A 72,089-nucleotide genomic window follows, 5' to 3' on the forward strand; every position below is an offset into this window, starting at 1 on the left:
AGGAGGCCTATGATGGACATGTTGTCTAAGGAATGGGAGGGGGAGTTGAAATGGTTCGCGACTGGGAGGTGCACTTGCTTACTGCGAACTGAGCATAGGTGTTCTGCAACGCGGCCCCCAAGCCTCCGCTTTGTTTCCCAAATGTAGAGGAAGCCACACCATGTACAGCAGTATACCACATTGGCAGATGTGCAGGTGAACATCTGCTTGATGTGGAAAGTCATCTCAGGGCCTGGGATGGGGGTGAGGGAGGAGGTGTGGGGGCAAGTGTAGCACTTTCTGCGGTTGCAGGGGAAGAGCCGGGTGTGGTGGGGTTGGAGGGGAGTGTGGAACGGACAAAGGAGTCATGGAGAGAGTGGTCTCTCCAGAAGGCAGACAAGGGTGGGGTGGGGAAATTTCTTTGGTGGTGGGGTCAGATTGTAGATGGCGGAAGTGTCGGAGGAAGATGCGTTTTATCCAGAGATTGGTGGGGTGGTATGCGAGGACTAGGGGGATTCTCTTTTGGCTGTTATTGCGGGGGCGGGGTGTGAGGGATGAGGTGCTGGAAATGTGGGAGACATGGTCGAGGGCGTTCTCGGCCATTGCGCGGGGGAAGTTGCGGCCCTTGAAGAACGAGGACATCTGGGATGTGCGGGAGTGAAATGCCTCATCCTGGGAGCAGATGTGGTGGAGGCGAAGTAATTGGGAATAAGGGATGGAATTTTTGCAGTAAGGTGGGTGGGAGGAGGTGTTTTCCAAGTAGCTGTGGGAGTTGGTGGGCTTGAAATGGACATCGGTTTGTAGGTGGTTGTCTGAGATGGAGACAGAGAGATCCAGGAAGGTAAGGGATGTGTTGGAGATGGTCCAGGTGAACTTGAGGTTGGGGTGGAAGGTGTTGGTGAAATGGATGAACGGTTTGAGCTCCTCTTGGGAGCATGAGGTGGTGCCGATACAGTAATTAATGTAACGGAGGAAGAGGTGGGTTTTGGGGCCTGTGTAGGTGCGAAAGAGGGACTGTTCCATGTAACCTACAAAGAGGCAGGCATAGCTGGGGCCCATGCGGGTGCCCATGGCCACCCTCGTTGTCTGTAGGCAGTGGGAGGAATCGAAAGAGAAGTTGTTGAGGGTGAGGACGAGTTCGGTTAGGCAGATGATGGTGTTGGTGGAGGGGGACTGGTTGGGTCTGCAGGGCAGGAAGAAGCAGAGGGCCTTTAGGCCATCTGCATGGGGAATGCAGGTGTACAGGGGCTCGACGTCCATGATGAAAACGACGTGTTGGGGACCGGGGAATTGGAGGTTCTGGAGGAGGTGGAGGGTGTGGGGGTGTCATGGACGTAGGTAGGGAACTCCTCACATACCACCCCACCAACCTCCGGATACAACGCATCATTGTCTGACACTTCCGCCATCTACAATCTGACCCCACCAAAGACATTTCTCCATCCCCACCCTTGTCTGCCTTCCGGAGCGACCACTCTCTCCGGGACTCCCTTGTCCGCTCCACACTCCCCTCCAACCCCACCACACCCAGCATTTTCCCCTGCAACCGCAGGAAGTGCTACACCTTCCTCCACACTACCTCCCTCACCCCCACCCCAGGCCCCGAGATGACTTTCCACATCAAGCAGATGTTCACCTGCACATCTGCCAATGTGGTAGACTGCATCCGCTGTACCCAGTGTGACTTCCTCTACATTGGGGAAACTAAGTGGATGCTTGGGGACCGCTTTGCAGAACACCTATGCTCGCTTCGCAGTAAGCAAGTGCACCTCCCAGTCGCGAACCTTTTCAACTCCCCCTCCCATTCCTTAGATTCCTTAGTCTTGGATTCTCCAGCATCTGCAGTTCCCATTATTTTTGAACTCAATTTAGTCTACTGTATTCACTACTCACAGTGTGGTCTCCTCCACAGTGGGGAGATAAAACACAGACTGTGTCATTGCTTTCCAGAACATCTATATTCCTTCTGCACAAATGACCTCAAATGTCTGGTCACTTCAACACACCAGCAAGTTCCCTGGCCAACATCTGTGTTTCAGTGAAGTTCAGCACAAGCTGGAAAAGCTACGCCTCATTTTCCACTTGGGGACCCTGCACCTTCTGGGCTCAATATTAAGTTCCATAACTTTCGGGTCTGATCGCTTTCTTCCGCGCTCTTCCCCAGGCCTTGTCGCCACATAGGCTGCTACCACAAACAACCCATTGTCAGCCACCCACGGCCCCCCATTAGTAGCTATTCCTTCTCACAGGCTGACCTTTACTCATTCTTTTGTCTGCCCAGCAGCTATTGTCTCTCTCTGGCCTCCATGTCCACCTATCATTGACTCCTCCCCCTCTCCCAGCCTTTTCCTTGTTATCATCAGTTATGAAGAAAGGTCACTGGATCTGAAATTACTCTATTTTCTCTGCTTAGATGCTGCCAGACCTGGTGGCTTTCTCCAGCAATTTCTGATTTTGTTTTATTCCATCATGAATAACTGTGATGGACAATCTTTTTAAACAGATACAAATAATGGATGGTGTAAATTTCAATGTGGCAGGACTACATTACTGACCAAATATTTATTGCAGCAAGGACATAGTTATTGTATTATGTATTAGAGATAAATGCAGATTGATGACATACATTCATTCATTCACACATTATTAGGGGCACTGCCATACCATCCTCTGAATTATGTTCTGTTCAAACACCCAGAGTAAAACTATACTCACCAAAACACCTGGCTGAGAGCATATGGCGGAACTGTTACCTTGCCAATCCTGAGAGAGCTACACTCATCAATAAATTATGCGCTAACCATTTCTCATTTATGTATTTTCTTTTTAAATATTCATTGGCTGTTTACCGAGACTTAAGACTGGTCAAGAGACAAGTGCTCACTCTTCAAATGCAACTCATTTTAAGGGATCCTTCAAATGTAGGAACTAAGGAAGGTTTGTGTCAGAAAAACATTATTAAACTGAAGCAGGTTTTGCATTTTTATTATAAACCAGCTACATTTAATGTCATTTTCATCATATCCCTTGGCCTAGTTTCTGTTCAGAAGTAAATTTCATTATCTCAAAATACAATGATGTTGCTTCAGTCTACGCTGTTAACTTCTTCTAAAATGTTATTACTTTGACTTAATAATTTGCATACAAAACATCCAAAAATGTACTAGAAATTGACCATTCAGCCATTGGAACCTGCTGTGCCACTCATAATAACCTCTTTTGTCATTCACATTTCACTTTCCCAACTGCCCTTGATCGGACCCTGATAGCTGTGCCCAACAATAACCTATCCACCTCTGTCCGAAAAGCATTCAGTAACTCCACCTTCACTACCTTCTGAGGCAGAGAGTTCCAAAATTGTGCAACACTCCAAGAGAAAAAAAACTCTTCACTTCTGTACTGAAAAGGCGATTTCCCCCAATTTTCAAACACTGTCCCTTGGTTCTGCACTGACCCATCAGAAGATACATCCTCCCCATGTTCGCCTTATCAACACCATTCAGGTCTTATAATCGAGACATACCTCACTTGTCTAAATTCCACTGAAAACAGACCAGGCTGTCTAATCAATCCTTGTAAGGCAATCCATTCTTTCCAGGTATCAATGTAGTAAATTAAAACAGAAAGTGCTGGAGAAGGTTGGTGGCCTGCATATCTCCTTGATCAAATGAAGACTGCTGAAACAAGACATCCTGTTTTAAAAGATAGAGTGACCTTTACTCTGCCCTTAACCCGGTACTGTTCCCATTCCAGGAGTGTCCAAGGTGGGTGGTATCTAGAGATGGTGGGTTGCTTGACTTTTCTGATGGAATCTTTCATTTAAAAGAGTAGAGAGTTGCTTTTTGGCCTGGAGGCCTGTGACCAGTGGTGCGTCACAAGGATCGGTGCTGGGTTCTCTGCCTTTCAATATTTATATAAATGATTTGGATGTGAACATAGGAGATATGGTTAGTGAGTTAGTAGATGACACTGAAATAGGCAATGTAGTGGACCGTAACGAAAATTATCTCAGAGTCTAAAGGTAAGATGGATTGATAAGATTGGCCAATGTGTTGAAGAGGGGCAGATGGAGTTTAATTTAGATAGATGTGAAGTGTTGCATTGTGGTAAGACTTATATAGCTAATGGTAGGGCCCTGGGAATGTTGCCTAACAAAGAGAGCTAGGTGTGCAGGTACATAGTTCCTTGAAAATGGAACTGCAGGTGGACAAGGTGGTGAAGACAGCATTCAGCACGCTTGCTTCATTTGGTCAGAACATTGAACATAGAAGCCATGTTGCAGCTGTACAGGACATTGGTAAGGCCACTTCTGGAATACTGCATGCAATTCTGGTCTCCCTTCTACGGAAAGATGTTGTTCAACTTGAGAGGGTGCAGAAAGAACTTTGATGGGACTGGGGAATTCGTCTTGTAGGCAAGAGGCTGAATAGGCTGGGGCTTTTTTTCCTGGAACATAGGAGGCTGAGGGTTGACTCTGTAGAGGTTTATAAATTCATGAGGAGCATGGATAGGATGAAAGGGTGAATAGCCAAGCTCTTTTCCCTGGGATGAAGGAGTCCAAAACTAGAGGGCATCGATTTAAGGTGAGTGAGAAAAGATTTAAAAAGGATGCAGTGGTAACTTTTCCAGGCAAAGGGTAGAGCATGTATGGAATGAGCTGCCAGAGGAAGTGGTGGAAGTGGATACAATTATAACATTTAAAAGGCGTCTGGAAGGAAACATGAATAGGAAGAATTTATTGGGATATGGGCTAAATGTTGGCAAATGGTACTAGCCCAAATTAGGATGCGTGGTTGGCGTGGATGAGCTGGGCCAAAAGGTTTGTGTCCACATTGTACGACTATATGACTCTATCTTGTTTGTAAGAATTACAAACTAGATGTGTGGTAACGCTTTCTGTATATTTCTAAATACCTATAGGAATGTACTAACTGCCCTCATGACTTGGTAACTTCATTGTTCAATATGGAACTACAACAGTTTGACCAGGAAGATCCCTTGACTGACTAAGGAATTGTGCTAAATTGTCTGATTTCAACCCTTATGTAACAATTAGACTCAGCAATTAAAATGGAAACAGTTTACAGTTTTGGAACTTGACGATGAGATGACCTGAAGTGAGGCCGGGAATGGCTATGATACCCCTGTGACATAAACAAGGCCCTTCATGTTGTTGCTTGATCAGTTCGGTTCTGTCTTGCCAGCTTCAGCTCATACCTAGGATCAAAGTCAGTTACTGCTACCCATTTCGCAAACTCAGTTGAATGAGAGCCTGTCAAACGTTCACTGCTTAGAACAATGATAGAATCGGTATTGGACCTGTGAGAATCATGGACACAGGTTTCCTGGAGTGGGGGAGCCGGGAGGGGGTTAGTGAGGAGAGCAATGATTATCCATAGCCATTTTAACAGACAGCCATGTGTCTTGCAGCATCTAATTTAAGGCAGCATAGCATCAGCTCAGAGTCCATTTAAAGCAACCAAAAAGACTCAGCACTTTAGTTGTGCTTTGAGCCCACAATTTTCTGACTGAGAAATGAGAATGCTAAGACTACCAATCACTATATAAGATACCTCCTCAAAGAATTGTCTTAAGCTCCTCACTGAGATCCCACTTTAAAGTATGTCAATCCTATAATCAGATAGCATTTGTGAAATGCAGTTCCCAGTATTATGGAAGCCTGAAATGTTTGGGTGACGTTGAACAAGTCAGCAATCACTGTAGAAAGCTTCTGAATCATTATTTTTCCTTTTGTGCTAATTACCAAGCTGGCCATCAATAACAATGTCAGCTAACTGCAGAATTTCTAAGAAAATGCAGAAGTGTACAGTTAAACACCACAATCATTTGAGCAACATAGTCACCTCAAAAGTTTGGCAAAACAAACAATGCACTAGATTGACACTGTCAGTTTTGTGAGGGTGCAGAAATAATTAATTATTACCAACATAATTAAAAAAAACCTAACAATCTGACATTGAAAGGGAAGCATTGATCATCCGCATTACTGCCGAACCTAGAACATGCATCATTCCAGTATTTTATGCATTACAAGTAAGGTAGTAGGAAGAGATAACCTTAGTTTCTGTTAGTATTACATTCTGCTAGAAATCAATAACAAGTTATGTGGTGAGGATAGAGTGAGGAGTCAGCTGTGATACCTTTGTGACTGAATATCTCACTGACATTCATGGTCTAGTTCATGTAATGGCCTTTTGGACAAGATGTGCACATGGCCAGCATAGTAAGAACTCTGTCCCTGCATGACAGCAGAAGAGAGCAGGATAAGATGATAGCAAAGTATTAATTCACTGGACTAGTAATTCACAGCACCGTGCATTGATTTGAATTGCTCTATAGTAGATGGTGAAATTTAATTTCAATCAAAATCTGTAATAAAAACTAACTTGCCAGTGACCATAAAGGTGCTGTCAATTGTTGTAAAAACCCATCAGATTCACTAATGCCCTTTAGGGAAGGTAATCTGTCATCTTTAGCTGGTCTGGTCTATATGTGACTCCAGACTCACAACAAAATGGCTGAATCTTAAGTGCCCTCTGGATAATTAGGGATGGGTAATAAATGATGGTCTAGTCATTGACACCCGTATCACATGGATGAATAGTAAAAAATAATGTATTTTGTAGCTTGAATTGAGCTTAGCAGCAACTATTTCACTGTCCATCTATGTTTGAAGTCAGGTGAGAAAAAGGATTGAGCTGGAAGTGATTCTGTACATATCAAGCAAGATTTTATCATTCCACGGAGACAGGGAGCTGGTAAAATGGTGTGGTCCCGTGTCAGAATGGCTCCCAATGTTTCCCACCTCCAACTAAGTTGACCAGATGTCAGTGTCAGATGGATCAGTGGTAGACAGGTAAATGACAATATAAGCAACTAAAGTAATTAATTTGTTATAAATTAGTTATTTTCCTACCTTTTACTCATGGATAGCGCAAGAAATGCAGAAGGTTCAGAGTCTCTCCTCCTCAGAAAAGTTATGATCTGAGGAGCACTTGAGTTGTATGGGGAAGACAAGGCATGTGGTGAATCTGTCCACGGGCTGTGTTGAAGAAGAGGCACTATCGAGTGTGGGGGCACGACAGAGGATGGGGTTGAAATGATGGGCTGCTATTAAAAGATTCTCAGCAGCTGGGACACAGGACAAGGATAAAGGCCCAAACTCATTAAGGCTTCATTTGGTTGTGGCATCAATGCTTTCAGACTTTGACTCCTTTCGTGAAGAGAGAAGTGAAAAAGAGTTAGGATGCAGCCATTCAGAGCAGCTGTACATATGTTTGGGCCCTTGAATAGTGAGGAGGGCATAGGTAAATGGGCAGGTGTTACACCTTCGCCGGTCTGTCTCTGACTCGTCCCTTCCCTTCCTCAACATCTGGGGATTTCTGGGGATAGACTGACCACTAGTATCCACTATAAACCTACTGACTCCCGCAGCTACCTGGATGATACATCCTCACACCCAGCTTCCTGTAAAGGCTCCAGGACACCCTCGTCCACTCTTCCTTCACACCCAACAAGCGCAAAAACCCCATAGCACCTCCCTCTGCAACCAGCGAAAATGTAACAGCTGCCTATTTACCTCCTCACTCCCCACAATCCAAGGGCCTAAACATACTTTCCAGGTGAACCAACTTCCCAGAATCTAGTCTACTACATTCACTGCTCACAATGTGGTCTCCTATATGTTGGGGAAACGAAACATAGACTGGCTGACCAATTCATAGAACATTTACATTCTGCTCATGAAAAAGACCCTGAGGAAAGATCACTGGACCCAAAACGTTAACTGTGTTTTCTCCTTCACAGTTGCTGCCAGATCTGCTGAGATTTTCCAGCAACTTTGTTTTTGTTCCTGAGCTACCTGTTGCCTGCCACTGTTACACTGCTCTGTTCCCTGGTCAACATCTCTGCCTCTGGCTTGCTGCAGTTTTCCAGCGAAGCTTAACACGGGGTGGAAAAACAACATATCATTTTCTGCTTGGGGACCCTGCACTCCTCTGGACTCAATGTTGAGTTCAATAATTTTAGGGTTTAAGCTCTTTCATATCCTAGTCCCCTATCCCACCCAACAGGCCTTGTTATCATGTAGCCTGCCACTACACACTACCTATTGTTAGTCACCAACAGCCCCCATTAATAACTGAGGAAGAGTCACCGGGCCAGAAATGTTAACTCTGTTTTTTCCTTCATGGACACTGCCAGACCTGCTGAGCTTTTCCAGCAACTTTGTTTTTATTCCAATTAACAACTATTCACCCTCCTAGCCAGATCGTTATCAACTCCTTTGTCTATCTAACTGCTCTTTCCTCTCTTTGGGCATTATCCTATCATTTACTTCCTACCTGATCCCCCTCCCTATTTTCTGCTTATAAACCAAAATTTTCCCAGCTACCACCTATTCTGAGGAAGGGTCGCTGGACCCAAAATGTTAACTCTGATCTTTTCTGCAAAGAAGCTGCTGGACCGGCTGAGCTTTTCCAGCAGCTTCTGTTTTTGTTCCTGATTTACAGCATTCGCAGTTCTTTTGGTTTTTATAAATTAATCTAGTCCAATTTGCCAGCGTTTGGCCCATGGCCTTTAAACCCTTCCTATCCATATACCCATCCAAATGTTGTAATTGTACTCGCCCCTACATCCTTTGGCAGCTCATTCCATACATGCACCACTCTGTGTATGAAAAGGTTGCCCCTCAGGTCGCTTTTAAATCTTTCTGCTATCACTTTAAACCCATGCTCTCTAGTTCTGGAGTCTACTACCCTGAAATAAAGACCTTTGCTTTTCATCCTATCCATGCCCCTCATGATTTTATACACTTCTAGAAAAGGTCACCCCTTAGCCTCTGACACTACAGGGTAAATAGCCCCCAGCCTATTCAGCCTTTCCCTATAGCTCCAACCCTGCCAACATCCTTGTAAATCTTTTCTGAACACTTTCAAGTTTCATATTCTTTCTATAGCAGAGAGACCAGAACTGAAAGCAGTGTTCCAAAAGGATATGGACAGGAGCACCAACTGAAAGGTGCATGAGCAAACAGACTACAGCATTGTGATACAGGAAGCTGCTCAATGGCGGGAAGAAACAAGGATGTAGTAAGTGTTAGGGAATGGCATAATTACGAGATAGATATTGTTCTCTGCAACTGCGAGCATGACCCCCGAAGGCAGTGTTGCCTGCCCTGAACTAGGATTAAACATTTCTGATAACTAATGGGATCAAAGTCCAATAAATTCCCTGTCCCTCATGGGTTGCAACCTAGGATTTTAAAGGAAGTTGCAAGAGACATGGATAATAATATTCCAAGGATCCTTATATTCTGAAAAAGTGCCAGAGCATTAGAAAACTGCCAGCGTGACAGTCTTATTCAGAACCAAAGGGAGAAAAATCAGGCAAAAAGTCAAAAAAACTGAAAGAACTGGAGTCTATTGTGTAGAACAATGCTGTAGCAGAGCATTTAGCTGTACATCAGGAGGAAAACCAGAAAATGTTGGAAAATCTCAGCAGGTCCGGCAGCATCTGTTGAGAGAAAACAGAGTTAACATTTCAGGTCCAGTGATCCTTCTTCAGCATTGATTTTAGCTAGGATACTTGCTGAAGATGGGGTGAGGCAAGAGGGGAGAAGTAAACAATAGTTAGAGATGGAGACTAAAGAGAGAAAAATCATTTGGGCAGACAAAGGAGTTGGTGAAGGAGAATGGATAGCTACTAATGAGAACCATTAGTGCCTAACAATGGACTATTTCTGGTAGCAGCCCATGTGATGACAATGTCTGGTATGTGGGGTTTGGGGGAAGGACGTGGAAGAAGGTGCTCAGGCCGTAAAATTATACAACTCAATATTGAATCCAGAAGGCAACAGAGTCCCCAAGCAGAAAATGAGGTGCTGTTCTTCCAGCTTATGCTGAGCTTCGTTAGAGCACTGCAGCAAGCCTGAGACAGAAATGTTGGCCAGGGAACATTGTGAGTGTTTGAAGTGGCAAGTAACAAGGAATGTAGGATAGTTTTTGCAGAATGTAAGTGTTCTGCAAAATTGTCACCCAGTCTGCGTTTCATCTTCATGTTGTACAGCAGACCATATTAACTAACCATAAGTCAGTTAGCTTCATTAAGAAAACATTGGAGTCTATTGTGTAGAACAATGCTGTAGCAGAGCTTTTAGAAATACATAATACGATCAAACAAAGTCAACATGGCTTCAGGAAGGGAAAATCATGCCTGATGAATTTATTAGAATTCTTCCAGGAGGTAGAGAGCAGGATTTTATAAACAGAGATGAATACAATGAGTTTGTTAAAATATCACATATGAATACTTAGTTAGATAAGAGCCCATAGTGTTGGGGTAGTATGTTAGCATGGATCAAGGATTGGCTAACTATTGAAAGAGAGAGAGATGATTTAAGGGGGTATCTTCCAGATGGCAACCTGTAACTAGTGGAGTGCCATAGGGATCAGTTCTGGGGCCACAATTATTTATAGTGTATGTTAATGATTTAATTGATAGAAGTGTTTGCACTGTAGCCAATCTTGCAGATGACACAAAAAATGGGAAGACAATTGGTGAGAATGAAAGACAGAATCTACAGAGGGAAAAAGAATTAAAACATTTCGTTACAGTTCAGCAGGTAATAGGGAAAGCAAGTGGAATATGGGCCTTCATCTCAAAGAGAATGTGATATAAAAATAGGGAGATTTTTCTAAAATGATAAAGCTGGGATATCGTGAGTACAGTTTTGGTCTCTTTATCTAGGGAAAGATATACTGGCATTGGAGGCTGTTCAGAGAGGTTTTAATTGGTTTATTCTGGGTATTGAAAGACTGTCTTATGAGAAAAGATGTAATAGTTCAGGTCTGTACTCATTCCAGTTTTGGAAGAATGAGAATGGACTATAATGAAACACTTTACAGGATAGAAGCTGAGCAGTTGTTTTCCCTTATGGGAGACTCCAGACTCAGATGCCAAAATCTTAGCTTAAGAGGGCACCCATTTAAGATAGAAATGAGAAGGACATCATTTTCCCATAGATTAGTGAATCTGTGGAATTCTTTATAACACAGAATTGCAGGTCCAATGAAAACAGTCCAGGAAGTCGCAATAAGCCTGTTTGGATGGTGTATGCAGATCAATCTTGGCTGTCCATTCAAGTTGATGAGGGGCATGGGACATGGGACATGGCCAGTCCTGAGAGTCAACTCAATGGAAGTTAAGGGCAGGTGGCAAGGGTTACTGCTGTGGTAGCAAAGTGGGAGCAGTGTCAGTTCTGGGGATTCAAAGCTACGATGCAGAGGGGACTACATTTTTGAAGGTGGGAAACTCAGCATATAAGGATGGTAGTTATTAATGCATTAGAGGAGATGGATTAATGTGTAATGAGAGGTTATCAAAGGGTAACTGTCGAGCTATATTTGTATCTTGAGCTGTATTCCTTCAACAATATGCTCGAGTTCCATGCGGATTCGTACCAAACCCCAAAACTCCTTGTCATAGTGACATTTGTGAGTGACAGAAATGCCACTGCTCGCATTATTAAGGATCTATTCGGTTTTTGAAATTCTCCCATTGCTTAATTGGAATCATGATCAAATGGATTCGGACCCAGCAAGAATTATTGTCACTTTTGCTTTTGTGCAAAATTGCAGCGAAGTGGAAGAGCAACAAAAGTGCCATGACCAGCAACAGCTGCACCACACCACCACCCACCCCCCACCCCCGTGAAGATGTTGAAAGTTCCCTCAGGATGTGCATGAGGAACAGGAAGCCCAGAACTTTTCGTTGTCAATGCCATTCCCTGTAAATGTACAAGACGCAGTGTTGCAGCAGATTGAGAATGCCATGGGAAACTGGTACTGAACAGTGCCAATTGCTGGAGCGGTATCTGTGCCCTGAAGGAGTGAATGGCTATCCTATCCTGTTTATCCTTAACTATGCTAACATTTTATGCATTTGGCAGCTGCAAGGATCCCACTTGTATGGAATCTCTCACTCCTTAACTCACAAATGTGTCAAGGCTGTTCCTGTTGCACCAGATCACACTATTGCAGCTTGCTTCCTGGTAATGAGGTCAATAGGGTTACAGCTCAGGCAGTAAGCTTTGCTTCCAAGATAATAAAATGTGAGGCTGGATGAACACAGCTGGCCAAGCAGCATCTCAGGAGCACAAAAGCTGACGTTTCGGGCCTAGACCCTTCATCAGAGCTTTGCTTCCAACTGACTTCTCCCAGGTGAAGGGCACTGTAGACTATATATACATTAAATTAACAGCACCATTCCATTACACAGCTGACTCCATTAATAGGAGTGGAGGCGATGGCCTACTGGTTATTGCTGGACTGTTAATCCAGAGACCCAGATAATGATCTGGGGACCCGGGTTTGAATCCCACCATAGCAGATGGTGGAATTTGAATTCAATAAATATCTGGAATTAACAATCTAATGATGACTGTGAATCCATTGTTGATTGTTGGGAAAACCCATTTGGTTCACTAATGTCCTTTAGGGAAGGAAACATGCCTGGTCTGGCCTACGTGTGACTCCAGACCCACAACAACATAATTGACTCTGAACTGCCCACTGGGCAATTATGGATGGGCAATAAATGCTGCTTGGTCAGCCACTCCCTCGTCCCATGAATGAATAAAGAAAAAAAAAGGATTCATCAATGGACAAACCCTCCACAACGATCAATACTATATCTTAGAAGTTGGTTTCAGATACCCTGGGAATTACCATGATGACTGTGAACTTGAAAATTCTTGTGCTTCTGCTTTGTGGTATGTGTCACATACCACAAGGATGGTTACTGAGAGATTGGGGTTACCCTCTGCAACCATGACTGACATAAAAGCCATTAACTGGGGTTGATTCAATGCATATATATGATATAAGGCAGCCCATTCTTTGATCAGGGCCAGAGTGAACAGACAATTAGTTTGCTGAAGATGAGGTTCTAATACTTAGATTGGCCTGTGGGTGTCCTTTACTGGCTCCCTGGACAGAGTGTATTGTATAATCCCTGCATGCTGTGCTTTACACCACTACAGCAGACAAAGAAGGGAAGCAATAGATTCTGAAGAGCTGGGAGAGTGACAGTACTCTTCCAAGAAGAAAGATGAGGGTATTGAGCAGGAGGAACATTATCTTTTGCACGATAGCATTAAATGCAACAAAGTCAGACAGAATTTAACTGATGCCCAGTTCCAGTAGATATGAGCTTTCTGTAGTGAACACTCATTGGAGTTCCCCTGCATGGTCAGTTCTTCCATCTGTGGTGAGTGGGTGGAAATGATGAGCAGTACTCCATAGGGACATGTTCCATACTTATTAAAGTAAGTGTTGGAACTAGTGCAAGAAATCTCAGAGCCTCACAAAGAGAAGAGACTCGACAAAATTGACACATTGCTGATTTCTGGTAAAATCAGTCCAATGTGGCCTGCTTGGATTATCTTGCTTAATACATAATTACATCACTAGTTTCATCATTGACTTATTTATGATCCTTCTCTCATCACAATGTCTACTACCATTTTCCTCATTAGTGTCGCTACCTTTGTCTTCCTGTTTACTGGGCATCTTTCTCTGACTGCCTGTTGGAGCACTATGGGGAGGACTAGGTGAATTGTGGGGAATGTCTTCCATTGCTGTAGACCCCCTTCAATCTTGTGTATGTTTTCAATCTGACTGCACATTGCAGAAATTCCTTTTAACGTGGTGCTTCCTGTTCTCACTGTGAACAGTCTGCCCAGCATAATGGACTGACTCTCCACTTGGTGGCCCTTCATTGGCTCATCTTGTAAAACCCACTACCTGTTTCAGAGATATTAGGAACTGCAGATGCTGGAGAACCTGAGATAACAATGTGTAGAGCTGGATGAACACAGCAGGCAAGCAGCATCAGAGGAACAAAAACAAAGTTGCAGGAATAGCTCAGCAGGTCTGGCAACATCTGTGGAGGAGAAAACAGAGTTAATGTTTCGGGTCCAGTGACCCTTCCTCAGAACCTTCTTCAGACCAGGGTCACTGGGCCCGAAATGTTAACTCTGTTTTCTCCGCCACAGATGTTGCCAGACCTGCTGAGCTTTCCCGGCAACTTTGTTTTTGTTCCTAATTTACAGCATCCGCAGTTCTTTTGGTTTTTATTCAGCACCAGAGGAAGTCTAGGCCTGAAACCTCAGCCTGCCTTCTCCTCTGATGCTGCATGGCCTGCAGTGTTCATCCAAATCTACACTTTGTAAACCCACTACCTGGTGCCTTTGCCCAATTCGTTAAACTCAAATTAAGATGGCTGTTCTCAGGTACCTCAGCACAGTGATATCCAGTTGCTGAGATTTAGCAGCCAATCTAGGTTTCTAGGAATGCCTCAGCTGAAAAATGTAGCTCCTATGTGACTTGGGCCTCAGCAAATATGCCATAAAAATGTGATTCATATCATAATGTGTCTCTTTGTTCAGCATATTACAATGGACAAAATGCCTGACGGGGAGCAAGAAAATTTCCTTCAGAGTTTAAATATAAGAGGACAAGTGAGTGAAGTGTACAGGCATCTCCATTTTTAGTTTTGAAAAATATAATTCAATTCTATTTTCTCATTGCTAATTTTTCTAGCTACTGTGTTGCTATCACTGAATAGTTCTAACTTCTTCCTATGATACCCTCAATTGTTAATGTGACAGAAATGATTCAACAGGTGAACTGATAGCCAAGATAGAATGGCTTTTTAAAAGCCTGGGCATAAGCACATTAGATTTTGTCTTTCTTTTATTCATTTACAGTATGAGGCCTGCGCTGGCTGACTGGACCAGCGTTTATTGCCCATCCCTAATTGCCCTGAAGCAGTTGAATCAACCACATTGCTGTGGACCTGGAGTCACACGTAGGCCAGACCAGGTAAGGATGGTAGCTTCCTTCCCTAAAGGACATTAGTGAACCAGATGGGATTTTCCTCAACGATGGATTTATTTCCATCATTAGACTCCTAATTCCAGATTTTTATTGAATTCAAATACCACCCATCTGCAGTGGCAGACTTCAAACTAGAGTCCCCAGACTATGACCAGTGTCCTTGGATGAACAGTCCAGCAACAATACCACCAGGCCATTGCCTCCCCTTAACAGCCTTCTGTTGTTAGATTCTCCAAAATAGCTATTCCTCGAGGGAAAGACCAACAATGGACATTTCTATAGCACATTGCATCCAACAAAATGTCCTACATTTTTTGCTTTACTGAATAATTGGTGATTTAACCAGAGACAAGTTTTACTAGGTTCATGCATGAAGTGAAATGGAGATGTATCTGAAGAAAATTATATGAGACAGAATTTGTTAGTTCCAGAGTGCATCCTGAAAGATCTTCCACCAATGGATTAAGGGAAAGGATGACAGTTCTCAGTTTGTGTTTCAAAATGTTAGGCTGCAGACAGTTGCCAAGAGAAGTGTTAAAACATTGGAAATATAGATTGTGTAAAATCTGAGAGATAAAATACATCAATTACTTCTCATCAACTTGAATTTATGTATTACTCTCTCTTAATTTGAAAATATGTTCTTATTTTAACTCTATGAAATTTTATAGTAAAAGTACACTTAAGAGATACAAGATTTGAATTCTAGTTAGTATTTCCTTCACTTTTCTATGTATTCTTTGAAAAGCATTGCCAGAACATTACAGCCCATTAGGAATTAGTGCTTGCTGACCAGGCAGTCAGAATGCATAAAAAGTATAATCCATCTCCTCATGAGAAGTTACACAAATGTTGGTCTGAATTATCATGTATGTCTTAACCTCTACTATACCAGATCAAAAATTTAATGAAGTGGCCTCTATGTGGTCAGTTGTACATGGTCTGTAGAATTGAGCAAATTGATTCCTATGTTACCTGGGCCCAGTTATCCCATGACAGAAATGTCCATATCAAAAACCTTAAGAGTCTTTGATTCCTGCCAATCTGATCTGTGAAGCTCAGGAAACTTGTTTATTTATTTGCGACATTTACTTGTTTGAATTTTGTGAGGTTGGAGAGATTTCAAAATGTCTATCTTTAGATATGCTTTTTCACTGTGAGAGGAGTCCTAAGTTACATCAAGATCTGTTAGCATTAGCAACTTGAGATGTGTGCAAGTTAATGGAAAATTATTTAAACTTTATATGTGATCACTGAAGCTCCATGGTATCCACCTATGTGGCTGGTACAGACTGAAAGGTATAACATTGTCTACTTTATAATTTATGAAACTCATTTCACAATATCCGTGAACCTCTCTGTTCCTCCCACCCCAACCACTTATTAAGTCTGTTTCTATTTTTAATGTTGAGCAGTGATTTGAGGAAGAGAAAAAGCTGCTGAGTTATTCGGCATTAAGACAATCTCCATCAAGGGAACCGAACAGCTCAGGCAAAGTTTATTTGATAATCTCACTCTTCTGCTTGATTTCATAAGTCAAAGGGTCATGTCCATGGGGTAAAATGTTTGTTTTGCGCTGACTGCAGGTGAAGAGTCAGAGAGAACGGGGTTAGTCACCAGAGACAAACATGCAATATACATTATAAAGTGCAACTACTTTAAACTGAGACCTGAGGCAATTTATCACACATGGATCATTCTCTCTTCGCACAGAAAGCTAACTCAGGGAAAACAAATGTATTGGCTGGCAAAGTAGGTAGTTCTTGGGTTCCTGAGTCTATCTGCTCTACACCAGCCGCATCCTTCTTTCTCTTTCCTTTTCATCTTCTTTCTCTTTCTTTATCTTCACCTTCTTGGTGGTGGAGGAGGTGTCATTGTGAAGGGGGCCGCAGTGCGACTCACAGCGAAGACAGCCAGGCAGCAGCTGCGGCAGTGGCTAATGGTTGCAGCATGAACATAAAACATAGAACGTAGAGCAATACAGCGCAGAACAGGCCCTTAGGCCCTCGATGTGAACTAATCTAAGCCCTACACTATCCAATCATCATCCATCGGCTTATCCAAGGACTGTTTAAATGTCCCTAATGTCGCTGAGTTAACTATATTGGCAGGCAAGGCGTTCCAATCCTTACCACTCTGAGTAAAGAATCTGCCTCGGACATCTATCTTAAATCTATCACCCCTCAATTTGTAGCTATGCCCCCTCGTACAAACTGACGTCATCATCCTCAGAAAAAGACTCTCACTGTCTGCCCTATCTAATCCCAGTGTGGGTCTCCTGGCAATGTCGTCAAGGCAACGGCAGGAGAACCAGTCTCTCCTGGAATATTGGCTGGACTCAGAGTGAGGACTCATTGTGGCCCAGAGACCAGAACACCATACAGATGCCCCAGAAACTTTAAGAAAACCCAGAACCGTGCTTGACGTAGAGAACTGTAATGCTGAGCATTATTTCTTGCTTTTGTGACTTTATATTCTTCAGTTGATTGAACAGAAGTCAAAGTTCTATTTAAGTATGCTTTTAAAATTCATTTTGCAATCCAAAATGGTGCTGGGTTGCGGCAACAAAACACCTTCCACTTTTCCCAAATACATGCGCAATAAAAATCATTCATTCTCTAGGGTTCAACCTTTCTTTGTAATTTTAGTAGGTGCAGAAAGTGATGAAATTTGTTGGGCTCATGAAAAGTGTATCAAAAGCCTCTTTCGATGTTTCATAAATGCCAACCATCAACATCTGATGTTGACATTAGGCCTTGGGCCTGAATTCCCCTTTTCTCCTCAGTGCTTCTCCCACAGGGTGCTGCTGCTAATTAAGAGCAGGAGCTCCTGGCTATGATATGTAGCAGCCAGCAGCCAGTATCACATCCATTAGCAGCCAGACTTAGAAAGGAGCAGATTTTTTTGTTGATTGTCATAAAACCTGCCTGGTTCACTCAAACACTTCATAGAAACATAGAAGATAAGAGCAGGAGGCGGCCATTCGGCTCTTTGAGCCTGCTTCACCATTCATCATGATCATGGCCAATCATCCAACTCAATAGCCTAATCCTGCTTTCTCTCTTTGATCTCATTTGCCCCAAGTGCTATATCTAGGTGCCTCTTGAACACAGTCAATGTTTTGGCATTGACTACATCCTGTGGCAATGAATTCCATAGGCTCACCACTCTTTGTATGAAGGAATGTCTTCTCATCTCGGTCCTACATGATCTACCCCGAATCCTCAGACAGTGAGCCCTGATTCTGAACACATCCGCCATCAGAAACATCCTCCATGCATCTAGCCTGTCTAGTCCTGTTAGAATTTAAATCTCTATGAGATTTCATCCCCCTCAACCATTTGCCTGAACTCCAGCGAAAACAATCTTAACCTAAATCAATCTCTCCTCATACTTCAGACCCTGCTATCCCTGGAATCAGCCTGGTAAAACTCCACTGTTCTCCATCCAGAGCAAGAGCATCCTTCCTCTGAAAAGGAGACCAGAACTGCACACAATCTTCCACGTGGTGCCTCACCAAGGCTCTGTATAACTGCATAACACATCCCTGCTCTTGTACTCAAAACCACTTGCAATGAGGACCAACATACCATTGTCTTCTTTACTCCCTACTGCAACTGCATGCTTACTGTCAGTGACTGGTGCACAAGTGCACCCAGATGCCACTGCACATGCCCTTCTCCCAATTTACAGCCATTCAGCTAATAATCCATCTCGTTTTTGGCTCCAAAAGTGAATAACCTCACATTTATCCAAATTATACTGCACCTGCCATCGATTTAGGAAAGGAAATCTACTATAATGGTCTGAACTACATCTGACACCAGGCCCACAGCAACGTGGTTGACTCTTAATTGTTGTTTGAGCAATAACTGCTGGCCTAGCTGGTGATGCCCATATCCCAATCACAAATAATAAAAAAGTTGTGAATTATTGGGAAAGGGTGAGAAATGGAAAACGACAATAGGGTGACCAAGGCAGAGGCAAATAGGACCAGCAAAAAAAGGAAAAGATAGGGTGCATTTATTAATAGTAAAGGGCAGTGGAAGAGAAAGGGAGTAAATAGTTGAGGAACTGTATGGCAATAGAGCAGAGAGTAGAGATGGAAGAAGCAGAAGCTACAAGTGCCACCTCAGTAGATTGGCAGAAGAATGGTTGAACAAAATTGGATTAAAAGCCAACTGCGAGCACTGCTCTAGACTGGAAAGGATCTGATGCATAAACATGAAGGACCACACTGGCAATGCTTAAATTGATTGGTGAGAATCTCCAATCAAAATGTATAATTAATGGAAAAAGTCCCAAGAAAACTAATTTACACTTCCAGGAGCTTATGAATTAACAAGGACCTGGTCAGTCAATTGTACTTGGACTGATGTACTCCTTATATTGCTTAAACCTTCTGAATTGGTTCCATTGCCTACATGGATTAATGATGACATAGAAAGCACATGGGAAATACCTCAACTCAAAGAGGGCTGGCAGCAGAAACTATTTGTCATTCTCACATAGAACAGGTAAACTCATCAAAATTCATTTTTATTAGCTCCAACAAGGAATTTAAAGGAAGATAATTTCATTGGCAGTTTGATTGAAAGTGGCGCTGAGAGAGTGATCCCTAGTATCAGATAGGTTGAAGAGAGTCAGAGGTCCATTCGGACCATGCAGCATCCTCTGATCAAGGAGGACTGTAAGAAGTTGTCAGTGGGAAAAACTGAGGAAAAAGTGAAAAGCATATAAAAAATAACATAGGAACATGTTACATTGATAGAGAAATACCTTCAAATAAATAAATATTTAATATGGAGAATTATAGATAAGTGAATGAGAACTGTATATCTCTCTTGTATATCCTTCCCTTCACTTATTGAGAAAACAGATAAGGTGAGTTGTTAAGTGCAGTTAAGTTGCACACGAGTGGAGGTCAGAAATACAATAAATTGTTTATTCTGTCTGTCTCTCTCTCTCTCTTTTACACACACACACACACACACACACACACACACACACACACACACACACACACACACACACACACACACACACACACCACACACAGGAGGTGAGCTGTCTGAGAAACATTTAAGAGTTTGTATCATGAATATGGCTTATACTTTTGCCATGGAACCAAATGTGACCAAGTAATATCAGGTGCAGATAGCCAAAAGTAAATTTTCCAAAATATAATGCAGCTGGCTCAATACTCATGTCACATATTCAATGAAAATGTTTTGAGTTTTGTGGTGATTGCATTGTACTACATTTAAAATGATTGAAAGGTGCATCGATTCTATCGGAACACAAAGTGCCAGTGATCATATTGCTTACATTGAGCTTCTTTAAAAAAGGAAAAGTAGAGATAGCAGAAAAATGATTTGATTGGAATGGTGTCAATATTATTTCAGTCCTCAAGCAAGAGCAGAGGGATAAATTGGGACTCTGCTTCTTAATGTCAAGAGTGTGGAAGTTGTTAGGAACCACTATTAGGAGCAAAACAAACTTGCATTTGAAAATGTGTAGTTAATTGAAGAGCTTCAATATGGATTTGCAATTCATTGTTTCAAAAATTCAAGGTGACGTGGAACAACTTAAAGTGGCGGACAGACGAGAATCCACAAAGTCCACCAGGAACAAGTCTATGTGACCTCATACTAAAACTGCCTGGAGACAGGTCATTGTGGTCTGGTTGCCATGGATACTAGGGCCCAGGCCAATAATTGTTGAAGGTAAGGTGCAATTTTAACACCTGAAAAAAGGAGGAGGGAGCTGGTCTTGCTGCATACAGTCAGATAGAGAGATCTGGGGAAGAGAATAACAAGTGCTGCTGTGGAACACAGAAGAAAAGGATTATCTTCATGTTAACCACCAAGCGGAAAGCTGTGGTGAGGAGTGTTCTCCATGTTTGAAGAAACAAAAGCTTATGGAGTTGAAAACATCATGGAGTTGCCAAGAGGTTGCCTTGCTACTGAAGTCCATTGTTCTTGCTGAGAAGATGGCATGAAGGAAGACTAAGTCTGGTGGCTCAAATTTGACAAAAGCTGGGTGGAGCTTGTGGCTTTAAGTAAAAAAGGACATTTCTGCTGAGAGTGTGTTGTAATATTTAAATATGGTATGAGTTTTCAGTTGTGTTAACAAGTTAATAGCGAATTTTTTTTGCAGCACAATGTATTAGTTCCCCTTTGAGTAATGTGTAACTTGTGTTGATTTTAGTTTGCTTGTTATAATAAAGTGTGAAAACTTGTGATGTGATATTTTTATATTAGTCACTAATAGTCTTCTAAACATCAACCATCATTCCCCAATCATCTTTGCTGCTAACCCCTCTCTAGAATCCACTCCAGTGAATTCTGCCCTCATTCCATTGCAATTATTTTAGTATAGTTGTTTCTATTCCAGGTTTCTCCCTCTCAAACGGAGTGTCAACCATTTCTACCATTTATGGCCACAATTTGCTTGGGCATCTTTTTACACTGACATTATTTATTAAACCTGCCTCAATACATATCCTCAGAGCCAAAATATCCTGACCCCTTGTTGGATTTACAAGATGTTGCTCTAGGAAACTGTCACAAATAAACTTTATGGATTCTTTCCTACAGCTACCTCTGCCAATATGAATTTCCAACCTAATGAAGATCAAAGTCACCTATGATTGCTCTATCAGTGATAATGGGAACTACAGATGCTGGAGAATTCAAGATAATAAAATGTAAGGCTGGATGAACACAGCAGGCCCAGCAGCATCTCAGGAGCACAAAAGCTGACGTTTCGGGCCTAGACCCTTCATCAGAGAGGGGGATGGGGTGAGGGTTCTGGAATAAATAGGGAGAGAGGGGGAGGCGGACCGAAGATGGAGAGTAAAGAAGATAGGTGGAGAGGAGAGTATAGGTGGGGAGGTAGGGAGGGGATAGGTCAGTCCAGGGAAGACGGACAGGTCAAGGAGGTGGGATGAGGTTAGTAGGTAGGAGATGGAGGTGCGGCTTGGGGTGGGAGGAAGGGATGGGTGAGAGGAAGAACAGGCTAGGGAGGCAGAGACAGGTTGGACTGGTTTTGGGATGCAGTGGGTTTTGGTCCCCTTTTCATTTCTTACCTTCACCCTCGTGGTTTCCAAATCTTCTCACTCAAAAATCATTTCTCCCTATGTACTTATTCCATCTGTCATAATAATGTTATCCAATCACACTTTGTTTCCTTCCTGCCTTTTGAAAAAGTCACACATCCCTGAATATTTAGTTCCTAAGTTTGATCACCTTATTATCATGTCTTTGTAATGGCTATTAAATCATAGCCATTAACCTGTACATGTGCTGTTAATTCAATTCTTTTGTTCTGAATACTCCAGACATACAACCAAAGAGCAATTCATTTTGTATTTTTACCATTTTTCCCTATTTCATCCTATTTACTGCTGCTTTTTCTATATTTGTACAGTCTGCCCTTGTCCCACACTGGGCATTTTTTTGTCCAAACAGATATCCTGTCATACTGCAATGTTGTTTTGTGAACCTACACTTTCCCTCTCCCAAAATCCCCTCTTTTGTCACACCTCAATTAGTTTAAAGCCCTCTCTGCAGCCCTAGTTATTCAATTCACCAGGACATTAGTCCTAGCACTGATCAAGTGAAGCCCATCCCAGCTGAACAGCTCCTTTCTATGTGAGTGCCAGTGCCTCACAAACTAAAACCCATTCCACCCAGATCAATCTTTGAGCCACACATTTAACTCCTTGACTTTATTTACCCTATGCCAGTTTGACTGTGGTTGAGGTAGTAATCACAAGATTATTAGCGTGGAGATTCTGTTTATCAATTTAGCTCCTAACTTTTCAATATTGCTCAGCAGAACTTTCTTTCCAATCCTATCAATGCCAGTTGTTCCAACTAGATCCCTCCCCTATCGCTCCAAGTTCTTCTCCAGCCCTAAGGAATCATCATAACCCTGGCACCTGACAGAGATAGAAGCCTCAGCGTTCCCATTTAGAGCTGCAGAGATTAGTACCTACCCTCCTCATTACGCTGTCCTCTGCCACTCCTATTTCCTTTCCCCACTTGAATGGCTCTCTGGACCAAAGTGCCATAGTTAGATTGCTTGTCATCCTTGCAGTCCTCACTCTTGTCCACATGGCTTACAAGAACCTTGTAACTGTTGGACAATTGCAGAGGCCGAGTCGCCTCAGTTTTAGCCACAAGGTCTCCATACCTTTCTCACACACAATCACATCTTCCTGTCCATTATTATAGGCCAATTCTGAATTATTTAATCTTAGGAATGCGACAGCCTCCTACAGAAAAGTATTCTGATGCTTTGCAATTTCTGTGAGTCAGACTGCAGCTCCTCAATTAATGTAATGATAAATTATACATTTGATGTAGGTCTCTCATAGGAAGCATGTCGGAGAACTTTCTTCAATGATGTAGTGGTCACTCAGACAGCATGACACCTTCACCGAGCTGGTGCGCATTGTGAGCAAGAATGTGGGTGGATGATGGAGACATGACCCTTGTTATGAGGGTGTAGCATGTCTCACTGTGTGGCAATACATACCTTCATCTGCAGGTGATGCTTTTAATGGCTCTTCTGAGATCTTTCACTCCCTCTGTTCTCACTTTAGGTCATTTGCACTGAGAGGCCTGTACCCAGCTACTGGTGGGATTTTGACCATTCTGGCCACTTCACAAACAAATGTGATGATGGATGCGGGAGGACTGGGGCTGATGGTAAACCCAGAGGGAGCAGCAAGCTGTCACAGATGGCAAGGAACATCCATCTCCAGGGGAGGTTACAGCCTCTCATGATGCAGGAGGCCCAGGCTCTTTGCTCTTGACTCTAATTCCTTGGGCTGAGTGAGGTACACACAGGCTCCATATGTCCCGGGACACTGTTTCAGAACCCTGCCAATGGCTGGAGTAGGGGCTGCAGGAATGGGAGGTCATCTTCTCCTGGTAGTTGTGAAGATAACCGTCCCTCTGAATGTCAATGCTGATGGCTCCTTCCAGGGGCTGATGTAGGGGAGTGAATTTCTCAGTCATGCTCTGACAAATACATAAGGACAGTGACCGATGTCATCTGCACAATGTCACATCGGTTCATTTTATTCCCTCATGTCTATTTCCATGTTGCAGCCCGGCAGTAAGATTCAAGAATGTATTTAGCTTCCCTCAGCTGCAGGGCACCATTAACTGTGCATATATAGCACTGAGAGGGATGAATGCTGCAGAGTTCATCAACAGGAAGGTTCTCCACACCATTAACATTCACCTGAACTGTGATTAAATTAGATTAGATTAGATTAGATTATCTACAGAGCGTGGAAACAGGCCCTTCAGCCCAACAAGACCACACCACTCCTCGAAGAGTCCCACCCAGACCCATCCCCCTACACCCCACACACCCCTGAACACTATGGGCAATTTAGCATGGCCAATCCACCTAGCTTGCACATCTTTGGACTGTGGGAGGAAACCGGAGCACCCAGAGGAAACCCACACAGACACGGGGAGAATGTGCAAACTCCACACAGACAGTCGCCTGAGGCTGGAATTGAACCTGGGTCCCTGGTGCTGTGAGGCTGCAGTGCTAACCACTGAGCCACCGTGCCGCCTATAACTGTTGATCACTGTTAACATTTCCTGGAGATGTGTGCCCACTACCGTGGTAGCTCCCATGACTCCTAGAGCCTGGAGCACTCTTATGCACTTGGTATTTTTGACAGTCCAAGTATCTTACAGGGGTTGTTGGACATAAGGGATACCGTGATACCCACTTGTCTCATGACTCTATTGTGTAACCCCCTGACGAATGCGGAACACAGATTTATGAGTGTATGAATGCCCAGTACTTGCTTCTACAGTGCTTCCCTGCGATTACAGCGTGTAATGTATATCCTCTTCAACATAATTTGATTCTACTTCTACTGTGGCCAAGATACTTCACAACTTGCCAGGACAAGCTTTGTGTAGCTGACAACAGCAAATTTCCTAAGGTTGACCTCCCAGGATGATTGCTAGCTGCACATAACAATTTACCACACTGGAGGACAGAGCATCATTGCTGAGTAGCCATGGTGCTCCAAACATCTGTAAGAGTCCAGGACTAGCTTGGAGGAAGAATTGTGAATAGCAATCAACTGAAGGAGAATAAAGTATATTGGTAATCCCTCTATTCATTTCATTCCACTTGGTTAACTGTTTGATTTTCACTGATGTTGCCTCTTGATAATAGGGTCCATTGTTGTTCAGCATTGCTAGGGTACAAACAACAGCTTCTATTCATATAGTGCCTTTAAACATCCCAAAATGAATTCCAAAGAGTCATAATCAGACAAAAACAGATACCAAGACAAAGGAGGGGTTTTGCAAAGATAGGAAAGAGCTGACTAAGAGCTTAGTCAAAAATCCGCATTAAAGTGTGAAAGGGAGATGCAGATATGGAAAAGTTTAGAAAGAGCATTCCTGAACATGGAATTTTGTTGGCTGAAGATATAACTTACTGTGAAGACTCAAAGCAAAGAAGGGATGCAGAAAAGGCCAGAATTGGAGAAATGGAGAGTTCTATTGAGCTTACGAGGTTGGAAAGGGGAGAATTAAATATGGGATTGAAAATATAGCTTGTTAAACTGAAGGATCAGGAGCAGGTGCACGTCAGCAAGAACAAGTTAAATGAGTGCAATTTAATGTGAGATAGGATATGATTAGCTGAACTTACAATCAGCTCGTGTTTAGACATCAGCACATCGGATGCCAGCTCAGAGAGAATTGTAATAGCCATGTTTAGGGGTGACAAAAAGATGAAACAAGATAATGTATCCAACACAACTCAGAGTTAAATAGTCAAAAGTTGGTGGTGAAGTAACTCTCCAGAGGCTAGTATTCCATCACCAAGTGACCCTTTATTTACACATGCCGAGTCCTTGGCACTGATCGAGCTCCCGCAGAGCCAACTCTCAGAGTGAACAAAATGTCTGACACTCTTGCTTATATCTGTCAGCAGGGCTCACTAATTGGATCAGATTAACAGCCCAACCAGGGAACTCATATTCGATGATGTCCACCTGGCTGACCCCATTACCATGATTATGTGTAGAACATATCATTTACAATGTCACTCCACTATATTCACATTCTTTGCCTATAAGTTAGAGAATCATAGAAGGGTTATAGCACAGAAGGAAGTCATTCAGCTTGCTTTGTTTGTGCCAGCTCCCTGTAACAGCAATTCACTAACTCTAGCTTAAATCTTACACAAGTGTGCAAAAGGCCCACTTTTAAACAAACATTTCTTTATTCGTGTGTGTTATTCTATTTTCCTAGCATTTTTTGTATCCAGGTTTATCTTCATCAAGGCAACATTTGTACCCAAGGAAAGGAACATATTTCATTACAAACAATCCACAGCAGGATCATGCATATAATCCATACAACACGATATCAGGAAGTTAAAGCTTCATTTTCACACCCCCAACAATGTGTTCTCACCTCTCAATGTTGAAAAGACTTAGCTTCTATAGTCTTTTGTTACATACCAATTTCTGGACACTAACCTGCTTCTTGGTTTTATCCTAAGCTCCTACAAATGTTTGAAAGACTGGAACTGGATACAGTACTCAAAATGTAGACTGACCAGATTACCTTACTTCCTCCAATATGTGCTTGTTTAACTTGCCTGGTTGATGTAGCATCTGAATTAATCTGCTGATTGCTATACAATGATTGGATGGAATTTACTGCAGCTTCTCCCAGGAGTAGGTTGGCATGGCGCTGCGATGTAATGGGTGGGGGTGGTATAGGTTGGTGAGGGTGTAGTACACCGTGACTGTCATCTGACTGCTTCTCCACATGCAGCCTTTTGCACGCCAGGGAGGAGTTAAGTTTGTATATCTCCCCTCCTTTCAACCCGAAGCTGACCTCCAACCCACCTTCCCCCTAAAGAGGGCCTGTTAGCCTGGCTTCAGTGAAATCCTGGACTTATATTGATACCTAGCACAATGTCTCTCCAATGTTGGTGTAATCAAGAATCTATCTCTGCCCTAAAAATATTTAAAGATGTTGCATCCAGTGCCTTTGGAGGAAGACAATTCAAACTTTTACAGCCCTCTAAGAGAAAAGAAAATGTTTCCCCATCTCTGTTTTAAATGGATTACTCCTAACTTTAAATTATGATACTTAGTTCTAGCTTGTCCCTCAAGAGGAAGCGTCCTTTCAACATCAGTCAGTTTGTCTCAGCATCTTATATGTTTCAATTAGACAACCTCTGACTCTTCTAACCCCTAGATGACACCAGCCTAGACTGTCTAGTCTTTCCTCATAAGGCAGTCTGCTAATTCCTAGTATTAGTCTAGTAAACTTCCTCTGAACAGCTTCCAAGTCACTAGCATCCTTCTGTGAGTACGGTGACCAGTGCTGTACACAGTATTCTAGATACAGTCTTAACAATGCTCCGTATAACTGATGCATAACCTTCCTACTCTTGCATTCAATTCTCCTCACAATAAAATGCAACAATCTTTCCTGATTACTTTGCAGTGCCTGCATACTAACCTCCTGCGATTCATCTACGAGGACACCCAGATATCTCTGCATCTCAGAGCTCTGTAACTCATCACCATTTAGATAATATGCTTGTTTTTGTTCTTTCTTTCAAAATGGATAATCTCATACTTTCCCACATTATCCTGAATTCTCCAGATCTTTGCTCACCCACTTAACCTATCCATACCTTTTTTAACTCCTTCAGTCCTCACCATGACTCACTTTCCTATCTATCTTTGTGTCATCAGCAAATTTAGTTACTATTCCTTCAACCATTTCATAAATTGCTCACTTATATCCCAAAGAGTTGAGGTCCCAGCATTGACTGCTGTGGCACACCACTTGTGACATCCTGCCAGCCTGAAAATGACCTACATTTTCCTGCTCGCTGTTTCTTATTAGCCAACCAATCTTCTATCCATGTCATGATGTTACCGCCTCACCATGAGCTTTCAACTTCAGCCACAAACTTCGATCCGCCTCCTATAAAAAAACCTTGTGGAAATCTAAATACTATACATCCAGTAATTCCCCCCTTATCCACAGCACAAGTTACTTCTTCAAAGAATTCCAATAAATTTGTTAAACTTGATTTCCCTTTGAAAAAAAACAATGACTCTGCCTGACTACCTTAAACTTATCCAAGTGCCCTGTTATAAGCAGTAACAGAAATTGCTGGAGAAATGCAGCAGGTCTGGCAGCACCAGTGGAGAGAAAACAGAGTTAACATTTTGGGTCCAGTGTCTCTTCTTCAGAACCCTTCTGAAACCTTTTGAAGAAGGTCACTGGGCCCAACATGTTAACTCTGCTTTCTGTCCACAGATGCTGCCAGACCTGTTGAATTTCTCCAGCAATTTCTGTTTCTACTTCTGATTTCCAACAGCTACTATTCTTTGGTTCTTTTGCTCAGTTTTAACATGATTAATAATAGATTATAACATTTTCCCTATGACTGATGTTAAGCTAACTTCTCTGTAAGTACCTGCTTTCTGCCTCCCTCCCTATTTGAATAAAAGACTTATAGCAGGTATTTTCCAACATAAAGGAACCTTGCCTAGATTGAATGAATTTTTGAACATTCAAACTAATGTATCAATTAATTCACTAGCTATTACTTTGAAGACTATAGGCTGAACAAAGGAATCAGAGCTTACTGGGAATGTAGGATTTGAAACACAAATACAATTTTGAATGGTGAGCAAAATCTGAGATGCCTTGGATTATAGAGTTAGAAAGAGACCTTTGATCATACTTGTAACAGATTTTATGGCACCAACACAGAGTCAGGAATAGCAAAGCTTCAGGCAGTGTGATTGGTTCCACATCTGCATGAGGAGTTATGTCATAGTAATGTGAGATATCATGGCAATGGAGCCTGATTCTGGGGGTTTCTGTAAGATGTCCAGTCTTGTGTGTAGATCCCTTGTAAACTGACATGTTTAAGAAAGCTATTAACATTGACTTACAAGTGAGTAAATATCATCTCATTACAATGTATACAATGTATGTTTCCAAAACGTCAGCGTTTGTACTCCTGAGATGCTGCTTGGCCTGCTGTGTTCATCCAGCTTCACACTTTGTTATCCTGACACTGATTTAAGATGACCAGCATGAGGGAGGAGTTGGCCAAAGTTGAATGGAAGGGGAGCCTAGCATGGAAGACATTGTGGCGGAAATGGCAGGAGTTTCTGGAGGCAATTTGGGATGAAAATCAGAAAATTGACCTGAAGGAAAAAAAAAATCTGAGGAGAGGACAAGGCAACCATAGCTGATAAGTCATGGAGAGTGAAAAAGCACGCAATATGGTGAGGGTTTTTTAATTCATTCATGGAATGAGGGGATCTTTGTTTGGGCTAAGACTTATTGCCCAGCTTGCATTGTCCAGAGGACAGTTCAGAGTCAACCATGTTGTTGTGGGTCTGGAGTCTAATGCAAGCCAGATCAGGTGAGGTTGGAATTTTCCTTCCCTAAAAGGTCATTATTGAACCAAATGGGTTTTTGCAATATTGACATCATTAGACTCTTAATTCCAAATTTTTATTAAATTCAAATTTCAGCATTTCCTATGGCAGGACTTGATCCTGAGTCCCCAGAACATTGTGGGGGAAGGGATTCTGGATTAACAGTCCAACTAGAATACCATTAGGCCAATGTCATTCCTCTGAACTTCAATGCTAGTTTTTTGTAATTTGTGGATGAGCACACCCCAATCTCTCTGCAGTTTCTCTCCATTTAAATAACCAACTTTTCTATTCTTCCTGCCAAATTGTGGAAACTCACATTTTCCGACATTATATTCTGTCTGCCAAGTTTCTTTCCCATGCATTCAACCTGTCTCTATCCCCCAGGAGATTGTCAACCTCACCTGATATATTATACCTTATAAATGCAGTAAACTGTGAAGGTTTTGAAGTTGGGTTGGTGTTTATTGTGGCTGAGGCAAAGAACAAAAAGGCAAGTATAGGGTGTTAAAGAAGCTGATTGGCACGCTTGCCTTCATTGCTCAGTCCATTGAGTATAGGAGTTGTGTCACCATGTTGCAGTTGTAGAGAATGTTGGTGAGGCCAACAAGTTGATGTTGGAGTATTGTGTACAATTTTGGTTGCCCTGCTATAGGAAGGATTTATTAAATTGGAGATGGTGCAGAAAAGATTTACTAGGATACCACCAGGATTGGAAAGTTTGAGTTATAAAGGTGAGGCTATATACGTTGGGACTTTTTTCATTGGCCTGTAGGAGGTTGAGGGGTCACTTCATGGAGGTTTATAAAATCATGAGGGTTATAGTTAAGGTGAATTGCAAAGGTATTTTCTCAAGGGTAGAGGAGTCCAAAGCTAGAGGGCATAGGTTTAAGGCAACAGGGAAAGGATTCAAATGGCACCTGAAGGGCAAATTTTTCCACACAGCAGGTGGTTCATACTTGGAATGAACTGTCAGAGGAAGTGGTAGATGAAGGCACAGTTACAACACGTAAAAGATATTTGGACAGGTACAAAAATATGAAAGGTTTGGAGGGATATGGGCCAAATGCAGGCAAGTGGGACTAGTTTGGTTTGGGAAGCCAGGTGGAATGGATGAGTTGGACTGAAGGGTTTGTTTTTGTGCTTTATGACTCTATATCTTTATGACGAAAGAACTAAAAGTAACACCATTTTACATGAGTGGTCAGGATCTCTGGAATGGTATGCCTGAGAGAGTGCTAGATTCAATTTCACTTATTACACTTTCAAAAGAGTCGGAGATAATAATCTGCAGAGAAAAGATTTGCAAAGCTACTGGTCTAGTTGAGTTCTACTTACAGAGAGCTAGCATGAACAAGCTGGGGAGACTAGACTCCATCTAAGCAGTACTCATTCCAGGATTCTAATGAATGAGACAGAGCTGGAGGAAATTACAGAGACTACTGTCCAAGCACTTGAAAGAATGGCTACTAATAGTGGAGTGAAGATATTGGGGTTGCTCAAGAGGCCTGATTTGGAGGAACCCAGAGTTCTTGGAGGAGGTTAGATAAGGAACATGTACAGAATGAGTGTAAGCAAGTTACTTGCTCAAGAACTCCTGTAGAGTAATTTGGGCTCTTTCATTTTCTCTAAACACTCTCTCTATGATTGCGGTGTTGCCAGCACTAGGCAAATTCATTAACAATTTATTGATTTTGCAGTATGCTTTAATGATCATGATTCACAGTCTTGGAAGGAAGAGAAAATTTGTCTTGCTCTTCCATCTCCATGAATAGCACACATTTAAATAGTGAAAAATCAATTAATGAAAAAAAATTGCAATGCTGCATTCTCTTTTCATCACCCCTGCTCAATTCACTCACCACTCTGTGAATCTTAGTACCAGAAATGCTGATAGGCTTTGAACAGGGAACTAAGTAGCTTCCTCAGAGAGCCACCCATAACAGGAAAGTGGGACTTCTTGACTCAAATACACATGGAACCTTGACATTAGAATGATTTGACATCAGGACAGGAATTTGAAATCAAGATTGGATCAGTTGATTAGTGTTAATGGGAGAACAGAACCTGACATGAATTCAGATATGGGATTAAGAGTTTCAGATGATCTTGAGGTTATGAAGGTGAGGGAGTGGGAGGAGAATATGTATTGAAATAGTATAGTTGAGAGGAAATGAAGACGTACATGATGATTTCAGCAGCAGATCTGCAGGGACAGGGGGAAGTCAGGCAATGTTATGAATATGGAAATAATTACCAAATGATCCTAATGATGGCAGGAGTAGAAGCATATCTCAAGGCCATATATGATTTCAGAGCTGCGAGTGGACTGACTCAATCTTGGGCTGTGGCCAGGAGGAGGATGAAGTGGATAGTAGGGAATGAAGTTGGAGTGGGGGACTGAAAATAATGTCCAGAAGCCATAAGCCATAGAAGCAAAATTAGGCCATTCAGACCATCAAATCTACTTTACCATTCAATGAGATCATGGCTGATCTAATAATCCTTGACTCTCATTTTCCTGTCTTTTCTCCATAAATCTTGATTCCCTTACTGATTAAAAATCTGTTTATCTCAGACTTGAATATACTTAAGTTTCAGCATTGAAAGTCCTCTGTGTTAAAAGAATCACACAGATTCAAACATCTCAGAGAAGAAATTTCTCCTTATCTGTTTTAAATGGATGAGTACTTATTTTGAGATTATGCTGTCTAATTCTAGAGACTTCCACAAGGAGAAACAACCCTTCCACATCTACTATGTCAAGTCCTCTAAGAATTTTGTATGTTTCAATATGGTCACATCTCATTCTTCTATATTTCTAATGGATCTCTCCTCATAAGATAGTCCCTCCATACTTGGTATCGGCCCTCTGAACCCTCTAAAACATTATCGCCAAGCCAGGAAATCTTCTCTTAAATAAGAGACCCAAATTATTCACAGCTGTTATCTGACTTGTACCTTGTGTAGTTTCAGCAAAACCTTGCTAATTTGATACTCAGAGATAATGGGAACTGCAGATGCTGGAGAATTCCAAGATCATAAAATGTGAGGCTGGATGAACACAGCAGGCCAAGCAGCATCTCAGGAGCACAAAAGCTGACGTTTCGGGCCTAGACCCTTCATCAGAGAGGGGGATGGGGAGAGGGAGCTGGAATAAATAGGGAGAGAGGGGGAGGCGGACCGAAGATGGAGAGTAAAGAAGATAGGTGGAGAGAGTATAGGTGGGGTGGTAGGGAGGGGTTAGGTCAGTCCAGGGAAGACGGACAGGTCAAGGAGGTGGGATGAGGTTAGTAGGTAGCTGGGGGTGCGGCTTGGTGTGGGAGGAAGGGATGGGTGAGAGGAAGAACCGGTTAGGGAGGCAGAGACAGGTTGGACTGGTTTTGGGATGCAGTGGGTGGGGGGGAAGAGCTGGGCTGGTTGTGTGGTGCAGTGGGGGGAGGGGACGAACTAGGCTGGTTTAGGGATACAGTAGGGGAAGGGGAGATTTTGAAATTGGTGAAGTCCACATTGATACCATATGGCTGCAGGGTTCCCAGGCGGAATATGAGTTGCTGTTCCTGCAACCTTCGGGTGACATCATTGTGGCAGTGCAGGAGGCCCATGAAGGACATGTCATCTAGAGAATGGGAGGGGGAGTGGAAATGGTTTGCGACTGGGAGGTGCAGTTGTTTATTGCGAACCGAGCGGAGGTGTTCTGCAAAGCGGTCCCCAAGCCTCCGCTTGGTTTCCCCAATGTAGAGGAAGCCACACCGGGTACAGTGGATGCAGTATACCACATTGGCGGATGTGCAGGTGAACCTCTGCTTAATGTGGAATGTCATCTTGGGGCCTGGGATAGGGGTGAGGGAGGAGGTGTGGGGACAAGTGTAGCATTTCCTGCGGTTGCAGGGGAAGGTGCCGGGTGTGGTGGGGTTGGAGGGAAGTGTGGAGCGAACAAGGGAATCACGGAGAGAGTGGTCTCTCCGGAAAGCAGACAGGGGAGGGGATGGAAAAATGTCTTGGGTGGTGGGGTCGGATTGTAAATGGCGGAAGTGTCAGAGGATGATGCGTTGTATCCGGAGGTTGGTAGGGTGGTGTGTGAGAACGAGGGGGATCCTCTTGGGGCGGTTGTGGCGGGGGCGGGGTGTGAGGGATGTGTTGCGGGAAATACGGGAGACGCGGTCAAGGGCGTTCTCGATCAATGTGGGGGGAAAGTTGCGGTCCTTGAAGAACTTGGACATCTGGGATGTGCGGGAGTGGAATGTCTTATCGTGGGAGCAGATGCGGCGGAGGCGGAGGAATTGGGAATAGGGGATGGAATTTTTGCAGGAGGGTGGGTGGGAGGAGGTGTATTCTAGGTAGCTGTGGGAGTCGGTGGGCTTGAAATGGACATCAGTTTACACTCTGTTCTCTTTGAAATAAAAGTATGGGTTCTTGGCGAGATCTATGCCCAGAGCAGATTCACGGAGGCAGTGGCATTGCCGAGTTTGGGCCGGTGTGGTACCTAGTGGCATCTGCATTGGTGAGGTCCAGCTAGGGCTCACAGTGGTGAGGGTATTGGTGGAGGCCAGTTGGCACTGAAGAGTGGCAACTTTCATTCCAGCAGCAGTGGCATGGCGAAAGGGATTTGTGCTTGGTTACCAGGCCCATGCCGAGTACTTAACAAAAAGGACTGTAAAGTTGAATACTTATTTCATTTCTTTATTATTCTTGGTTTAAATTTTATGTTTTGGTTTATTTTTCTGTGTTTTAAGATAGTACTGGAGAGTAGCAATACTAGATAACACTTTTCACTGTATTTTATAGGCAAATACATGTGACAATAAATAAATCAAATCAAATCAGATCAAATCAAATAAATTAAATTTGCCTTCCATATTACCAACTGAACTTAAGGTAAATTTTTAAAATGATTTTATTGAAGTCTCAAACCCCCCTGTGTTGTGGCTTTCTGCGTTTAAATAATATGCATCTCCTCAAATCTTCCAGCAAAAGTGCATAACCTCATATTTCTCCACATTATATTCAAACTGCCAAGTTTTAACCCACTCACGTAAGCTTGTAAGACCCACTACAGACTTTTTATGTTATCCTCATTACTTGCCTTCCTATTTACATTTAGTTTTAGTCTTTGCAGTACTTAATTGGAGGAAATTTCTGCCTATCCAGTTGTGGATGTTAGATGACGAGTGGATAATTTAGAAACTGTGGAGGAGGTGAGGGAAATGCTGGTACAGTAGGGTTGAATCTCAGTGTGCATGTTGAAAGTAACATCATCCATTTGGCTGATGCCAGGGCAGCATTTTGCTGAGGCACTGGAGGAGACCCAGGATCAATCGTCAGGAAATCTGTCACATTCGGCTGCAGAAGATTTCTTTGTTGAAACATTTTGCTTTGAGATGACTGCATCATCTGATGGGATATAGTCCCAAAATGTCTGAAACTCTGCTTTATTCACAACGTCATCTGTCTTTGCTAGATTGTTAAAGCAACAATTCCTGACCCATGTGTCTTATGTTGTGGTGAATTGGCATTATAATTCCATTGACAGCAGCTGTCTTCTTGTGCTTCAGGTGAGTGGTCTTTCTTCACATGTGAGTTTTGAAAATGAGTGTCAACAGGTTTTTGTGGGATATGATGGATAAACTCAATCCCGGCCTTAGGTCTCATCCATGAGGATGGACTTCTCAGCAAGGCGGCATGGTGACACGGCCACAAGGCCCTTCCCCCACAAACCCCTCTGTAAATCGAGCAACTCTGTGACCAATTCTAGCATTTATAACACTGATCTAGTTGAAATTGGCCATCAGCCCATACACATTTAATAGTACTTTGCAGCAAAAGCTTAAAACAAAAAATCACTAACTAAAAGAAATTCATCGAATGTTTATGATGCTGAATGACAATCAATAGCAATTTCAAAAATCTAGTTTGAGCTGGATGTTGGGTGAGATTAGAAAGGGAGCTGCAAGGGTATTATCAGGGTTGGGTGACATTCATTTGAACAATAAATCCTTGGGGGCCCCTCTGAAATGCTGTGATTGAACACAATAGAGGGACTGTGGACAAATCCCAGAAATCAATGCTGCAGGGTTATAGAGAGAGAAAAAAAAATAACAAACAGAATACAAAACCAGAAAAAGAAACAGAAAATGCTGCAAATACACAGCAGTGTCAATATCTGTGAAAAGGATAGATAAGTTGGATGTCCTAAGTAATTCTTCTTCAAAAGCTTGCTCTTTGTGAGGGAAAGGAGAGATTGCTTGGGTAAAGTATCTCACATTTGGCTGTAGATTGCCCCTTCTCTCACCATTTTTAAAAGCTGCAACTTGCCACACCATTAGTTTCAGCAGCTGTTGTTTCTTGGAGTTTAAACAAAAACCAACAGACCGTGTTGACCAACAACGAGTCAAGTTTCCCCCAATTAACTTCAACCAGAGCCTCGCGTGAATCTTTCATGAGCAGAAGGAAATTTTAGTTGTTTTAACTAGGGACAGCTTTGTCGATGAGTAGGTTCATGTTATGATGAATTATTACTGAGGTTCTCTCCTCCACTCTGTCTTCATTCGCTCCAGTTTGTTCTAACTGGTTCGCAGCTTAAAGCACAAGTTCTACAATGAGGAAAGGGCCATTAGGCACAACAGGCTGATTACTTTTTCTGAGATCAAGGCCAATGTTGACAAGCAGATGATTACTCAGCAGCTTAAACAATGGCACAAAGATTTTTTTGGCAGCACTGGTGCTACGAGATAACTGAATGCAGGCTTAGTTACGTTACAACTGGTGACAAACCATTCTACATAGCCTCAAATCCACTCCCCTTATAGATATTTTACTGCTAATTTCATGAAATTGTGGTTGAAACTTCAATGGCAATTTAAACTACAACCCTTCCCGTCTCACTGACCTGCCATCTCCTTCGCTGATTGTTTCCTAATGGCATTGCGATGTTCTCCGATACTAAAGGCATTACATAAACTAAAGCAGCTCTTCCAAGTTGCTAACTAATTTTTCCTGAATTTCAATATTTTTCTGACTCAGTGCATAAATTGCCTTCATAATTTTCTCTGTTAATTTTGTTTGTAAATTGGAAGATGATGTAAAAGGTACATCTCTGTTTCTCCCTTTTATTTTCTCTCCATTTTCTCCCTAAACCTGATCAGTTGTCAGCTAATTATCAACCTTTGTGGAAACAAGTAACACAACACTGATGACTCTTCAAAGCATTTAAGGATTTGTACCAGTTGCTTTCAATTAACTGCTACGGCTATGAAATCATATCTTGTTTCTTCCATGTGTACTTGTTGTGTGAGAGTGAGTCCAGTTCCAATCTTCTAATGCTGGAGGTCATTACACAGTGGTTGTCTCTTTCTCTTCTGAAGAAGGTATTTTGTATAAGATAGCAGTCATTTGCAGATTCATCACGTAAATGGTTATCTTTCAAGTATGAGCCAAGACAATGTTGAAATAACTAGTTGTTGCACAAACAAGATGCCATAATCAAATTTGAACATTATCCAGTATCTTTAAGGCCAAATCCAGCAGGGGTCATTGGATAATGGAGAATATCAACTCTGAACAGGAACTTGCTTAACACATTCCAGTTTCGCCTAGGCAATGTGGTGCCTTTAGCATCAACTGCTATTTACATGGAGTGTATGGTTTTTCTTAATTTTTTATAACATCCGTCATGATAATAAATAATATGAATAATGTGACATAATCAACTATATGAGGTCAGTCACTTCTGATATTGTATAGCTTTTGTAATTCTTTAAAATCTGCACTGGGTCAGTTATGCTGTATAATCATGTACGTGCAGGACTTGTTAATCTATATAACATATAGAAGGTCTACTAATTGTTATAATCTATTAAAGGTGCATCACCTTCTCTAGTATATGCGTGATCTATGATTCCCAAATAATAAAACATACATGCTTGCTTTCGCCGGATGTATTTCCTACATTCAAAAGTGACTACATTTTGAAAAGTATTTTTAAAGCCTTCGAACCACCTTGGGATATCCCAAGGTCATGAATGAAATTATATAATTGCAAGTCCCTATTTACTTTCATTTATTTGATTAATAACTATTATATGCGGCATTGAATTATCTTTTGCATTTCTAAGTTATAATCTCATGGAGTGTGGAGACTGTTTATCCTGTCTTCGCTGAATTATTGCAAAATAATCAAAAACAGGACAGGCATCCACAATGATTGCATTTGATGTTCCTCCAGAACACCACTTATTTGGTGAAGGATAAAATTTACCTTGTTTGAAGAAGTATACTTGCACACTGGACAAGATGATGAGAGGCGTAGATAGAGTGGATAGTCAGAGGCTTTTTCCCAGGTTGGAAATAACTATTGTGGGGGGGCATAATTTTAAGGTGATTGGACGAAGGTATGGGGGGGATGTCAGAGGTAGGTTCTTTACACAGAGAGTAGCGGGCGTGTGGAATGCACTGCCCGCAGTGGTGGTGGAGTCAGACACTTTAGAGACTTTTAAGCGACTCTTGGATCAGCACAGAGAGGATAGAAAAATGTAGGGTATGCAGGGTAGATTGATCTTAGTAGGATAATAGGTTGGCACAACATCTTGGGCCAAAGAGCTTGTGCTGTGATGTACTGTTCTTTTTCTATGTTCTATTGTACACTTGTAAACCTAAATTTAACCAACTTTCATTTTGCTTTGAGACATCATTAACACATACTATATGAAGCATGTTGTCAGAAGTGTGAAGCTGATATTGTGTGGATTTTTAGAAGTGTAAGACAGTTAATGTAAGAACAGTGAGAATGAATGAGAACATTCTGTGAATACTGGGTGAGTCTAAATGGCTGTGAATTTTGCAGACCCAGCTATTATAGAAATGAAGGGTTCTAAGAGACAGAAGTAGCACTTTTTCCAGTTTCAGTGGAAAAGCTATAGAATTAAAGAAAAAACAAACTTGACAAATTAGAATAGCAATTTGTTATCAATCACTTATAGAAAGTAAGAACTGCAGATGCTGCAGTCAGAGGTAACACAGTGTAGAGCTGGAGGAACGCAGCAGGCCAGGCTGCATCAGAGGAGCAGGAAAGCTGATGTTTTGGGCCAGGACCCTTTTTCAGAAATGTTGGTATGTTAACAATGTTGGGGATAAAGTGCTATGAGTTGTATGGTAACCCAGATGTGACTTACTGAGGAACAGAAAAGCCAGAATTGAGAAGTACTGAAGGCCTTGAAGAGACATTTTGAACCCACTACTAATGCTACTTAAGAACTGTATGTCATTGACATCAGATATTAAGGGGACATTGAGATTATTGATCTGTATGTGATGACACTAAATGGTTTGTGATTGCTAAATTGTTGATTGATGGAGGAGATAATCAAATAATTTTGAAATATCAGAAAGATGCTGGTGTTTAGTGCAGCATCATGAGCTGGTGGCACAACCTAAAATGACCTAAAATTGAAGCTCGTGGAAGGTAAGGTATACGATGGAATGCTACACATCCCAAAAAAAAACTAAAGTTGACAGTGCATTCAAGGGGTCTGGTGCATTGCTGATAAGGCAAGTTTCTGAAAACATTGTGTGAAATCTCAGAGACAAACACTCTGAGAAATTTGGCAAAATTGACACAGCAGAATTCTGGCAAAATTCATTTGAATTTGTTGCCCATCTCTGTTTGTCAGCCCATTATGTCCTGGCAGTGCATTATTGTGGTAAAGCAGCTTGGCATCAAATCCCTTTGGTCCACAATCATTTATTTAAATATAGAGGGCAGTCTTGAATTTCAGCACTCTCCTATTTACCATGCTTTGGGAGCAAGTTTGGGGAGGGACAGGATGTTGGTGGGCTGGGCACCCCCACTATTTCAAGTGCGTCCCCCTGAAAAAAAATGTTTTGTCAGAGTATATGAAATTCAACCATTGGCAAGGACTTTAATGCATGATCAGGGAAGAATGATGCTTTCCAGAGTAAGACTCAGCCTGAGTGAATATATAGTTTGGCGAATTTGGTGCAAAGGGGAAGGGGTGGTTTTGCTTACTTTTTTGGCTCATAGTTTTAACTAGGCCTAAGGATTGATGTTTAAACTAAATTGTAGGGGAGTGCGTTTGGTTGCATGGAAAATTATGGAAAATGTTAAAGGGGAAAAGGAGAGCTCAGCAGAGCTTATTAAAGTTTCCCAAAGCAAGTAATAGGACAGAGAGTACAGAAAGGGTCTGGAGTTTAACTTCAGGCATGGCAGATTAGGGGACAATTATGAGCAGGGGAGCAGTGAACACAGGAATGAAGGTGTTGTATTCAAATGCATGTAGTATACAAAATAAGGTAAAAGAGCTTGGAGCACAGAATATAAAAGGCAAGTACAATGTTGTGGATAACACAGAGGCGTGCTGCAAGGGGATCAGAGCTGGGAACTGCATATCCAAAGGCAGATGGCCAGAGGGGCAGGGTTGCCTTGTCAGTAATAAATGAAATTAAATCGAGAGCAAGAAGTGGTGCAAAGCCAGAAGGCATAGAATCTGTGTGGGTGGCCTTGAGGAAGCACAAAGGATAAAAAGGCCCTGTTGGGGTTGTGTATAGCCTCCTAGCAGTGGTAAAGATGTGGGGAAGGAAATGATTCAGGGGATAGAAAAGGCATGTTGAAAAAGGAACTATTACAATAATCATGAGGGACTTCAATGGGCAGGTATGCACCGGGAAAATCAGTTTGGTTACAGACATCAAGAAAAGGAATTTGTGGAATGTCTACAATATGGTTCTTTGGAGCAGCTTGTGGTAGAGTCTACTAGGAAACAGATATGGTGATGTGTAATGAGGCAAACTTGATTAGGGAGCTAAAATGAAGGAACCCCTAGGGAGGGCAGTGTTAATAATATAATAGAATCCACCCTGCATTTTGAAGGAGAGAAACTGGAATCAGATATAATGGCATGAAAATTGAGTAAAAATGAGTACAACGACATGAGGAAGGATTGGCCAGAGTTTACTGGAAAGGAACCCTAATAGGGCAGATCGTGGAACCGCAATGGTGGGAGTTTTTTGAGGTAATTTAGGAGGCATGGCAGAAATTCATCATAAGGAAGGAGAATCACACTAAAAAGGAGGGCAGGTCAACCACAGCTGAAAACGGATGTCAGGGACAACATAAAAGCAAAAGAGAAAGAATAGAATGTGCTGAATATTGGTGGGAAGCCAGAGGATTAGGAAGCCTTTACAAACCAGCAGAGGATAAATAAAAGAGCAATGGGAGGGGGTAAATGTTAAAATGTTGGAGTATACTAGCTAGCATTATAAAGGATATCTAAAAGATAAGAGAGAGGCAAAAATGGATATTGGACTGCTGAAAAAAAGGGTAAAAAGTATTAATGGGGAACAGAGAAATGGTGGAGGAACTGAATAGGTACTTAGCATCAGTTTTCACAGAGGAAGACACCAGTAGCATATCAGCACTTCAAGACACTGGGGCAGGCATGGGTGTAATGGTCGTCACTAAGGGGACGGTGCTGGGGAAGCTAAAAGGTCTGAAGATGGATAAATCACTGGAACTGGATGGACTACACTGCCGAATTCTGAAAGAGATAGCTGAGAAGATTGTAGAGGCATTGGTGATGATCTTGCAGGAATCTCTGGAGTCAGGGAGGGTCCCAGAGGAGTGGAAAATCAGTCATGTTACACCCCGGCTTAAGAAGGGGAGGAAACAGAAGACAGGAAACGAGAGGCCAGTTAGCCTGACCTTGTCAATCGGTAAGATTTTAGAGCCCATTAATATGGATGAGATTGTGCAGTATTTTGAAGATGTAATGAGCAAGTTAGATAAAGAAGAGCCAGCAGACATGATCAATTTTGATTTCCAGAAGATCTTTGACACAATGCCAGACAGGAGATTGCTAAATAAGATGAGCTCATGGTGTTAGGGGCAAGGTACTGGCATTGATAAAGGACTGGCTGACTGTCAAAAAGCAGAGCAAAGGGATGAAAAAGCCTTTTTCAGGATGGCAGTCAGTCACTAGTGGAGTTCCACTGCGGACCATTTTAGGACCACAACTATTCATGTTACAGATTAATGAACCGGACAAAGGAACAGAGGGTACTGTTGCTAGTTTTACAGATGACACAGAGATAGATGGAGGGCCAAGTAGTGTTGAGGAACTGGGCAGGCTGCAGAAGGACTTGGACAGGCAAGGGGAGTGGGCAAAGAAGTGGCAGATGGAACACTAAAATTGGAAGTGTGAGGTTATACATTTTAACAGAAAGAACAGTGGCATAGACTATTTGCTAAATGGGGAAAAGGCTTCAGAAATCTGAAGCACTAAGGCACTTGAGAGTCCTAGTTCAGGAATCTTTTAAAGTAAAATGAAGGTCCAGTTGACAGTTAGGAAGGCAAGTACAATGTTAACATTCATTTCAAGGGGGCTAGAATACAATGGCAGAGGTGTACTGTTAAGGCTGGATAACGGTCAGACAGTGTTTGGAATATTGTGAACAGTCGTGTACCTTGCATCCAAGGAAGATTATGCTGGCAATGGAGGGTGGATCAGAGGAGGTTGACAAGAATGGTCTTTGGGATGAAGGGCTTGTCATATGAGGAGCGGTTGAGGACTCTGTGTCTGTACTTAATGGAGTTCAGAAGGATGAAGAGAGATCTGATTAAAACTTATAGAATACTGAGACGCCTGGATTCAGTAGATGTTGCGAAGATATTTCCACTTGTAGGAGAGATTAGGACACAAGGGCACAGAGGCAGAAAGAAGGGATGGCCTTTTAAAACTGAGCTGAGGGGGAAATATCTTCAGGCAGAGGGTGGTTAATATGTGGAACTCATTGCCACAGAAGGCTGTGGAGGCCAAGTCATTGAGTGTATTTAGGACAGAGATAGATAGGTTCTTGGGGATCAAAGGCAACGGGGAGAAGGCAGAAGAATGAGGTTGAGAAACATATGGCAGATTAGTCTTGGTGGACTGAATGGCCTAATTCTGCCCGATGTCTGATGATCTTATGGTCATAAACCTGGAACCTTGTGACTTAGAGATATGAGTGGTACTAACTGATACACAGCTGACATACAAACATGCCCATACCTCGTGGCAGGTTAGGTTTTTAGTACCCATCTGGCTCTGCTTCTTATTGTTCCTCGTATGTGAGTAATGCATCTTTGAGCTGTCCTTTATTTTACCAAAGTTTTTTCATGCTCACTTTGTTTTTCAAATTTCCTGTGTCATTACATTCCCATATTTCTAGATATTTTTTGCAGTTCTGAAGTTTAGTTCTTACATAAAGTTTTCTTTCGTTGTGTTTTGCAACTCCACTTTTTGGCATCCAGTGTCATTTATATTTGGGAGTCCAAACATTTTTGTTCATGGGAACCTATTTATTTTGAGCCTTCCTTATTTTCTTATGAACTCTTTGTGCTTTTCTGACTACCATTTTATTTCATGCAACTGTTTATCATCGACTTTTGCCAAAATCATTTCCACATGGTAATTCCCCAACTTGAAATTTGTACTCTCTGTTCACTTTTGCCTTTTTCCAAAATTATTTCTCAATCTAAATATGATCATGAACATGGAAATGCTCTCTCAGTGGAAACTTCTTCCAATTGCCCAGATACATTCACTAAAACTATTTCCAGAAGTTTACTTTCTCTTATTAGATTTACTATAGGTTCTCCAGGATGGCACCGGAGCATGGCAATTCTTTGTGAGCTCTTCTAAGCAGATCATCAACTCATGTCCTTTATTATCCTTCTACTCTTTTAAAACTTAATTGTAAGTCTGTCAGAATTACACACAATGTTCTTTTTAAATCTACTTACAGAGCTGGCAAACATTCAACCTCTGGAATCAAACAATTGCCCGACTGGATTTGACCCAACAAAGACAAGGACTGCCTGGAGCTGCCAACTACGTGAGCCTGACTGCTAATGACGGAACCACGACCATGACAACAAAGTGACCAGCCACTGACGGCTTTTTGAAGGCCTGACCTGGTCGTTGACCTGTGATCCGATTCCGTGGAGTGGGCTTGATGTGGACCTGACACCCTACCCAACTAGGCCAGACATTGACTCATGACCAAATCGAGAACAAGACCCTCCAGAGTGCCCAAGGGTGTGACCAGTGCCTAGGATGCACCCACTTACCTTTAGAATGGCAGACCATCCCCTCAGGCTCCTGGGCCCAAACAGAAGCAGACACTTACCCAGGAAGTATGGGAGACGCAACGGCTTACAGGTGAGGCTGAAACAATGTGGTATCAGGAACCCCCAGCCCCATTCCCCCCCACCGCCTTCCCCAGCATACTCCTGGAAAACATCCAGCCCAACAAACTGGAGAAAACTTCAAGCTTGACTCACCAACCAAAGGAAATTGAGAGGTTTCTGTGTGCTCTGTTTTCATAGATCTTAGATTCACTACAGTGTGACAGCAGACCGTTTGGCCCATTGAGTCCAGAACAACTCTCTGAAAAGTGTTCCATGCAGGCACAGTCCCCATCAAATCTCTGTAACCCTGCATTTCCCATGGCTACATCCTTGGATGCTATGGACAATTTACCTAACCTGCACCTTTTTGGACTGTGGGAGGAAACCAGCACACCTGGAGGAAACCCACACAGATACAGGGAGAACGTGGAAACTCCATTGTGACAGTCACCCAAGGCAGGAATTGAACCCAGGTCTCTGGATTTACAGAGATGTGGTTTATTCCTGTTCTACCTGTTGGTGCATCCTCTTACATCCTAAGGGCTTCACAATCTACTGGATGGACCACACAGCATCCTCAGGCACAGCAAAGGGCAGACGGGTCTACCTCCTGAACAACATCTCTTGGGGTACTGCTTTCCGAACCAATAATATCTAATGGTGAAATGCTGTCTCTACTACCTTCTGTGGGAGTTCACTTCTGCTACCCTGACAGCAGTTTAAATCCCACCCCATGCAGAAGTGACTTGCTTGATGAAATATATACGTCCACAACTAGCCTTGAGGTGGAATCTCTCAAGGCTTTGTTCTTCGCAGCTGGTGACTTCAACCAGGCCAACCTCAAGAATTTGCTACAAAGATACCACCAAAATGTCTCCTGTCCCACCGTAGGCTCAAAACCCTGAACCATTGTGACACAATCATCAAGGATGCCTTGCACTCCACTGCCCACGAGCATTTTGGAAATCAGACCTTAGACTGTGCTTCCTCTCCTGGTTGACAAGCAGGAACAGAAGCATGAGGATCTGATACTGAAACTTGTACAGTGCTGGTCTGAGGTAACCAGCAAACCCTTCATGAGTGCTTAGAGTCAGTAGACTGCTTCATATTCCAGTGCTCAGTGACCAATCTAAATGCCACTAACCTCACAGATTTCATTGCTATGTGTGTAAAGGATTGCACGTCAAAGACGTTAATCTGAGAGGAAAACTGTGGATGAACTGGATGGTCTACTCCCAACTGAAGCCCATGTCTGAGGTGTCTAAGTCAGGTGACTCTGACCTATACAGGAAATCTAGGTACGGTCTTCACAATGCCTCCAGGGCTGCCAAGGGACAAGGCAAGAATAAACTAGAGTCCCAGAATAACCATATAAACTCACTTCAACTGTGGCAAGGCTTACACAATATAATGGGCTACAAAGTGAAGTCGAGTAGAATTGCTGACAACAATGTATCCCTCCCTAATGAGCTCAATGCATTCTGTGCTGGTTTTGAGCAGGTCAGTGGAATGATGTCACCTACCCTGACAGCTTCAGGTGCACATATACCCACTGTCATTGCTGCAGACGTCAGATTGACCTTCCCGAGAGTGAACCCACGGAAAGCGACTAGCCGTGATGTAGTCTCTGGCCATGCACTCAGATCCAGCATGGATTAGCTGGCGGGAGTATTTGCAGACATCTTTAACCTCTCCTTACTATGCTGTGAGGTTCCTACCTGCTTCAAGGAGACCAGTATTGTCCTGGTACCAAAGAAATTCCAGGTCATGTGCCTTAATGACTAGCTCTGATGTCCATTATTATGAAGTGCTTTGAGAGGTTAGTAATGGGACAGTCAGCTCCAGGCTGCCAGATTGCCTCGATGTGCTACAATTTGCCCACTGTCACAATAGGTCCACACAGGTGCCATCTCCTCGGACTTACGCTCATCCCTGGAACATCTGGATAACAAAGATACCTAGACTCCTATTTATTAGGTTTAGCTCTGCCCTCCACACCAATAATTACAACTAAGCTCATCTCTGAACTCCAGGACCTAGGGTCCTCCCTCTGCAACGGGATCCATGAATTCTCGATCTGCAGACCGCAATCAGTAAGGATAAGCAACAACACCTCAACACCAGTTCCCCACAAGGCTGCATACTTACTATGCTCCTTAACACTCATTACTGCGCGGCCAAATTCAGCTGTAACTCCATTTTCAAGTTTGCTGATGACATCACCATAGCGAGTTGGGTCTTGAACAACAATGAGTCAGAGTACGGGACGGAGATAGACAGGTTAGTGTCATGGTGTAGACACAATGTCAGCAAAATGAAGGAGCTGGTATTCAACTTCAGAAAGCAGAGTGGAGGACAGTCTCCATCAGTGGTGCTGATGTGGAGGTAGTCAAAAGATTCAAGTTCCTAGGAATAAATATCAGCAATAATTTATTCTGGTTCATCCAATTCAACCCTACAGACAAAACAAAAAGCACACCAACTCCTCTACTTCCCCAGAAAGCTAAGGAAATTCAACATGTTCACCATGACTCTTACAAATTTTTTACAGGAGCACTATAGGATATATCCTATCCAGATACATCACAATTTGGTATGTCAATTGCTCTGCTCAAGAAATTACAGAGTTATGACCACAGCCCAGTCCATTATGAAATCTAGCCTTCCTTCCACTGACTCTCTCTACACTTCTTGCTGACACAGGAAAGCAGCCAACACAATCAAAGTCCCCTTCCAGCCAGATGATACTCACTTCCGCCCTCTTCCATCAGGCAGAAGATGCAAAAGTTTGAAAATACCTACTAACAGATTTATGAACAGCTTCTTCTCCACTGTTGTCAGACATATGAACAGACCTCTTTTGGAGTTGATCTTTCCCTGCACCTCTTCTGTAACTGTAATACTATATTCTGTATTCTGTTCTATTACCATGGTGCACTTATCTAAAATAGACTTGACTGGATAGCAGGAAAAGCAATACTTTTCACTGTATCTCAGTATACTTGACGATAATAAAACAAATCAAATAAAATATACCAGCTAAAAATGTCCTTCTGTTTGTATTTTAATGGGCAGTGTTTTCTGGACCTCTGGTACTAAACTCATCTTAATTGTTACCATGATTATTGAAGCCCCTGTAATTGTTAATGCTTTGTTTCTGCCTTTCTCATCAATTTGTTTATATAATTTTTTTAGGAAATAGGAGCCGGAGTAAGCAATTCAGTCTTTCAAGCCTGCTCTGCCATTTAACATGACCATGGTTGATCTTATCCTGGTCTCAGCTTCACTTTCCTGCCTGCTCTCCAAACCCGTTTATCCCACTTTCTATCAGAAACGTATCTATTTCTTTACGTACATGTTGATTGTTCATACCTCTGAGAGAAGTTGTTTCACCTCATCTCAGTTTTGAATCTTCCACCTCTGATTCTATATCTATGTCCTCCTATTCAAGATTGTCCCATTTGTTCCACATCCACCTTATCAATCCCCTTTAGCATTCTTTATACCTCAGTCAGATGTCCTGTCATTCTTCTGATCTCCAATGAGGATAAACCCAAGCCCAATCTCTTTGTACAACAGCCCTTCATCCCTAGAAATAACCTGCTGAACATCCTCTGAACTGCCTCCAGTGCCACCAAATCATTTCTCAACAAAGAAAACCAAATCTCTGCATAATACTCCACGTGTGGTCTCACCAATGCCTTATATAATTGTGACAAAGTTTCTTTATTTTAATAATCCAATCCTTTTGCAATAAGTGCCAGGATTCTATTTACCTTTCTATTATATGTTGCACCTGCGAACCCACTTTCTGTGATTCATGCACAAGAAAACCCAAATCCCTCTGCACTGATGCACTTTGAATCTGCTTCTCATTTAAATAATAATTTGTTCTTTTATTTTTCCAACCAAAATGGACAACCTCGCACTTATCCACATTAAACTCCTTTTAAAGTTTCCGGCCCATCCTAGTCTATCAATCATACATCTGTAAACTCTTTATCTCCTTGTTCCTGCCTGATTTCCCAAATATTTTAGTATCATCTGTGAACTTTGCTATGTTACCCTCTGTCCCTGCTTGTAGATCATATATATGGATTGTAAATAATTGAGGTTCGAGAACCAAGCCCTGTAGCACCCAACTTGTTACTGTTCGCCATCCAAGTCTTCAGTTATCTCTTCTTTACCAAGCATTCGGTTACCTCTTCCTTCACAACTGACTCCAGCAACTTCCTCACTACAGAGGTCTGTAACTGATCAGTAGTTTCCCCACTTTTTGCCTATCTCCTTTTTTGGACAAGGGTGTCAGATTAACGTGTTTACAATCCACTGGTACCTTCCAAGAATCTAGGAAATTTTGGAATATCAGAACTAATTCATCCCATATCTCTGCTGCCGCATCATTTAACACCCTAGAATGCAGGACATCAGACACTGGGAACTTATCTGCCTTTAATCACATCAGTTTACCAAGTTCCTCTGTTGTAACTGAGAAGAAATTGTTATCTTCCACTGAAAACAGAGACAGAATATTTAGTGCCCCTGCCAATTCTGAATTCCCTATTATTACTTCATTTTTTTCCTCTAAAGGGGCCAACATTAACATTCACTATTCTTTTCCTGTTTATATACTTAAGGAAGCTTTTAGTAACAGAGTTTATGTTTTCTGCTAGTTTTCTTTTGTAGTTCATCTTAACTCTAGTAGTTTCAACAATTGTTTGTATTTATCTTTTGAACACTCTAATCATTTGTAGGACACCTGCAGCAGTTTGATTGTCCACATTTTGTTTCTTACTTTAACCCAAGTAACTTAAGTTGTTGCTTCTCACAGCTGTGTTTTATCTGAAGGCTATCACATTCACTTTCATTTCACATTTCCTGCAAAAACACTGTAGCGATAACTGGACGTTCTGTTTTCATTAAGGGCAGTGATAACTACTACCAAGAACCTCAGGTGAACTCCCTTTCATTTCTTTAAATTGTGTCCAGGCTGGCATCTTATCCAAAAGTCAGCACCTGAAACAAAGCAACACTCTCACTCTCAGAGTACCACACCAGAGAGAGTCAGTCTGGATTGTACACTCTAGTTATTAAACTGAGACGACCCAACAAGCTTATGCCTTAGAAATGAGAGTGGAATGTGAAATGGCAGGTGTTTAAATTGGGTGCGCAACCAGGAGTGTTTTGAACAATTGGAATGTAATAAATGAGCAAAATGCTGCAGATACTGGAAATTTGAAATAAACACAAAAAGTGATGGAAATAAGGAGCAGGTCCTGCAGAATCTATGGACAGTGAAAAATAGTTAATGTTTTAGTTTGATGTAAGGTCATTGGTTTTCAATGTGAACCCTATTCTTCTCTCTCCACAAAGTGATATTGGACCCATTGAGTATTTCTAGTATTTTCTCTCAGAATAAACTGCAGCTTTCCTGCTCTGATTGCCTGCCTCTGATCAGGTGCTGCCAGCTTGTATATCTTTTATTTTGGATTCAAGCCCATTCCTTCTGTGTGACTCAGTCCTGTATTGATTTTCCTTCCAGAATCCAATACATCTCCAATGGAGCTTTCAGGTTTCACAGTGAGCAACTCCCAGAAGATACTGTTCTCATCATCTCCAGACGACGCAAAGAAAAGAACTGTATTACAACAGCAGTGTGCATAAAACATGGTCTTTGTCTGACTGGAAGATAAAAATGCCAAAACAGGACAATTGAAAGACTCATTCAGATATCATCTATTCTAAACTTTATATATTTTGAGATAAATTGAAGTTTCATTTCTCCATTGTCAGGCTGTTGAACAGTTAATGCTAATTATCTTATACTTCAACTGATTAGCATTTCTATCAAAGATAAGGTCATACATACAGCCATCTAATACTTGGGACCATTCCAGTCCAACTATCACTCACAGCAAAATTTAGTGCCCTCTCTCAAGGCAATTTTGGAGACTTAGTTGGGGTGGGAGACTTGGGGTTCTTTTCAATCAAAGAATAGAATCCCTACAGTGTGGAAAGCAGTCCATTCATCCCATCAAGTCCATACTAACCTTCTGAGGATCATTCCATCCAGACCCACCATAGTAACCCTGCATTTCCCACGCCTAATCCACCTAGCCTGTACATCCCGAGATGAAATGGGCAATTTAGTATGGCCAATCCACATAACTTGCACATCCTTGGACTGTGGGAGGAAACCAGAGCACCCAGAAGAAACCAATGCAGCCATGGGGAGAATGCGCAAACTGTACACTGACAGTTATCTGAGGGTGGAATCAAACCCAGCTTCCTGTTGATTTGAGGCAGCAGTGCTAACCACTGAGCCACTATGCCTTCTAATTGTGCAATAGGGTGCAACCCTGTCACCCCTTGCCTACATAGGAACAGGAACAAGCCATTCAGCCCCTTGAACCTGTTCTACCATTCACTGAGATCATAGCTGATCTGTGGCTCAAATCCTATACCTGCCTATGGCCCTTAATAGCTTTGTTTAACAAAACATTGCATCAGATTTAAAATAAATAAAAAAAGAATGACCTCGCCTTTACTGCAATTTGTGGAAATGTGTTCCAGACATCTACTACTCTTCCTGTCAGAAGTGTTTCAAAGAACAAAGAACAAAAGAATAAAGAAAATTACAGCACTGAAACAGGCCCTTCGGCCCTCCAAGCCTGCGCCGATCAAGATCCTCTGTCTAACCTGCCATCTATTTTCTAGCGGTCTGTGTCCATTTGCTCCCTGCCCAAATATATCTTAAAAGATGCTAACATGTCTGTGTCTACCGCCTCCGCTGGTAACGCGTTCCAGGCACCCACCACCCTCTGTGTAAAGAACTTTCCACGCATGTCTCCCTTAAGCTTTCCTCCTCTCACTTTGAACTCATGACCCCTAGTAATCGAGTGCCCCACTCTGGGGAAAAAGCTTTTTGCTATCCACCCTGTCTATACCTCTCATGATTTTGTAGACCTACCATCTCCTCTGAATAGTCTGGCCCAAATATTTGGACCATGGCCCCTAGTGTTAGAATCCCCAATGACTGGAAATTATTTATCTTTATCTACCTTGTGTTTTCCCATTACTGTCTGGAGAACTTCAATCAAATCACCCCTTAACCTCCTAAATTCCAGAGAAAACAGGCCTCTTGTATCTAATCTCTCCATCTTCCATAACCGCTGGAATTCAGGCATCTTTCTTGTAACAAAAACAGAAATTGCTTTAAAAGCTCAGCAGGCCTGGCAGTATCTTTGGAGAGAAAGCAGAGTTAACATTTCAGGTCAGGTGACCCTTCTTCACAACTGAAGATTCTTTCCAAAGTTACATTGTATTTCGTCCGATACCAGTATATCCTTCCTAATGCATGGTGCCTAGATCTGATAGTGGTATTCCAAGTGTGGTTTAACCAGGGTTTTGTATAAGTGCAGCATAACTTCTCCATCCTTATACTCCAGTTGTTGAGATATAATGGCCAGTATTCCAATAGATTTCTTGATTATTTTCTGAATCTGTTCGCAACATTTCAAAGATCTATGCACCTGAACTCCCAATTCATTTTGGGCATTCACTGTATTTAACTTCATACCCTGAACTGAATTTTCTTCAGTCTAAAATGAATAAAATGGCATCTGCTCTGGTTAAGTCCCACTTAACAACCTTATTCCTGTTGTTGTTCATATTCAACCAATGACAGACTGGGGAGTCGCCATACAGAGACTGAAAGAGAAATCTTGTTAATTTTGCTTGCTGACATGTAGGAGGGCGTCCCTCATTTAAAAGCTCTCAGTACCTTATTGACAGAGCCAGCATGGGGAGCGAGGCAAGTAGAGACAATGGAAGCTCCTGTTTCCTTTCCTCAAACCCTACTAACCCCACCTCCACCTTCCCCCTCTCCCCCACCCCACCACCCAGAGACACCTGCATTTTGACACCTATTACACCCTTACACACCTATGAGCTTCGGATCTTTAGCCATCCTATCTTAGACTTCTGTTTCTGTGCCAGCAGGCACAATCAATTCGCATACCATTTCCCATGATGGAGATCTGTCAGCTTCTGATTTGCCAGCTGTTCTATCCCCTGGGTGTTTTGACCCCAGGGCAGTCCACCATTGGCCACATAGGTGTCCAGTAACTTGTAACAAGGCACGTCTTCCTCAAAGAAGGCAGTTTGAGGCTTTTGCCAGGCCTCCACCTGGTGGGTGAGATATCAATTGCTTGGTTTTAGTCTCTTGATTGGTAATCCAGAAACTCAGGTAATGTTCTGGGGATTCAGGTTCGAAGCCTACCATAACTGATGCAGGGGGTTTGAATTCAATAAATAATATCTGGAATTGAGAATCTATTGATGACCATGAAACTATTGTCAATTGTCAGAAAAAAAACTTACCTGGCTCAATAATGTCCATCAAAGAAGGAAATCTTCCACCCACATTTGGTCTGGCCTATACGCGACTCCAGAGCCACAGCAAAGTGGTTGATCTCAGTTGCTCTCTGAATAGCCTAGTAAGCCACAGATGGGGGACAACTAGGGATCCTAAAAGATCTCATGGCCACAGGTTAAAGGTGGGCAAGGAAACCTCCTGCTGATTATCACGTACTGTCCTCCTTCAGCTAATGAATCGATACTTCTCCATGTTAAACAATACTTGAAAGGTGTACCGAAGGTGGCAAGGGTGCAAAGTATAGCCGAGGTAGGGGATTTCAATGTCCACCATCAAATGTGGCTTCGCAGCAAAACTATTGATCAAATGTGTCAGGTCCAAAAGGACATAGCTGCTCTACTAGGTCTGCAGCAGTTGGTGAAGGAACCAACAAGCGAGGAAATACATGCTTGATCTCATCTTTATCAACCTGCCAGCTGCAGATGCACCTGCCCATGATAGTATTGATTAGAGGCACTACCTCACAGTCCGTGTGGTGATGAAGACCCACCTTCACATTGAGAATAACCTCCATCATTGTGTGTGGCACCGTGCTGAATGGGACAGACTTCTCAAAGATCTAGGAACTCAAGACTGGGCACCCATGAGGCACTGTGGGCCATCAACAGCAGCAGAATTGTACTCCAGCACAATCCGTAACCTCACGGCCCGGCATATCCCCCACTCAACCATTACTGTCAAGATAGGGGATCCACCCTGGTTCAATGGATAATGCTGGAGGGCATGCCAGGAGCAGCACCAGGCATAAGTAAAAATGAGGTGCCAAACTGGTGAAGCTACCAACCAGGACTACTTCTGTACCAGACAGCATAAGCACAATTGATAAAATGGACTTAAGTGATGCCACAAACAATGGATCAGATCTAAGCTCTGCAGTCCTGCGACCTCCAATCATGAATGGTGGCAGACAATTAAACAACTCACCGGCAGGTGAGGCTTCGCAAATATCCCCATCCTCAATGATGGAGGAACACAGCACATCAGTGCAAGAGATAAGGCTGCAGCATTAGTAGTATTCACTTCTAGAAGTGCCAAGTGGATGATCCGCCTTAGCCTCCTCCAGTGGTCCCCAGAATCACAGGCACCAGGTTTTTGCTATTTCAATTCACTCCACATGATTTTAAGAAATGGCTGGAAGCACTAGAACTCTGACTAGCCAGCATAAACTGGTATACTTGTGTTCAGCACTAGTGTAATGGGGAACTATGCAAATGTAAGGTGCATGGAAGTTTTCAGATGGAAATGTAGCTAAAAGGCAGATTGGTCAAGATCTATTCGAATGGTTGAATAGACCAGAAGAGCTGAATAGCCAACTCCTGTTCCTATGTTCCTCCCCAATCTGTCCTATCTCCTTTTCTGTCCCTTGCCAACCAAAATAATGTTCAGAAGAACTTGAAAATTCATAGAATAGTACACAAAAAATAACAGGGTTGAAATTTGATAAATCCCCTAAGCCAAATGAACTACATACCAAGATTTTGAAGAGACTGGCTTTGGAGATAATGGATGGATGGGTTTATCTTTCAAAATTCTATAGGCTCTGGAAATTGTCCTTCAGAGTGTAAGGGAGCAGGTGTAGCACCACTATTTAAGAAAGGAGGAAACAGAGAACTATAGACCTCAGTGGTTTGACATTAGTAGTAGGGAAAATGTTACCAAGTTAGGATGCTCACTTAGAAAAGAGTGATATGATTGGGCAAAGTATAGGAGGGGAAAACCATGCCTTACAAACATGTTAGAGTCTTTTTAAGGACGTTATTTCTGGCACAGATCACGTATATCAGTGGATGTGATGTATTTGGACTTTCAGAAAAGCTTGAAAATGGTCACAAACAGGAGGATCATAAACAGAATCAGAGCACAAGAAATAATTTACAGTTATGGATTGAGAATTGGTGAAACAGGAGAGGAATGAAAAGGCCATTTTCAGGACTGCAGCTTGTTATGAGTGGGGACAGCAAGGATCAGTACTTAGCCCCGAGCTGTGCATAGGCCGTATAAATGATTTTTTTGGGTGCAGACACTAATTGTTACATTTCCAAATTTTCTGTTGACTCAAAACTCAGTGGATGCAAGAAGGTTTCAAGGGGATATGAGGGGCTGAGTGAATGGGCAAGAAGATAACAGATAGAATATAATGCAAATAAGTATGGTTTTGTTCATTTTAGTGAAACAAAAACAGTAAGACAAAGTATTTCTGAAATAGTGATGGGTAAGGAGATGCTGATGTCCAAAGGGGCCTGGGTAGCCTTGTTCGCCAGTCACTAAAACTAACATGCAGGTGAAGTAAGTTTTAGGAAGGCAAATGGCATGTTGGCCTTCATTTTAAAGTGAGTTCAATACGGGGGTATTGATGATTTGACACAAGTGTATACAGTCTTGGTGAAATACAAACAATTTTGATCTCTCCTGAATGGGAATGCACTTGCCATAGAGAAGTGCAAATAGAAGTTAATTAGCTTAATCCCTGGAATGGCAGAATTGTCTAATGAGGAGTCAGTGAAGAAATTGAGCTTGTACTCTCTAGAGATTTGAAGAGTGGGAGGTGATCTCATTGTAAGTTAGAAAATTCTTACAGGGCATAAGAGGGCAGTTGCAGATAGAATGGCTTCACTGGCTGGTGGGTCTATAATTAGGGGACACAGTCCCAGAATAGGCAAGCCATTTTAGATTAAGGCAAACAGAAATGTCTTCACTCAGAGGATGGTGAACTTTAGCATTCTCTAACCCAAAGTGATGTTGAAGACCAATCATTGAGCATGTTCAGGGCAGATGTCAATAGATTTCTGGGTACTGATGACACCTTGGAATGACCCAGTGGCTCAGTGGTTAGCACTGCTGCCTCAGAGCACTAGGGACCCAGGTTTGATTCCACCCTTAGGCAACAATCTGTGCAGAGTTTGCATGTTCTCCCCACGTATGTGTGGGTTTCCTTCAGGTGTTCAAGTTTTCTCCCAAAGGCCGAAGATGTGGAGGCTGGGTGGATTGACCACGGAAAATGCAGAGTTATAGAGTAGGGGGCCATAGGTCTGAGTGGGATGCTCTTTGGAGGGTGTGTGGACTTGATGGGCCAAATGGCCTGCTTCTAGATTGTAGGGGTATATGGGTTTAGTGAGGGGAAATAGTGCATAGGCAGGTGACAAACCATGATCCATTTGAATGGCAAGACTGGCTCGATGGGCTGAATTAGCCTACTCAAGCCCTTACGTTCCATGTTATTTTATAATGAGGCTTCTTTGAACTGTGTACACATATACCATTAACTTCTTTAGGAAACAAAGCGTGGAACTGGATGAACACAGCAGGCCAAGCAGCATCTCAGGAGCACAAAAGCTGACGTTTCGGGCCTAGACCCTTCACTCTGACCTTCTTTAGGAAATCAGTTTTCTTACAGTGTAGTTACATTAGTCAAGCAAATTAAGTAACTGTGAGAAATTTCTTGGTTATAATTTTTGGCTCAATCACTAACTCGAGAAATAAATTTCATATTATCAGCAGTCCACTCATGGAAATGTGTTTCATTTTTTAGATCTTTATGTACCTTCATTTTTTTTATGCACAGTTTGCATTCTTGGTCACTTATCTAAAAGAAACAGTAATCTTCTGTCTACCCTATCCTTTCATAAAGTTAAATATGTCTGTCATTTTTCTTTCTGTAATCTGAATTGCGATCATAGAAAAAGACATGATTTTCAAGTATTTTTCTATAATTTTAGAGAGTGAAATTAATTTGTGCAAAATTATCAGGCACTATTTGTGAGATTCTTTCACTACTTTATTCCAAAGCTAAAACTCTAAACTCATCTATGATGGTCAGTCTAGTTGTTGTCTTTTCTTCAAAACTAAGACAATTAAAATGTTACTGCTTCATTCCCAGATTCTACTATTAGGGAGATATCTGACTGCTGAGGCAGCTCCGGGGTTTCTGATAATTTCTATGTTGGATATAAACCCTAGATGCTGACTGGACTCATTAAAGGAATGTCATTTAGTTCAATGCTGTACTGTGAAAGAGCTCAGATACTAATGAATTGATTGGATCTATCAATAGACAATGAGAGTAACCTCGATATTGAAATAAGTCTATTTAGAAAGAAATTCAATTAAGATCTTAAGATCAGTTGTTTAATATAATGTTGAGGATAAAAATGTTCTGAAAATGAGGAAGCGGAATTCAATATGTGCACACATTTTATTATATCCAGTTTCAAATGGATGTTTGCATGAGTGTATCAATACACGTGCATGCACACAGTTCTACAGTCTCTACAGTATTTCCATCTGCATCATGTTTCTGTGCATTATATAATACAACAGATATAGAAGTTCATATAAGTCCATTAGGTGCAGCAGATCTGCTCTATTCACAGTCAATGTACAATGCATTCTACAAAACTCCTTAATTTCATGAATCAAAATTCTACATAAATAATCCAAATCGTTTCCATTTTTATGCCAACCAAAATGATTGAGACAACACAGTGTGGAGCTGGAGGAACACAGCAGGCCAGGCAGCATCAGAGGAGCAGGAAAGTTGACGATTTGAGTCAGGACCCTTCTTCAGAAATGGGAAGGGGGAAGTGAGCGCAGAAATAAATAGAGAGAGGAGGAGTGGGGTTGGGGAATGTAGGTAGGATGGGTGATAAGTGAGTACAGGTGGGGAGTGGTGGGGATTGGTCAGTGGGATGAGTGGAGTGAAGTTGGACCGGTTGTATCAGGTCAAGGAGGGGATAAGAGGGAAGGTTGGAAATGGGATGAGATTGGGGGTGGGGATATTTTAAAACTCATGAGTTCCATATTTAGGCCAAGAGGCCGTAGGTTCCAGAGGCGGAATATGAGGTGCTGCTCCTTCAGTTTGCGTATGGTGTCTTTGTGGCACTGGAAGAAGCCCAGGATGGGAATGTCACCCAGGGAGTGTGGGGGAGGGGGATGTTAAAAGGGTTGGCAACTGGAAGGTGTTGCCGTTTGTTGCGTACAGAGCATAGACGTTCTACAAAATGGTCTCCGAGTCTACGCTTGGTCTCACTGATGTAGAGGAGGCCACATCGGGAGCAGTAGACCACATTGGCAAATGTATAGGTGAATCCCTGTCTAATGTGAAAAGTTTGTCTTGGGCTTTGAATGGAGGTGAGGGGGGCGGTGTAGGGGCAGGTGTAGCACTTTCTGTGGTTGCAGGGGAAGGTGCCGGGGGTGGTGGGGTTAGTGGTGAGTTGGAGCGGACGAAGGAGTCGCAGAGTGAACGGTCCCTATGAAAGGGAAATAGAGTGGGGAGGAAAATATCTCTTTGGTCGTGGAGTCGGATTGTAAGTGGTGGAAGTGGCGGAGAATGATATGTTGGAAGCAGAGGTTGGTGGGGTGATATGTGAAGACAAGGGGGATTCTGTGTTTATTTTTGTTGTGGGGAGAGGTGTTGAGGGCAGAGGTGCGGTCGAGGACATTTTTGATCACTGGAGGGGGAAAGAGTTGTAGTCCTTGAAATAAAAGGGCATCGTGGGATGTGCGAGAGTGGAATGCTTCATCATTAGGAGCAGATGCGGTGGAGGCAGAGGAACTGGAAGTAGGGGGATCACAGTCTTGCAGGAAGATGGGTGAAAGGAGGCATAGCCTGGTCTTGGAGGAAGGTGGTTGAGAGGAGGCATAGCCCAGGTAACTGTGGGAGTTGGTGTGCTTGAACGTCAGGTCAGTTTCAAGCCGGTTACCAGAGATGGAGACGGAGAAGTCCAGGAAGGAGAGAGAGATTGAATTTGACGTCGGGGTGAAAGGTATTAAAAAAGTTGGTGAACTGTTCAAACTCCTCGTGTCAACCTGATGACCTAACTATAGAATTCACCACTTTTAGAATCTCCCCACCCCCAGCCTCATCTTTTGTCCAACCCTCCATTTCATCCCCTTCTCCTTGACCTAACACAACCTGTCAATCTTCTTTCCCACTTCACTGACTAATCCCCACCACTCCCCACCTGCACTCACCTATCACCATCCCACTTACCTTCCCTGGCCCCACCCCTTCTCTCTCTATTTCCCAGCTCCCTTCCCCCTCCCCATTTCTAAAGAAGGGTCCCAACCCGATACGTAGGCTTTCCTGCTCCTCTGATGCTGCCTGGCCTGCTGTGTTCCTCCAGCTCTACACTGTATTGTCTCGGACTCCAGCCTCTGCAGGTCTTGCTATCTCTGAACCACAATGATAGATCCTACTGAGGTTTGATCCATCAGCCTCACTTTCAATGAGCCTCTATGTTGATCTGAATGAACTGAATAGGCCCTTAGCAATATTGGCAATCAGCATTCACAAGGCGGACGTAATGTTTTTGCTGCTGGCTCCAGGGGTTGACTGCGACTGCCTACAGCCCACCTTCCCTGCCTGACTTGGGTAGACATTCCTGACCAATGACCCTGACCACCAGAGGTGAACATCTTATTGGATCCAAGTTCCTGGATGGATCACAGATGCTGTCCTTTCCTGACTGTACCAGGACCCCTGGCTGACGGTAGTCCTCTTTTACTTGGCTGAGGACTACTCACCTTTGATTTTGGGGCACGATCATTTGGTTGATGCAAGTACAGTTGCTGCCTTGGATTTGAATTTGGTGTAGCATGTCCTGGACCACGACACTTCCCTCTCTTTGACAAATGATGAGCATGACAAATGGCTTGGCTTAATGTCTGTGCTAAACTCTAAGATGCACTGTGAGACGTTAGAGTCCAGCTGAGGGGGCAAAGTGCTGAAAGCAATGTTTGGAATTCTGTGAGCATCCGGGGAGGTTCAAAGTGAGTGAGCACTCAGACAGCAAACAAACAGCTCTGAGATGCACCCAGTTCCAATCCATCAAAGGTACACCAAAGCATAACTTGGCAATCCAGAAGTGTATTTTAAGTGGATCAGAAATGTGCCACGATGATTCAGAGAGGCTGGCATGTGCGAAACACCAGTGTCTGTGGATATGAGGTGCATGCAATTGTTGCTGATGGGCCCTGCCCTAAGGTGTTGGTGGTCAGTGCCCAGGATGGAAGTCTGGGGGAGCAAGTAGTGAGATGGTGTTACCAAGTACCTGCTCACACTTTCATGTCAAGCATTACTGCCATTTAGTTTCTTTAGTGGGAGAGTGCATATTAATGAGGTGTTACACTGAATGATAATCCCTGACTGGGCATCTCAACTGATTTCTGTTGTCACAAATCACGTCGTTCAAGTGTTGAAAAAATTCTTTCCTCTGTTTCTCTCTCTGCAGATGCAGCCAGAGCTGTTGAGTTCCTCTCGCACTTTCTATTTTTATTTCATAGTTTGAATTCAACAGCATTTTACTGTTATCATTTATTTCGACACTTCCTTCTGTTTTGATTGCAGCTAACATTGCTACTGGAGGTGTCAGAACCCAGGTTGAAATCTGGCTTTATAGATCATGTTTTGTTTTATTAATTTAGCTCTGGGGTCTTTCACTGAAACATAAAAGGATGTAGATTTGATTTGAACAATAAAACAGATGTTTGTTACACAAAAAAAAGTACTATAAACCAACCCAAGCTATCTGGGCGCTTTAGGTGTACAAAATGATCAGAGGTATAGATAGAGTGGACAGCCAGAGACTTTTTCCTAGGGTGGAAGTAACTATTACGAGGGGGAATAGTCTTAAAGCGAGTGGAGGTAGTTATAGGGGAGACGTCAGAGGTAGATTCTTTACTCAGTGGTAGGGGTGAGGAATGCATTGGTGGAGAGGGTAGTGGAGTTGGCCTCATTAGGGGCATTTAAGCAGTTATTAGATAGGCACATGGATGATATTATAAAGGTAGGGGTAGAGGTTAGATAGATCTTAGGTTTAGGGTAAAAGTTTGACACAACATCTTGGGCCAAAGGGCCCGTGCCGTGCTGTACTGTTCTATGCTCTATCCAAATATAAGATAATCTGAAAGATTTCAAAACACAAGGCAAAGCAACCAGCAGTATACGGTCATACACAAAACAAACCTGAGAAATTTCCCTTTATCAAATCAGTCGGCTTGGTTTAACTACTTGATTCCTCAGTTCCTGACCCAGGAGATATAACACCTTTTCCTTATACTGTGATACAACTGAGATATTAAACATTTAGAGCTTTGAATAACCAATGCGTATTTCTAATCAAACACTACTAGCTTGGATATTTCACAAACTACATTCATTCACTGAGGGAACTTATTCCCTAAACTGATCTGAAAAATTTCCTTGGGGCAGACTATACTGAGGTCTGACTTTTGCCTTCCTTGAACCCTCATTTGACTTTTGTCAGATGTCCCTTGAACTACCTAGAAGTTTTCAATCTCTTGGATTTCCTAAAGTAAAACCAATCCTTGATTAGCCTATACCCAAAAAGCAACTTTTCAGTATTTGCTGTCTCCTGTGTAAGTCTATCCAATATAAACAAGTTTCAATTGACACTCCTGTAGACTTAGTTATTGCTCTCAGATAATACAGGTTTAAAATTATGCTTCCAGAAAGAATGGCTTAGTCAGTTATTATTCAGAAAATAAAATGACTAAAATCCATGGACTATTTGCTTGAATATCCAAACCATAAAAAAAGTACTTATAAATCGTACACCTTTTGCCACACTTCAATCTTTGTGTCAAATACTTGTTTTATCCACAGCGATTCTGAACTCCCTTCTGAGTTTTAAGTCTATAGTTTGAACAGTGGTTTTACATTTGGAATTACACTCCTGGAAGAGTGTATACTTAACAGCCTGAGGTCTCATTGTAAATTATTCAATCAATTGATTTGATTTGATTTATCATTGTCACGTGTGCTGAGATAAAATGAAAAATATTGTTTTTCATGCTATCAGACAATTGATACTTAGAGAAGTATGTCAGGCTTGTATAACAAAATGCAGAATATAGTCTTACAGCTACAGAGAAGGTGCAGAGAAAGAATTTAAGAATAATAGGTCCATTCATAAGTCTGATATCAGCAGGGAAGAAGTTGTTCTTGAATCTTCCACATTCCTGAAGTTTCTTATTGTATTACTTTTGTGACATTACTATTAAAGTCGGTATTCCACCTCTTTTTCCTATTATGTTTCAAATATTTTATCATATCAATCAATGGTTGGAAAATTAAGATCGGCTGCTTAATCACTAACCTGACTGGTTATTTTCTGTGGCTTCAAAGATGTGTGACCTCCTTGGCACCGAAATAAAATTTGAAACATAATGTAACATGCACAATAATATACTGGCAAACTGATAGCCTGCTGGTATACTACAGTAGGTTTTGGTGTATGACTGTCAAATATTAAATTCATTCCGGTTTATTCCTTAAAATCCAAACTCATCCCCAGGGGTGAGATGCAGACAGCATGGATTAGCTTGAGATAATGTCATCACCACGCCCATCAGCTAACCACTTTACTCACTGCACATTCCCACCCTGTGCATGCACTACCAACAACCTGCAAGCCTGAAGCCGTGGCATCATCTCTTCAGGTCCAAGTGGCATTCTGGAGAGAATGCAGCTGCTGACCAATCAATTGACAGGCTATCACTGGAGTTAGGGCCTCCCTAATGGACAGGAAGGCATTATGTAAGCAAATTAATGGCCAGACAGCCTTAAAATGGTTAAAGGCCAAGTTGACCAGCCAGAGTTGGGCTCAATGCAAACTTTTATGCCACAGACGAGGGAACCCATCTCCTGTACAAAATGTAACGCAGTGTTTGTAGATGAGAACATTTCTTTCTAACTTTGTAGTAATCCATGCACATTGTCTTTTTTTCTGCATAATATGTTATTCTTATTGTATTTATTGTAACATTGAGCCGAAGCAAGATAACCTTTCTTCATCATGGTGCAAGGATTGTAGATCTTTCATTTCATCTCTGTCTGCAGGAGAATCGCACAACTGCAAGAAATGTACCAAACTCAATAATCAGTCACAGCCAGCCTCCTCATCAATGAGCAAACAGTCAGTCAGCTGTTCCTGACTTTGCTTTTGCAGTTATGCATGCTTTGTTTAGTCATGAAAAGGTAGTTAATAGGTACCTTTTCCTTAAGAATGTAACTATCACTTAAATTTTGTAAGGTACCTAAAACTATGGCTTCTAACACATTTCTCACACACTCGAGTGAATATTTCCAACCTACGTGGGATATAACGTCGCCATGTTTGCTTTTCTTGTGACATAATTCCTAATACGTCAAATAGTTATTTGGATGCCCAAAGGTGTCCAACAATACTTGGGCATTGATGCAATGTCAAGCCTCTACAATGTAAACAGAAATGTCAAGTCCATTAACCTTGGTGGGCTGAGTGGCCAACTCAAGCCCCTATGTTCCAAGTTACTGTTTTTACCATGTTCCTCTGAGCTGTGTCATAGACCATTATTTCATGAAGAGAATAAGAATCTCACAACGAGTATCTCACCTCATGACTCCCCAAAATACCTCTGCAAGAATATCTGCAAGGTACAAATCAAGCATGTGATGGAATATTCTCCACTTGCCTGGACGAGCGCAGCTCCAAAAACAGTCAAAGGTGCCAACTAGGACAAAGGAGGCCACTTAATTGGCATGACTTTCAAGCATTCACTCCCCTATCACCTACACTCAGTACTGGCAGTGTGTATCACCTACACAATGAACTGCAAAAATTCATCATAGCTCCTTAGAGAGCGTTTTCTAAATCCATCATCACTACCATCTAGAAGGACAAGATACATGGCAACGTCACTACCTGCATGTTCCCCCTCTAAGACAGTGGCCATCCTGACTTGGAAATATATTGGTGTTGCTGGGTCAAAATCCTGGAATTGCTTCCTGTGGGCTGGTGACAGCACATGGGCAACTAGGGATGGGCAATAAATGTTGGTAGAGCCAGTAACACGTCATCCAACGCATAATTTCAACAACGTGAACTGGAGCAATGCCATCGCAATCAATCACTCTTTAAAGAATTTAAAACGTCCTTTGCTTTTTTGAAAGACTATTTAAAGAATTGTGGAGAGCAATTAAATTTATGCCACCAAAGCACTGGATGTCTCCTATTATGGGATATTGAGATAAGGCTTTTATTTATGTAAAAAAATTTACCAAATCTGACCTTTATGCTTCATTTGTTTATCTTTGGATTATCCTTTTCACTTTAACATTCAAATTCATGCCCAAGATGTCACAAGCAGCACCTACGTAAAGACAGAAAGACAGACAGAAAGAAAAAGAAAGACTTGCCTTTTCAGAGCGTCTATCTCAAGAGCCCCAAAGGCCTTTGCAGTTAATGAAGCAACGTTGTACTGGAGTCAGTTATAATGCAGCAGTCGTGAGGCTTCAGTTCAATTCTGGGTGGTTGAGCACAGACGGGACAATTGGCCTCCTTAGATGTTACTGATTTTAGGAGTCGGTGCTGGAATCCAAAGAGTTAAGTGTGTCTTTCTCTTTCACTTGCTTTTGAATTGAAGGCTGATTTTCACACCCATAAACTGTTTGTAATGCTTAGTCACTGGTTAATTGGCTTTGACAGTTAGTGCAGTCAGCAGCTGAATGGTGTCAGGAGGAATTAGATGGGTGTGATAGACTGCCAAGAGCAAATTAGTTTGTCACTTGTAACATGTCTGTGAAGTGCTTTCGACTTGAGGAACTACTTTTTAGCAAACTGAGAGAGTAAGAGAGGAAGGAAACAGGAAAATGAAGGTAACAGAATACGTAGGGATTTAGGAAAATGGAAAGCTATTTAGCTCCTCTGGCCATTCAGTTAGATCATGGGTGATCTTTACCTCTTTGTGCACATTAAGTCTATATTCCTTGGTACCCTGAACAAATAAAAAGCAATTTCCCAATTGCAAGTTCCACTATTCTCAGGATCCATAACATTTTGGGAGAAGAATTTCACATTTCCATGACATTTGCTGTGAGATAATATTTTCCACTTTTGGAATAAACAGCAACTCATTAATAATAGGAATCATACGAGCTCAGCAGCTTAATATAGGTTTAGAGTGTACGAATGGTATTTATTGGAGGTGCTGGGGGTGTCCCCTGCTGTCTGCAAACGATGAAGAGCTTCGTATTCCAAGAGGAGCTCGAACAGTTCATCTGACTGTATTGGCACCGCCTCATACTCCGAAGAGGAGCTCGAACAGTTCATCCACTTCACCAACACTTTCCACCCTAACCTTAGGTTCACCTGGACCATCTCCAACACATCCGTCACCTTCCTGGGCCTCTCTGTCTCCATCTCAGGCAACCACCTAGAAACCGATGTCCATTTCAAGCCCACCGACTCCCACAGCTACCTGGAATACACCTCCTCCCACCCACCTTACTGCAAAAATTCCATCCTCTATTCCCAATTCCTTCGCCTCCACCGCATTTGCTCCCAGGATGAGGCATTCCACTCCCGTACATCTCAGATGTCCTCATTCTTCAAGGACTGCAACATCCCCCCAGCGGTGGTCGAGAACAACTTCGGCCGTGTCTGCCGTATTTCCCTCACCTCATCCCTCACACCCCGCCCCTGTATAACCGCCAAAAGAGAATGCCAAAGACATTTTTCCAAACCCACCCTTGTCTGCCTTCCGACAAGGGTGGGGTTGGAAAAGAGACCACTCTCTCTGTGACTCCCTTGTCCACTCCACACTCCCCTCCAACCCCACCACACCCAGCACTTTCCCCTGCAATAGCAGGAAGTGCTCCACCAGCCCACACACCACCTCCCTCACCCACATCCCAGGCACCAAGATGACTTTCCACATCAAGCAGATGTTCACCTGCACATCCGCCAGTGTGGTATAATGCATCCGCCGTATACAGTGTGGCTTCCTCTACTTTGGGGAAACCAAGCGGAGACTTGGGGATCGCTTTGCAGAACACCTATGCTCAGTTCTCAGTAAACAACTGCACCTCCCAGTCGCGAACCATTTCAACTCCCCTTCCCATTCATTAGATGACTTGTCCATCCTGGGCCTCATGCAGTGCCATAATGATGCCACCCGTAGGTTGCAGGAACAGCGACTCATATTTCGCTTGGGAAACCTGCAGCCCAATGGTATCAATGTAGATTTCACCAGCTTCAAAATCTCCCCTCCCTCCACTGCATCCCAAAACCAGCCCAGCTCGTCCCCGCCTCCCTAACCTGTTCTTTCTCTCACCTATCCCCTCCTCCCACCTCAAGTCGCACCCCCATCTCCTACCTACTAACCTCATCCCGCCACCTTGACCTGTCTGCCTTCCCTGGACTGACCTATCCCCTCCCCACCTCCCCTCCTATACTCTCCTCTCCACCTATCTTCTCCTCTATCCTTCTTTGGTCCACCTCCTCCTCTCTCTCTCTATCTATTTCAGAACCCTCTCCCCATCCCCCTTTTCTGATGAAGGGTCTAGGCCCGAAACATCAGTTTTTGTGCTCCTAAGATGCTGCTTGGCCTGCTGTGTTCACCCAGTTCCACACTTTGTTATCTCAGAGCTTTGCATTGTCTCTTTTAGCGAACACCCATAAAATTAATGAGAGTACTGGGGACCTGCTTTGGGATTTGATTTACTATTATCACATGTATGGAGATGCAGTGAATAATATTGTATAATGTGTCAACCAGACAAATCATACTTACATAAGTACATCAGGGTAATAGAACAGAATGCAGATTATTATATTATAGCCACAGAGAATGTGCAGAGAAAGGACAACTCTCATATATGAGATAACAAAGTGTGAAGCTGGATGAACACAGCAGGCCAAGCAGCGTCTCAGGAGCACATAAGCTGACATTTCGGGCCTAGACCCCGTGCTCCTGAGATGCTGCTGGGCCTGCCGTGTTCATCCAGCTTCACACTTTGTTATCTTGGATTCTCCAGCATCTGCAGTTCCCATTATTTCTCATATATGAGAGGTCTGTTTTCTTTTGTTTGATTACAGCAAGGAAGAAGCTGTTCTTAAATCTTGGAAGAGTGTATAACCGGGGTGGAAGGGGACTGTGATTATGTTGGCTGCTTACCTGAGGCAGTGCATAGTGTAGATGGAATCAATGGAAGGAAGGCTGGATTTCATGGTGGACTGGACTGTGTTCAAAACTCCATAATTTCTTGCAGTCTTGAGCAGAGCGGTTGCCTTAGCAAGCTGTGATGTAATGTGATAGGATGCTTTTTATGGTACATGTATACAAATTGGCCAGAGTCATTATAGACATATCAAATTTCCTTAGCCTTCTGAGGAAGTAGAGGCATTGGTGCACTTTTTTGACGGTATTGACTGCAATTATGCCACAGGGACTTTGTCATTATCATTATAAAGAGCTTGTGTGTGATAGATCTGAGGCTAGCGCTCTCCTAGCAGTCTCTGGAGTAAAATAGGTCATATTTCTGTAACTTGTAAATAGTTGCAAAAATGCAATGCTGATGGGTAGTTAGATCTGAAAGGTGCTTATTGAGTCATACATCTGGCCATCAGTAACACCTTGCAAGTCACAATCACCTTAACGAGATTGGACAAGAACAGGTGAGAGACCAAGATTGTTTTGACTTTTGCTGCTATTCCAAAAAGAACTGCCCACATTAAAGACGCAGCAGTGTGGCCATGAAATACAGGAGATCATTTTTTTAAGAATTCATTTTGTGGGATGTGGGCATTGCTCTCTGGCCAGCATTTCTTGCCCATCCCTAATTGCTCTTGAGAAGGTGGTGGTGAGCTGCCTTCTTGAACCACTGCAGTCCACCTGCTGTGACCCACAATACGTTTAGGGAGGGAATTCCAGGATTTGGACTCAGTGAGAGTAAAGGAGTGGTGACATATTTCTGAGTCAGGATGTTGAGTAGCTTGGAGAAGAACTTGAAGGTGGGTCTGTTCCTACTTAATTGCTGCCCTGGTCCTTCTAAATGGAAGTGGTTGTGGATTTGCAACATACCATGTGAGGATCTTTGGTGAATTTCTGCGGTGCATCTTGTAGATAGTACACACTGCTGCTACTGAGCATTGGTGGTGGAGGGAGTGAATGCAGCCCCAATCGGGCAGGCTGCTTTGTCCTTAATGGTGTCAAGCTTCTTAAGTGTGGTTGAGACTGCACTTATCCAGGCAAGTAGGGAGTATTCCATCACACTCCTGACTTGTGCCTTATGGATGATGAACAGGCTTTGAGGAGTCAGGAAGTGAGTTACTTGTCACAGTATTCTGAGCTTCTGGCCTGATCTTGTAGCCAGTGCGTTGATGTAGTGGGTCCAGTTGAGTTCCTGGTCAATGATAATCCCCAGAATGTTTATAGTGGATGAACATCAGTGATGGTAACATCGTGGAATGTCAAAGAGTGATAGTTAGATTGTCTCTTATTGGTGATGGTCATAGTCTGGCATTTCTGTGGCGTGAATGTTACTTGCCACTTGTCAGCCCAAGCCTGGATAATGTCCAGATCTTGTTACATTTGGGCACAGATTGCTTCAGTATCTGAGGAGTCACAAATGGTGCTGAGCATGGTGCAATCATCGGCGAACATCCCCATTTCTGACCTTATGGAGGGAAAATCATTGATGAAGCAGCTGAAGATGGTTCGGCCGAAGGCACTACCCTGAAGAACTCCTGTAGAGCTGTCACGGAGCTGAGATAACTGACGTCCAACAACAAGGACCATCTTCCTATGTATCAGGTACAACTCCAACCACTGGAGAGCTTGCCCCCTAATACCCATTGATTTCAGTTTTGCTAGAGCTCCTTGATGCCTCATTTGGTCAAATGCAGCCTTGATATTCAGGGCTGTCACTCTCACCTCACCTCTGGAATCAGTTCTTTTGTCCATGTTTGAACCAAGGAGCTGAGTGTCCCTGGCACAATCCAAACTGAGTGTCACTGAGCACGTTATTGCCGAGTAGGTGCTGCTAGATAACACTGTTGATGACACCATCGATCAGTTTACTGATGATTGACAGCAGACTGATGGGGCAATAATTGGCTGAGTTGGATTTGTCCTGCTTTTCATGTATAGGACATCCTTGAACAATTTTCTACATTGTTGGGTAGATGCCAGAGTTGTAGCTGCACTGGAACAGCTTGGCCAGAGGAGTGGTGAGTTTTGGAGTGCAAGTCTTGCTGCTTAAGCTGTTTGGCGTGCCAGTTGCCCTGTTTGGTGACTTCACCAGGTTGATACCACACCTTCAGGTATGCCTGGTGCTGCTCCGAACATGCCGTCCTGCACTCTCCATTGAACCAGGGTTGATTTCCTGGCTTAATACCAATGGTTGAGTGCGGGTAGGCCAAGCCATGAGGTTATGCATTGTGCTGGAGTACAATTCTGCTGCTGTTGATGGCCCACAGCATCTCATGGATATCCAGTCTTGAGTCGCTAGATCTGTGCGAATTCTGTCCCATTTAGCACAGTGATAGTATTACACATCACAATGGATTATTCTCAATGTGAAGTTGGGCCTTTGTCTCTACTAGGACTATGCAATGGTCACTCTTAACGATGCTGTCATGGACAAATGCACTTGGCAGATTAGTAAGGATGAAGTCAAGTATGTTTTTCCCTCTTGTTAGTTCCCTCACCACCTGTCGCAGACCCAGTCTAACAGCAATGTCCTCTAGGACCCAACCAGCTCAGCCAGGAGTACTTCTGCTGAGCCACTCTTGATGGTGGACATTGAAATCCCCCACCCAGAGTACATTTTGTGCCCTTGTCATTCTCGGTGCCCCCTCTAAGTGTTGTCCAGCATGGAGGAAGCCTGATTCATCAGCTGAAGGAGGACAGTGTGTGGTAACCAGTAGGAGGTTTCCTTGCCTGTGTTTAACCTGAAGTCATGAGAATTCGTGGGGTTCGGAGTCAATGTTGATGACGCCTAGAGAAACACCCTCCCAACTGTATATCACTGTGCCGCCCCCTCTGCTGGGTCTGGCTTGCTGATGAGACAGGTCACATTCTGGGGATGGTGATGATAGTGTCTGGGACAATGTCTGATTCCGTGGAAGTGGCTGTGTCAGGCTGTTGCTTGACTAGTCTGTGACACAGCTCTCCCAATTTTGGCACTAGCCCCCATATGTTAGTGAGGAAGACTTTGAAGGGCCAACAGGACTGTTTCTGCTGTAATCATTTTTGGTGCCTAGTTTAATGCCAAGTGTTCCATCGGTTTCATTTTTTGGCACGTTGTAATGATTGGTACAACTGAGTGGCTTGCTCAACCATTTCAGAAGCCAGTTGAAAGTCAACCACATTGCTGTGGGTCTGGAGTCACACATAGGCCAGACCAGGTGAGGGTGGCAGATTTCCTTCCCTGTAGAACATTAATGAACTCGATGGGTTTTTTTCTGACAATTAACAATAATCTCATCATCATCAGTAGATTCTTAATTCCAGATTTTTTAAAATTGAATTCAAATTCCACCATCTGCTGTGGTGGGATTCAAACCTCAGTCCCCAGGCCATTATAGTTTACAGTTATGGAAGATACAGGGAGTTGGTTAGGAGACCCACCTCTCTTTACTGGGTCCTACATTGTTCGTCCCTGAGCCCTCATACTCACCTCATGTCTCATCCCTGTTCCCACATATGCCCTTGTCTTAGATCACAGGGTATATCCAAGTGGTTTTTTGGATTCAGTTAAATATAATTAAGAGAAGACTTAACAACAGCAATTTGCTTAAATATGAATGTTTGTTAAATAGAAACAGTGGTTATAGTGGTGATAATAAATAAAAAAAGAAAAGCAAAAAAGCAACAAGTCGCATGCCCTTCTGCCTATCAGGGACCCGACGGTCGATGGCTGGACTGGAGGCTCAGGTTCGTTCCTGGATCCGGTCACAATTCTGGTCCAAGATGAAGCCCAACTCTCAGAGCAAAACTCTCCTATACAGTGTAACAAACAGGCAGCACAGAGAATAGCAGATACAGAAGACAAAATAGCTGGCTAGCACAGAAAGCACATCTACGGAGAAACAAACTGCAGGTGTCGTCTTCAGCTCACAAAGAAATGTTTGCAGGATTCATTCAAGGACATGCAGCTTGTCAAGTATCAACATTAACTGTCCCAGACTATGTTCCCATCCTTTACAACCTACTTTCTAATGCAGCTGTCGAATATCGTCTTAATCATTAGCACTTCGGCCCATCCTCTCCACCCCTCTATTGGGATTTTGAGTGAGGGGATTGGGGGTGGTTAGCTGGAATGGCTTGGCAATGTTAAAATTGTGGCCCCATGCGCTTCAGCCTCTCAGCGCACACTTTGTTGGTGTCAGGAGTAGAAAATACAGGAAAATAAATTTAGGCTTAGAGTAGTTAAGGAAAACAAATATAAAACAAATGAATTGGAGAGCTTATTGACTGATATAGGAACCTTCTATCTTTTTCTACTTTCCTATCCTTCCTAAATGTCCTCTACCATTCAAGATTCAGGATCCAATGATATCATCTGGCAAGCAAGTGACTGAGATGGGTACCAGATTGTATTTCTCTATTTTAAGTTGAGTTCATGTGTTTTATTTCGAATGCTACATGCATTCAGATGCAAAGCCTTTAGGTCCATTCTTTACTGTTTTCTTTCACTCCAGATATTTATCCAGTTTATTTTTGAATGCTAACTTTAACTGAGGCTACCACAATATCAGGGAGGGAGTCCATTTCAAATCTCAATGACTCCTCGTGCACAAATTGTCACCTCTGGCTCCTCTGCTACTCACTTGGAATGAAGTTGAATCTGGGCTATCTGATCATCATTCTTCAACTGTTGCAAACTTTCTAATTTTATATATCTCCCTTCAGGCTTCTTGGCTCTTCGGAGAACAATTTCAAATTTTCCGTAATCCTTTATCCCTGGAGCTGTTCTAGTAAATCGCTTCTGAACCCTCCTCAAAACCTGAACATTCTTTTGGAGCTCAGCATTAGAAACCATAATCAAAATGGAATCAAACTGATTATAAATGACCTGGATGAGGGAGTAGAAGGATGGGTTAGTAAATTTGCAGACGACACTAAGGTCGGTGGAGTTGTGGATAGTGACGAAGAATGCTGTAGGTTGCAGAGAGACATAGATAAGCTGCAGAGCTGGGCTGAGAGGTGGCAAATGGAGTTGAATACAGACAAGTGTGAGGTGATGCACTTTGGTAGGAGTAACCGGAAGGCAAAGTACAGCGCTAATGGTAAGATTCTTAGTAGTGTAGATGAGCAGAGAGATCTCGGTGTCCATGTACACAGATCCTTGAAAGTTGCCACCCAGGTTGACAGGGCTGTTAAGAAAGCATACAGTGTTTTAACTTTTATTAATAGAGGGATCGAGTTCCGGAACCAAGAGGTTATGGTGAAGCTGTACAAAACTCTGGTGCGGCTGCACTTGGAGTATTGTGTACAGTTCTGGTCACCGCATTATAAGAAGGATGTGGGTGCTTTGGAAAGGGTGCAGAGGAGATTTACTCGGATGTTGCCTGGTATGGAGGGAAGGTCTTACGAGGAAAGGCTGAGGGACTTGAGGCTGTTTTCATTAGAGAGAAGAAGGTTGAGAGGTGACTTAATTGAGACATATAAAATGATCAGTGGGTTAGATAGGGTGGATAGGGAGAGCCTTTTTCCTAGGATGGTGATGGCGAGCATGAGGGGGCATAGCTTTAAATTGAGGAGTGAAAGATATAGGACAGATGTCAGAGGTAGTTTCTTTACTCAGAGAGTAGTAAGGGAATGGAACGCTTTGCCTGCAACGGTAGTAGATTCGCCAACTTTAGGTACATTTAAGTCGTCATTTGATAAGCATATGGACGTACATGGAATAGTGTAGGTTAGATGGGCTTGAGATCGGTATGACAGGTCGGCACAACATCGAGGGCCGAAGGGCCTGTACTGTGCTGTAGTGTTCTATGTTCTATGTTTATATGTTTTTATTGTAAATTCTGATCTTATCTGTTGATATGTTCTTGGATTTTTACTCACCACCGTATCATTTTCCATATTAACACCTTTCTCTTTTGCTGTGTCTCAACACTTCGATTTACCACGGCCTTACAAAGTTTATCTCACGTTTTACTTCAAAATCCTCTCTTCTTCCTTAGTTATACAGTTGGCAAGAATACTAGTCACAGCCATTTGGGACAATTACGGACCTGAAAAAGGCAGAGAGCATCTCTGGGGTACAAATTGAGTACTTTACAATTGTCTTTACCT

The sequence above is a fragment of the Stegostoma tigrinum genome, chromosome 5 (assembly GCF_030684315.1).
Source record: "Stegostoma tigrinum isolate sSteTig4 chromosome 5, sSteTig4.hap1, whole genome shotgun sequence".
Taxonomy (NCBI): Eukaryota; Metazoa; Chordata; class Chondrichthyes; order Orectolobiformes; family Stegostomatidae; genus Stegostoma; species Stegostoma tigrinum.